This window comes from Protopterus annectens, chromosome 8.part1 (genome assembly GCF_019279795.1).
Source record: "Protopterus annectens isolate FY-2018-M chromosome 8.part1, PAN1.0, whole genome shotgun sequence".
In the NCBI taxonomy this organism is placed as follows: domain Eukaryota; kingdom Metazoa; phylum Chordata; order Ceratodontiformes; family Protopteridae; genus Protopterus; species Protopterus annectens.
In genome coordinates, this window is record NC_056742.1 from 482437740 (window position 1) to 482509828 (window position 72089).

Genomic DNA, 72089 nt, shown 5'->3' on the forward strand with positions numbered 1-72089 from the left:
GTCATTGCTCGATGAAGTGAGTGTTTTGACTGTGACAGGGGTTGTTGATGTAGTTTCCTGAGATGAATGGCTGGCAAGCATACTTCCTAGTAATCATATTATGTACCATGCAACATGCAATGAACATCTTGCAGGCAGTTTAAGTGGTGTACTGTTGCTCCCCCAGACATACTTAGGCAGTGGGACCAGGCCTTCAGTAGGCCAATCACATGCTCTACAACACTTCTGATTTGCTAATGGGTGGTGTTGTACTGTAGTTCAGCCATGGTGGGTAGGTTCTATACAGGCATCCTCAACCAGAGCTCCACTGTGCATCTGGCATCACTTGAAATACAGTGGGAACATATGTGGGGATCAGACATTTGTAAACACTGTCTTTAGTTCTGTATGTGACTGATTAGCACAGTGACTGCACTTACCAACTAGTTGTCCCCATAGAACTTCACTATGCAGGAAACTGCAATGTAGAGGATTTGCATACAAGAAATGAGAATCACAGGTACTGTCAGGGTGGTGTGCAGACACATTGGCTATCAACCCCTGTACATTGCACATAACCTCAAGCTTATAGAATGGATGTCCTTACAGTTAACATAATGCATTTTATGGATACTGTGCGGGGCTTTTATTACCCCATGTGTGCAAGCTATATCACCCAGTAACTGAGGAAGACAGTGGATGTCACAGAAGCCACGGACAATGGTGTCTCTCTCCCCTTGCTGCAGTTAGGAAATAGATATCCCCATCCTCATATGGGCACAGCAATGTAGTGAATATTTTGCAGGCCAGTGCCTCTGATGCGCCTAATGAGTCTCCTGTTTGTCTCTGGAAGGTCCTTGTAGGTAGCATCCATCAGCATAAAAACTCTGTGCATTCCTCCCCATTCTGTATGTGGATGATACATGACAGTCAACACTCATATAATATGTCTGTCCACTCAAAAATGTCTATCAGCTGCTGGTTGGTCAGCTGGCAATAGGTTTTATGCTTCTAGTAATGTTTTAATTTGTGCTGTCTATCATCATAGGTTCATATGTGTTTACTAGGCTAATGACTACAAGGGCCTTTTTAAGCCTAGCCATGCATCCCAAATATCTGACAAGTTCTGATACCCTTGATAAGTGTAAGCAGGGGCCTGGGAGGTTAACCATTTACAGTTACCTGTGACCATTAGAGACATAGGTGACAAACCAGGGATGAATTTCTGGTTTCCCATCCAATTGTCCAAGTTGCACTTGAATTGGGTTAGGGTGGAACTCTACTTCACATGGATGGGGAGCCTGTTCCATAGATGGGGTAGTCTCTGGGATACATACCTATCTCTCCAGTAGGTCCTATTTATACAACAGGCAAGTTTTAAGTCTTTATAATAGGTAATTCTGGTGCTGTTAGTTTTGTGGACATGCAGGAGGTCCATCAGATGGGAGGTCTGACAATGCCCTATATGCCAGGCGTAGATCTTCCCTCAAAAGCCTGTAGGAGACAGAATTCAGGGATAGGGCCTTGAGGCGGTCTGCAAAGGACATTTTACTCATGCCCTATATTCTTTTAGTGAGGAACCTCTGTGAACATTCCAATTGCTGTATATGCCTGGTTAGATACATACCAAAGGGGGCATTGTATTCAATGATAGGTCTGCTGAATGCTGAATACAGTAGAACAATAACTTTCTTGGACCTGGATGCCATACCCTTGTTTATAAGTTGTGCAACTTAGAATGATTTCCTCACCACTGTAGATACGTGATGGTCAAAGGCTAAATTACTATCTATGTGTGTCACTAGGCCCCTGACTACTGGGTCAGCTCTAAGGGATGTGTTGTCAATATGATAGTTACCAGGGATGGATGACTTCCCAAAGGATACTATTCTGCATTTCTTGGCATTTAGTTTTATTCCACAGCTCTGACACCAGTTGTTTGTCTGTGTCAGCCCCTCCTGGAGAACATTTGTGTTAGTGTGAGATTCAATGACAGCTCCTAATTTGCAATCATCTGCAAATTTGGTCAGTCAGAGACCACTGACATTAGCCTTGACGTCTGAGAAGTAAATGCCAAAAAGGAGCGGTCCAAGCACTGATCCCTGAGGGACTCCACTTGTGACTGACCTCTTTGTAGAGATGAACTCCCCAATTTTAACTTCCTGGGTCCTGTCTGGGTGACATATGTGTTTGTACCAAACCACTTGAGTTTGTCAACAATGCCCAAGTGGGGTATTGTGTCAAATGCCTTGGCCAGGTCAAGGTAGGCAGTGTGAATGATTTTGCCTCATCCATTGTTTGGTGACCTTCTCAAAGAAGTCCACCAGGTTGAGTAGGCATGATCTGCCCTTGATAAAACCAAACTGGGTTGGTTCCAATGTCTGGAGGTTTACTATATCTCTGTTGATCACCTCCATGATAATTCTTTTCATGGCTTTACATAAACAACTAGTGAGACTTATGGGTCTGTAGTCTCCAGGGTCTGTAGATGGCCCACGTTTGTGCAGAAGGATGACTGTTGCCTTTCTCCATTCATGAGGAATGAAGCCTGTTTGGAGGCTAAAGTTAAATAGTAATTCCAGAGACCCTAAAAGGTCATACTTCATGCTATTTAGAAGGCATCCTGGGTTACTGCCTGGGCCCATTGATGCGGTGTTCTTGGTCTTAGAGAGAGCATTGAGGACCTGTTCCCTAGTGATAGTAGGGGGGGTTATATTTGATGATGTTTCATGAGGGAAGGTTGAGGGGAGAGAGGGGTAAGGTTTGAGCTGAATTTATCATCCAGGAGGTCTGCTATACCTTCTGGCTCAGTATAGATGGCTCCATTTACATTGAGCTCTGCATACAACTGTGTACTGCCTTTGAGGTTGTGGACATAACTAGAGAATGCTTTGTGGTTGTCCTTGACCTGGGAAACCAAACGTACCTAAAATTTGGCTTTAACAAACTTTATTTGTCTTCTGAGTTGTTTGTTTAGTTTGATGAGAGTGCTTTTATCCTGCTGGGTGCTGCACCTAATTTTTGCCATGATTTTCTTCCTTCTGTTATACAGCCAACTGATTTTGTGATGCCACCAGGGTGGCTTGTTTTTTGAGTTAGTTCTGTACTTTTTCCTGGTGGGTACATCTGCCTCTATACAGCTATTAACATGCTTGTACAGGGTTTCTGTGAACAGTTATGCATTGGCAGGAGGCACCATGTTTTCTGTTGGATGGTATTTATAGACAGTGAATGCTGTCACATGATCACTGCTGCTGCTACTAGCATATTGTTGTTGTTGTTGTTGCAGCTTCACAAATTCCCACACGTTTTTTCTCTTAAAGTGACACATAACTTGCTGAGTGCATGCTGCTCCCTACATCAAGGAATCATGACCCGTTTTCAGTTGTATCTCATTAGGCACTTGCTAGACTGTGCACCTTCATTTGCACGCCATTGTATGGCCATTTGCATATACTTATTCCCCCTCTGCTTTCCTGACTGCTTAGTACTATGACTCACAACATACATGTGGCTGCTTCCCAGTCAACAGTGTCCTACATAGTGTGCAAGCATTGAATACTGGTCGCAGTATCATGTATGTGGCGATGTTTGATGCACTGTGTGACTTGACCATGCACAGGACAACCTAGCCTGTGATCCACAAACAATAACACAAGGAAGTACAAATGCAGATACTATATATTATTTACATGGTTTTGAGTGAAAACAACTGAAAATTAATGTGTTACAACTTACTGAACACATTAATTGAGAAACCCAGGATGTCAGGAAGGGTTGCAGAATTATCACAAGCAGCGATAATAGCTAGGGGAAGAAAGAAAAATTAAAGCAGCATGTGGAGTTTAAGCATTAAAAGAAAAGCAGAAACAAACACACACACACAACCAGTTCTCATAAAGTTATTTGGTAATGGGGGGTTCCCACCTGACTGGAAATTTCTCCTGCGCCTCCTTCCTCATAGGAATAATTAATTTTCATTACATCTTTAAGTTTGTCTGCCTAATAACAAATTTAAGATCTGTAGTATCACTGTGGCAGAAAAAGCTATTATATAACATTTTTGGAAACAGCTTTAGCGCTTCTAAAGAAAAGCCATCCAGATTTTTCAACCTGTTGTGAAAATGAAAGTTATCATTTCCATTGTGAACCAAATATGTGTTATTTCCAAAGGTACTGCAAGTGAAATTTTAGACATCTGTGTATATGAGAGATGAATAAGGTTGGAACTACATTTGGTTGACATCTGTTTACTGGACAGGATTTGCTCAGCTAAACAGAATGTCAATAAGTGTGTGACATTTCACAATTCTCAGGGTTGAGGAATATGCCCTTGCCCTGATATTGTGTTATCTTGGAGTTAGTATGGGGGGTGCGGGGAGGGGCTTTTGCCATGCAAAAATTATTTTATTTCTTTTTTTATGTTTAATATTGCATGCATGCTCTGTGGTCAGGGCTCAGTGCATGCACAATAGACTGTTAATATTTACATTTTGTATGTTAAGGACATTGTCGGCTATCAAAGTTTTTCAGTAGACCTATATATATATGTGTGTGTATATATATATATATATATTCATACTAAGCTAACTGCCCTTGCAAGCTATTTTAAGCCTAGCCAATTATCCCTTAGTGAGAATCAAACCATACACCTTGTGTTTGTAAGGCAAACACCTTAACCATTAGGCCACCCATACACACACACATACATGCATATTGACAAAGAGTCAAAGGGTAAATTTCTTATAAGATGAGAAACCTACAGGCTACAGGTGTCCTAGAATTCATAATTCTTTGAGCCTTCTAGATTAATCTACCATTTTTTACTTTAAAATATTAATCCAAGAGTCAATTAGAAAAAAAATCTTCATCATCATCACCAAACCCCCTTTTTCACATTTCCACTTAGAGTTACAGTGTTGTGTCAACTGTCCCCACTTCTTGTCCCCACATCTCTTGATTCAGAGCCACTCTTCTACCTTTTTCGATAGTCATGAGTGATTGTCAAACGTCATCCCTTACACAATCTATTCATCTCTTGGATGGATGTTTTTGTCTTCTCTTGTCTTTTTCCATGTTTCTCCCACATTTTCTTTACCAGTTCATATACGTCTTTCCTGTAGATGTGACCAAACCACTATAATCGGTTCTCCTTGACCATCTCTCCAAATGGGGCTACATTGGTTTCTACTCTGTCTTTATTTCTGCATCTGACCCACAGAGTGCATCCTACTGCCCATCTCAGGTTGTGCCAGTTGACTCCAGCACCTTTGATTCTAGTTTTGACTTCCTCATTTAGACTTCCCTTCTCCTCAACCACCCCTCTGATAACTTGTTCCACTATTTCCCTTTTATTTCAGTTTTCGGCTTGTTCTAATTTCTCCAGTTTTCTTATATGACCACTGTCTTTTCTGTACTGTTTCATCCCATATGTCTTCAATTTTGCATTCAAGCCCCCCATCACTTGCTAAAGCTTCTGTTCAGAGTCTGCTTATAGTGTCACATAGCCTACATACAGCAGCTTTGTTGATCTGTCCTCTCCCACCTGTTTGCTAATGTAGTCCATCACCAGTATAATAGCAGTCCATCACCAGTATAAACAGGAGTGGGCTCAGAGTTCAACCCTGATGCACACTCACTCCAATTGGGAGTCACTCTGTGAGCCCAAACACTGTTCATATTTATGTCATTGGATCCTTGTACATAGTCTACATTAATTCTATCAATGTTTTGTGAATTTGAACCATCACAGGACTGCTTAAATCAGCTTTCTTTGGACTGTGTGATATGTTTTCTCCAAGTCTAGAAATGTCTAGTTGAGCTCTTTCCTCGTTTCCAACTTCTCTGCTATCTATCTTACTGCAAATATGAGGTCAGTTGTGTTGCTTCCTAATCTAAATCCAAACTACTCACCTCCCATCTTATTTCTACTACTCTGCGTATCCATTTATCAATCACTATCTAGAGCATTTTCAGAGTTTGAGACCCCTTTGATCTTGTACACCGCACTAGAATGCTTACTCTCCACCTATTTGGAATACACAATGATACTACAATGAGTACCCTCTGGAGCAACATCTTGTTCATATCTGCCACGACTTCATCTTAGCCTGCTGCTTTTCCTGACTTCACATTCCTTACTGTTCTTCTTACTTTTTCTTTGGTGGGTTCTTCTTTCTCCTTCATTGTAGGCTCTGCATAGGGCAGTACAGCTTCTGTGGAGTTTTCTTCTTTCAAAAGCCACTTGAAGTACTCCTTCCATCTGCCTTTAATGGCCTCGGGACTGCTGAGCTGATTGTTGCTGGTATTCCTTAAGAATGGTGTCCAATGACAATATTCTTTATCTTTCTGTTATAACCTTGCAATCTGATAGAACTTCCTTGTGCCATTTGCTAAGTTACTTTCCAGAACTTGACAAAGTTTCTCTTGCACTATGTTCTTTGCCATTGCAACTACTCGCTTAGTCTCTTTATTAGCCGACCAGTATTCCTTCTTGGCTTAGTCAGTCTTTTCTATCCCCCACTTCTTCCTACACTCCTTTCTTTTGATAACTTCCTGTCCTGCATTGCCCCACTAGCTTTCCTTATGTATCTTATTGTCATATCTGACTTGACATTATCTTCAAACTTGCTTTAGGAATCCACTATTCTTTTTCAACTCCATCTTTGTTCTCTTCTCCTCAAGGTGCTAGAGCTTTGAGTATTTCCTTGAACTCTTTTGCTTTGTTTCCAGTCATCTTCTAGGTCTTTAGTCTAGTTTATGTTGACCTTAAAGTCTTCTCTGACCACTGCTTGCAGCTGATTGTGGCAACCAGTGCTTCATGCTGTGGGCTGACTGTTGCACTGGAGATGACTTTGCAGTCTGGTTTTATCCAAATAACCATTCCTTACCAGGAGGAAATCTGCTTGAATTGCATGTTGAACTCTTTTGTATGTGATTTTGTGGGGTCTGTATTAAATTAGCGAAAGCTTAGAAAAGCGAACGCTATTCATCAACCCCTTTTAAGCGAAAGCTTAAAATCTCAAACACCCGGAACAGCAATTTTTTTCACAGGGAAAAAAATCACTGGGCCGGTTCCAGGAGTTTGCCATTTCCTCCACTGTGGTGCGATCTCGGAGTTGATATATTTAAGTAGGGGAGTGTGGGGGGGGGGTGAAGCCTCCCACATTATAAAATGGTTTAAGGTTTTTTTGTTTTTTGTTTTTTTTTATTTTTGTGGACCAGTAGGGGAGTGTGGGGGGGGGGGTGAAGCCTCCCACATTATAAAATGGTTTAAGGTTTTTTTGTTTTTTGTTTTTTTTTATTTTTGTGGACCAGCGATTTTTTTTCCTGTGAAAAAAATCGCTGTTCCGAGTGTTCGAGATTTTAAGCTTTCACTTAAAAGGGGTCGATGAATTAGCATTCGCATTTCTAAGCATTCACTAATTTAATATAGACCCAATTTTGTGAATGTCTGTTTTGGTAAATCATGTGATGGCCATCATTAAGCCATTTGCCAGACAGAAGTCTAGAATAGCTCTCCTTAATTGTTCCTGTTACCTCACTCGTGGATCCAGGCAGTCCTCATATCATGTTCTGTCTGTCCCACTGTGAGCATTCAGATCCCCCATTGCCAACTAGTTTTGCCCTGCTACTATCTTGGAGGTCCTGCAACTGCTGACTGAATGCCTTCTTTTCCCTGACGTCACAGCCCTGCTGTGGGACATAGGCTAAGATTATGAAGGCTGCCCTATCTTTACACTGGAGTCTGACATCCCTTACTGTCTTTAGAAGATTCGCTCTCACTGCATTTCCCACCCCTTTTCTAGTCTTTCATCTGCCCGAGTAGTAGATTCTGAATCCCAAGCCAAGTGACTTTTTTACACTGTCCTTTCCCCATGTCTACTGGCTGCACAGGACATCCAATGTCCACCTCCCTACCATCATGTCATCCACTTTGTGGAAGTGAATGTATATTCAGTGTACATTCATTGGTATTACAGCCAGCATTGACTCAACAGAGCTATCCCAGGTAACCCAGACTGGGCAGCTGAACATTTGACACTGGGAATCTGTGGTAAATCATTTGACCCATGGATGCTTTATGCCAGGCACACACTGGCAATCATAGTTCACATCACCATTAGCATGAGTCTTGGTATACGGCAGAGCAGGTCATATCTGCAACCTACTTAGCACTGGCAAATGCCCATCCCTGATATTTATCAACATGATCAAATCATTTAGAGCCCATTTTTACACCAATGAGTGGCCGCCTGGCCCTGACAGTGCTCGTAATCAGTGGTGCATGTTCTCCTATCTAGGAAATATTGCACACCAGAGTTTCTGCCTAAAGAGGTTGATCTACATGACTCCTCACCCCTGCTGCCCATGTCTCCATTCATTGTTGTTGGGGGCACTCTGTTGGCATACCTCTCAAGTGGCACTCAGAGGATGATTCTGAACTCAGTACCTTTCATTCTTGGGGTGTAAGTACTTAGTATGTTTTTGGGATGTGGGAGGAACCCCACACAGACACAGGGAGAAGAGCAGACAGTAACTGGAGGTTAGGATTGAACCCTAGACATTGTATTTGTAAGGTGAAGATCTTAGCCATTATGCTAACAATTAAAATCTTGTAAAAGAAATTTATTTATACACTCATTTGGAATGGAAGGAACATTCTGGAGCTTTAATAAATGCTTGGATTTTATAATTTTGGCACAGTAATCTATATCTGGTAAAGTAACACCTTGCATTTCAAGGAGTTTAGTCATATTTTCCAAAGTATTTTTGGAGCTTCACCACATCATAAGAATTTTGCAGTTTGTTATTCAAAATTTCAGAACTTGAATCTGGTCTGATACATATAATCTTAGTAGATGGAGCATAGGGGAAAAATAGTAAATTATATGTCTTTTGTTATATTTGATTATCCTGATAGAGAAAAATAAATATTATTAAAGCCTAATAACCTGCTGTTAGCTTTCTGTCAGATTTTTTCAAAAATTAATCATTATTGTATTCTGACTTGAGACCATAAACCAGAATCATTAAAAATATTAATTCTTTTGAAAATGAGATTTCTTCTCCCATATTCGGTATCATTCTAGTATAATTATCTTAGCTGATTATTCAAAATTAACTCTGATTGACATCATATACTTTGATCCCTTAACTCCTCTTTTAGGAGTCATTGCATTCCTGATAGTTTATTGTCATAAACTAGACATCATTTCCATATGCTAATAATGTAAAGGTCTGTTTACCTTCTCAGACTCCTTTTAATGAATATGAAAATCCGTATAAAAGAGGATTAATTGTCAGAATGAACAAAATAGGTGAAAATGAACAACCTTGTCTTCTACCAGATGTTACTAAAAAAATAGGTAGGGGGTGTCATTTAGCCCAATAAATGTTTTAGTATTCTGACACCGCCTCCACTAAGTTACAGTCACCAGTGGGGTACCTCAGGGGTCCATGTAGGGACCGCTCTTATTTGCCATCTACTTCTCAGAGGTAAAGGCTAGCGTCAAGGGCCTTTGGCTGACCAAGTTCACAGATGGCTGCAAACTGGGAATTATCATAGATACCCTGCCATGACACAAACATCTTACAAGAGGATTTAACACAGACAAATGACTGGTGCCAAAGTCAAGGATTATAATTAAATGCCAAGAAATGCATTAGAGGGCCATTTGGGAAAACTGCCACCCAAGCTAATTAGTCCATCGATAAAACACCCCTAAGAGTTGACAGGAATCTGGAAACATATGTAGACAGTAATCTGGCCTTTAATCAATATATGGCCAAGGAAGTAAGAAAATCATTCTATGTTGCTCTATAAGAAAGGGCATGACATTCAGGTCCAACAAAGTCATTGTGCCACTTTATTCATCCCTTATCAGACCTATCATTGAAAATAATGCCCTCTTCAGCATGTACCTGACCAGACCTATGCAACAACTGAAATGCCCACAAAGATTCCTTACCAGGAGAATCCAGGGTATAAACACATCGTCTTATATGGATTGCCGTAAAGCCCTATCTCTATACTCGGTTTCCTACAGGTTACTGAGAGGCAGTCTAGGCATGGCATACAAAGAATCCTCAGATCCAGCTCTGATGGACCTTTTGCATGACTGCAAAACTAACAGCATCAGCAGCACTAGATCCAAGGATTTCAGTTTTGCTTTTGACATAAATAAGATATTTTGTTGAGACAGAAATGTGTCTCAAAGGATCCTCATGCTATGGAACAGGTTCCCCATCCATGTGAAGCAGAGTCCATCTCTAACCCTATTTAAATGTAACCTTGACTGATGGATAGGAAATTGTAAGTTCACCCCCAGGTTTGGCTCCAATGTCTCTGAAAGACAGAAGCAGACAGTAATGCCCAAACTTACACACCCTCCCCCCACATCACTTCTTGAAATTTCCTAACATACCCTCTCCTAATAAATGCCCACAATACACTGGGACACAAATTGGTCGGATTGCGCTGCTAGGTTTATAAATGCTTATGCTAGGTGGTTGTTAGCCTTGTATACACTTATGAACTTATAATGCATGTTTCTGATCTGAGTAATATATTGCTGAAATAACATATAATAACTCAGTATGAAGCCTATATTTAGGGCATTGAAAGCGTTTGCCATATTGTAACTTACTGGTGATACTGGGTCGTTAATTGGTCTACATTTGCATGTTCATATTATTTGTTGCAGGAGAATAGTGGCCTGTGGCATTTTCCTACTTGGGATGAAGACATATTGATGTGAGAAGTGTTCTTCAAAACCCCAACTAGTTTATGATTTATAGCTTCGGCAATTCAGGATGGATATCACCTACAATGTTCAACTGATAACCCTGTTTTTTCTTCTTCTTTAATGTGGGTTAGCCTTGTTTCTATATTGGAAGGGAGCTTTGATAGCCTCAGATGTCAAACAATTACATAACTTAGTAATTGGTGGAATTAAATCATCTTAAAAGATATTTTTTTCAAAAGAAAACCAATCTACTCTAGCAGATTTCCATTTTAAAGTATTTCAAAAGGAAATAACTGAAGTTCCCATATTTTGCTGGAGCAGCATGAATCCATTTCATTTGTGATTCATTATCTGTTTTCCTTTTCTTAGAATAAAGACATTAAAAGTAATTCTGCATGTAACTATTTAGTTGCTCCTTTGATTTGATAAAATAATAATTTCCTTTATTTGCCAACTAGAGTTTGTTTTCTGCATTCCAAAGAAGTGCGTCTGGAGCATTTCTCCCTGGGCCTTCGCTGACAATGGGCTCTGTCCCAGTTGGACTTTCCTGGTAAACAAATGTTAAACAAATAAATAAATAAATAAATCTGAATTTTGAATAAACAGTGGCAGTCCACTCAGATTAGCTTGCGTCAAAGAGAGATGACTCTTTTATTTTAGTATTTATGAATAATGACTCTAATGAATTCTTTTAACAGGTTAAGTTTTTTCATAACTTAGTATATTTACTGGTAAAACACTTAAACATCTCTTCAGTTTGTGTCTAATATCATAATTTGTTTGAATCTCTTTTATATAGTTTATTTAGTTTTAATACATTGTTATTAAAAATGCTTAATACCAGATGAAAATAAATAGGTTGACTTAAATGTCCATTGATAAGCCAAAAGAGCTCCTATTTTTTCGAATTTACATATGTCTTTTAACACAAAGACAGGTATAGGTCTTTTCCCATAACTAAACAAAGTGGCCTTAGTGACCCTTCAATGACAAAGCAATTCATATGAGAAATGATAAAAATCACATTTTAAGCAAATAAACAGTGGTTACATCTTAAATTAAATCTATTCAACAACTATAGTGACCACTTTTGCCTCATACAATCACTAAAGATATTTCATTAGACTGTTCTTTGATTTTTCCTTAGTAGGTATTCATTTAGTATTTTGTTTTACTACTGTTTTTGACCACTTTTTGGATTTTTTATTGTTAAAAAGGCTATCTTAAAAAGTGATAAGTACTTACTCAGATGAGGTCAAACATATGTCAGTTCCGGTAAGAGTAACCTGTTGTCTGGAAGAATATACAGTTGTCCATACTGAAGTGATGAGTGCTGCAAAAGGGAGACAAAAGTGCCCGCTCCTCTTACTTCTCATTCGATCACATATTCTCTCAGTCTCTTTCGTTGTGAAGCTCTCCAATCAGTGCATTATAACTCAGCTCAGTTTCTGCCCCTGCTAATGCGTGAACAGTTGGAATCAAGCTTATACTGACCACCTTGAGAGTTGAGGGGAAATAAAATAAGATTTGGCTTGTATTTCCTAGTCAGGACATTTTTCATTAACACTGGAATATCTCTCAGTAAATCAAAAAAAAAAATGAAATCTCAGCATTCAGTTTTGATCCAGTCTTTCTTTCCCACAGATGGTAGAGAACTTCTTTTTCCAAATCTATTTTGTGATTACCAGCCTGATTAAGGTTGGTGAAGAAAATCTCAAAATATTTCTGGGAGTTCGGACTAGAGAAATGATGTCATTTCTGCACAGCTATATTATATTATATTATATTATATTATATTATATTATATTATATTATATTATATTATATTATATTATTATATTATATTATATTAATATTATATTATATTATATTATATTATATTATATTATATTATATTATATTATATTATATTATTATTATTATATTATTTATATTATTACTACTTATATTATATTATTATATTATATTATATTATATTATATTATATTATATTATATTATTTTATTATATTATTTAATTATATTATTATTATATTATATTATATTATATTATATTATATTATATTATATTATATTATTATATTATATTATATTATATTATATTATATTAATATTATATTATATTATATTATATTATATTATATTATATTATTATATTATATTATATTATATTAATATTATATTATATTATATTATATTATATTATATTATATTATATTATATTATATTAATAATTTTTAAATACAGTCCTCCAAGCCTAGATTCTATTCACAACTATCCAGAGTTCTCAGCCATGGAGACTTTTCCTTTCTGCCCCCAGTCCACCCCCCCAGTCCACCAGTCTTTCAGTTGTCTTCTTTTGTAATTTCAACTTTCAATTGATTAGAATGAAATTGCAAGTCATCAAACCTGTCAGCTATAAGCTGCAACTCAGCCTCTACTTTCTGTAAATGGCCTGTAATTGGTCACATCTGCCAGTTACTTCTGGTGTATTCTGTATGGCTGGTTCCAGTTCCTTAAATTTTGTAGTTATATATACCAGTTGTTGAATGATCTTGCTCTACAGATGTATTGTGATAATAGAAGAGTGATCTTATGATACTGGTTGCAACTCACTGTTTGGGGGAGGGGTGGATGAGTTAAAACAAGGTCTTCAATTAGATATTTTAGAAGTGCTTATGTTTTGGCTCAGTTCATATTGGGAGGACACCTTCTGAGTCTTCTTTGAATTAATTATCGTTTTTGGATATGATGCCTTTTATCCATTTTGCCTTCTTTTTTGTTCCCTGAAGACTTTACCAGTGACCTTTTAGACTTTTACAGTTTTATTATAGGATCCAGATCTTTTTTTTCAGTGATGTCATGTACTTAGGGGTGATCAACTGTCTGGATTGGTCCTTAGGCAGTTCTTTAGTAAGGCACTAATAAATGAAGCTTTGTCCCAGCAAACCCTTTAGCCCTTTTAAGACAAGAGCTATGTTGTTATAAGAAATCATTACCAGTGTCTGGATGTTGGCATACACTCAGTGATCTTTGAATTCACATACAGTTATGAGTGTCAGATCTTAATTACCACAGCCCATTTTAAGCACAAAGCACTACACCTGCCTTCTCCTGATTAAACTTATTTACCTACCACTCAAAATCTACTTAAAAATCCCCCCCTTAATAAATGAGATGGAGACTGTATTTCTTATTTGCAGTGCACAACCCGTCCTCTCAGCCTAACCAACCAGGGTTAAAAACCTCTTACCAGTCAGTAGATCAATCAGAAAAAAAGAAACAAAACAGTATCTCAGATTAATACTGTGATCAATGTTCCTCTGTTTTTTTTTTCTTTTTTTTTTCTGAAGCAACAGACCAACTGACTTTTGATTTGGAATTTAATAAGCCAGCAAAAGGGAAGATGCTAAGTTAAGCCAATTGAAGCTGAACAAACATCCAAAGCACATTAGCAAATTGGTTCCATTCATATTAAACCAGGTGTCGATGTTCCCAAATATGAGCGATGTAATCCAGTAGAAGGAGCCACCCTATAGTTGTGCACTTATTAAATAACTATCATCCCAATAACAAAACTAACCATATGGCTTGGAAGAAGAACTTTACCAAATTAGCTCCAATGTTCTGTACCTTGGTCTGCTCATTGTAGTCTATGGTGAGAGGGGAAAACATTTCTGCATCTACCACCAACACATTACCTTTGCTAATGCACTCACTTATGCTGTAGTTACACCCTGTGTTCTGTTGTCATGGTGATACTGGCTTTATGGGTATTGTCACCTTATCACCAATGTAAATGTTTCAGGAAGATTCTGCTCCTTTTGTCTTGGTGACTCCACTATGAGGTCTGAGAGTTTGTGCATGGCAAAGAGGGGATTATTTCTTCAAAGGGCTGGCTGGAGTGGTAGAAGAAAAAGAGGTAAGAAGGACTGCAGTGTAAGCAGTTTGACATTTGGAATCTTTAGATACTTGTTCAGTCTGGAAAGCTCTAGAACAGGTTTCCAGTATCTATCTCCCTTTTTGGCACCAGGAAAAGCCTGGAGTAAAATCATTTGGCCTTCTCTGTTATGAGAATAATCTCCCTATCAAAGCCTGTTGTAACATTTCCTCTAACAGAGGTTGCACAAGGTGTGCCTGATCTTTGGGAGCTGGGGCATTCTTTGGAAATTTAGGTCAGGTGGGAATTGCAGTTTGTACCATTGGATTACAATCTGCAGCACTCACATGTTCTCTGTTATAGTTTCCCAAAGTTTTGCAAAGAAGGGTTATGTGATCTCTAATCTTGAAGAGGTTCTGAGTTTGGTCTAAAGGCTGGGGGGAGTCTTGGAAGGGGGAAGGGAGAGTAGGGAACATAGTCACAGCTATTCCTTGTAGAGTCATGAACCAAAGAGCCCCCAGGCTTTCCTTTCTGATTTCCTTGCCACTTTTCTGAAATGACCTTTTACTTTTTACCTACTTTTCCTTAGTCTGGTGATGGTAGAAGGGTCAATGTTTGGAAGGGTAATTGTTTTCTATATTTGGATATTGGAGGGCAGAATAGTTGTTTCACAGAGTGCACCTACTAACCTTCTTCCTCGAGTCTCTTCAGACTGTCATGAGAAAGGGGTCCAAACAGTAGCTGCTTATCTAATGGGACATTAAAAAGCTGCACTTTTATATCCTTTGGCAGGTTTGTAATATGAGTCTGCCAATTACTAACTCCAATGTTGTATCATCATACCTGCATTTAATAGTATGTCTGCCCACTGCAAAGGGGTTTGGGCACATTTAACTATTTTTGCCACCTGCCCTGCAGCAGACACATTCCTACTTATCTCTATTAACTACCTGAGGACTTCAGCCTAATATTGTATCATATGTCTGACTATCAAGAACCCTGAAGGCTGGGGTTGCAGACATGTTCAACTTCTTCCCAAGATGGTCTAAGTTTGTACTTTTCCTGGCACTAAAAAGACCATTCTGGTCTGGATCCACTTTAGAACCTCTTGCAACATCCAAGAATATCATGGTTGGATCAGCTACAGGATGCTTGCACAAATACTTGTGAGGACCCTGACCCTTGTATAACTGGTCAGGCTTCCTTCATGCTGTAGGTTCATAGGTTCATAGAAGGTTACTATGCTAATGCCCCTAGAGCCCTTACAAGCCTAGCCATTTTTATCCTGAGTTACCCCAATTGTCAGTGGTTAGGTGAGTGAAGTTTGCAGAGGTAAGAATCCATAGCAGTTAACAATGACTTACTCTGTCCAGGAGGGACATGGGTGCCACCCCAGGAGTGAATTTGCAGTCACCCATCCATTGATCTAGGTTGCATTTGAAGAGAGTCAGAGAGGGTCTCTGTTTCATATGGAAGCTTGTTCCAGAGAAGCGGCAGTCTCTCGGATATATATCTATCACTCCATCATGACCTTTTCATATCAGAGACCAGTATAAGATCCCTGGAATGAGTGATCCTCAAGCAGTTTGATTTACAAATGTGTAGCATTTTCATCAAGGCCAGATCAGAAACTGCCCTGTAAGCCAGGCACAGGTCACCCCTTAGCAACCTGTAGGAGACAGGATACAGTAACAGAGCATTCAGTCTTTCTGCTTAAGACCTGTTTTGTGTAACCTGTAATTTCTTGGTGAGAAACCTCTGTGGTCTCTCCAGTTGTTGCAGGTGTCTGGTAAGGTACACGCAAAAGAGAGTATTGTACTCAATTATTGGTCTAATGAGGGCTGAGTATAATGGAATTACAACATCCTTAGATCTAGATGCGATGCCTTTACTTATAAGATGTGATACATTTCTTACTCCTGTGGGTATGTGGTGGTCAAAGTTCAGGTTGCTATCAATCTGAGTACCCTGATCACGTACCACTTGGTCTACACTTAGGGAGGGTGCTGTCTATAATGTAATTAGCAGGGATGTCAGCTTTCCCAAAGGGAATAATAATGAATTTTTTTATATTTAGCTTTCATCCATGGCTTTAGCAGCAGTCATTTGTCTGCGTTAAGTTTGCCTGCAGTATATTAACATCATTGGGGGACTCAATGATTGTTCCCAATTTGAATCATCAGCAAACTTGGTCAGCCACAGGCCGTCCAAATTTGCCTGGACTCCTGAGAAATAAATTCCAAACAGTAAGGGACCCAACACAGAACCCTGTGGTCCGGCATTGGTGTCTGGCTTTTTGCTAGAGGTGAAGCCACCAACTTTTACAGTATGTTTCCTGTTGGTAAGCAAGTTGGCTACCTATCTGGTAATGGTAGGGGTTAATTCCCAACTGGAAAAGTTTCTCTATAATACCTGAGTGGGGGATAGTGTCAAATGTCTTGGCTAGGTCAAGATAGGTGGTATGCATTGTCTTTCCCTCATTCAGGGCCCTGATAACTTTCTCAAAGAAGTTAACCATGTAACAGGCATGCTCTACCTTTAACAAATCCAAACTGGGTTGGATTCAGAGTTTGGAGATTACCTATGTCCTTGTTAATAAGGTCCATAATGATTCTTTCCATGACCTTGCAGATGAGGCTAGTCAAGCTTATGGGCCTATAATTCCTAGGGTCAGTTGATGGTCCCCCTTTGTGCAGAGGGATTACTATTGCTGTCCTCCATGCCGCCAGAACATAGCCAGTTTGCAGGCTGTGGTTAAACATGAATCCAAGGGGGTCTGCTAGGTCATGTTTTAAGTTGTTTAAAAGGCAACCTGGCATGTTGTCTGGTCACACTGATGCCATGATTTTGGCCTTGGAGAGCACTGAAATGACCTGCTCTCTTGGGATAATAAGCTGAGGAATGGTGGCAGGTATACTTTGAGGAATGGCTGGAGAGGACAGGGGGTGACGTTTGCTACAAATCTGTCAGCTAGCAGGTTGGCTCGTACCTCCAGTTGAGTATGGGTGGAACCATCCACAACCAGTTCAGCACATAGCTGGGTATTCCCTTTTAGATTTCAGATATAATTAAAGAATGCCTTGTGATTATCCTTAGCTAGGGAGGCTATTTTTGCTTTGTAATTAGCTTTGAAAAACTTGACAAGATGTCTAAATTGTTTTTTTTTTAAGCTAGAGAGGGATTTCTTTTTCTTCTGAACCAATTCCCTCTTGTTCTTAGAGTTAGACATTAGTTTCTTTCTCTTGTTGTATAGCCTGTTTCTACTAGGAATCCACCAGGGTGGCTTTTTTTTTTTTTTTTTTTTTTTTTTTGGCAAGACCTGATTTTACAGGTACAGCCGATTCTATACAACTGCTTAAATGGTTATACAGGGCATTGGTGTACATCTCTGCATAGGAGTCCATGTTATCTGCATTTGATGGGGCTTTGAAACTTCTTATACCATCATTTAGTAGCAGGTAATTTGTCTTAGAAAAATTCTTAAGCATTTTTGAGCTTGATGGGGTATCTGGTCTTATAATTACATCAAAGGAGACTGATTTATAGTCCGATCGTACCACAGGGAACATCATACAGGTTGGGAGTATGGTTCCAGAGATATGAAGTTAAAGCACTTTTAAATGCCTTAAGGACCAGCTTTGGGAATCCAGGCTTAAAAAGATACACACACACACACACACACACACACACACACACACACACATATATGGGTCCCCTACAGAATTTCGAAGCTTAAAATTTCAAAAATTCATATGATCGAAGATCATATGATCAAAGTTTTAAAACTTCAAATCCTGAATGGAGATTGGCATACAGTGCGGAAAGGGAGATTTCCCTTTTCCTCACTGGTGTGCGATCTCGGAGTTGGTATATTTAAGTAGCGGGGGGTGTGGGAGGCACAGAGGGCTTGCCTCTCCCATGCAAAAACATGTTTTGTGATGTGTCGACTGCTTTTTTTGGGACGGGTTCTTAATTCTGAGATTCCAAGATCTCGAGGTTTTGAATTCGATATTCTGAACCTTGGGATTTTGGTATTTCGAAATTAAGAAGTGAATATATATATATATGTGTGTGTGTGTGTGTGTGTGTGTGTGTGTGTGTGTATGTGTGTGTATATATATATATATATATATATATATATATGTGTGTGTGTGTGTGTGTGTGTGTGTGTGTGTGTGTGTGTGTGTGTGTGTGTGTGCGTGTGTGTGTGTATGTGTGTGTACTTTGAAACATCAAAGTACACAAATGTTGAATGGCTAAAGATCAATCCCAAAAGATCAAAAGCTAAAACAATGAAACAACAAAACGCTTATTTTTTTTGCAGGGAGCAAACCCCTCTGCACCTTACATGTGATGGGGTTATATTCCCATGCCCCCTGCTAATTATACATACCTAGTCCGAAATTGTTCTACAGTGTGGAAAGAGCAAATTCCTCAGTCTCCAATGTGCATAAACTTGCACAGACTTAAGAACAGCAGAAGTAAACAAATGACTTTCAATCACTTCTGTCGGTGTTAAACATGTTCAACATTATGAACTTGATTATATGGAGTGCTCTTGTATATATACTGCATGCATGTGTATGTATGTGTATGTGTATATATATATATATATATATATATATATATATATATATATATATATATATATATATATATAGTGGCAAACTGACCACCCCAGCTGATGTTCTCCTTCATCAGTAAGATAGTCTTACCAAATAGGATATCCTCCGGTTTTGACCTAGAGAACAAAGTGTTTTCATCATCTGTTTCAAATCATAAGGAGGATGAAGACATCTGGGGACTCTAGTTAAACATCTTCCTCTCCAGCGGTGTTTGTGGAGTTTGTCTTCTATCTCAATGGAGAAAGTTTCTTCATCTTTTTAATAAGAGGTGCTACCCACGACATACAAGGTTGATCAGAAGTACTTCCTGAATGAAGGAAAAACAATCCCATGCTGTCTTCTTCCAGGCTTGAAAAGGAGCCTGGGAAGGAGTACTCCCTGAAGACTTGCCTTGATTTCAGGAGGTGGCAAGGCTGCTATAAGGTAAACATCCAATGTCCAAAGAAAGCCCCACCCCCATGGTAGGCAGTACATTCTCAGGGGTTGGAACTGGCAGTTGAGGGTCCCACACATTTACATGATAACCGCTGAAGTCATCTGTTACTAAATCCATAGAAATATTGTGGGAAGGCCCTAGGTAAAAGACGCAATGGGAATGGAAATAAATAGACTTTGGTGCCTGCATTCACACCTATTAATTTTTTGTGGAGTGGACATAACCATGATTTTAATACAATTGCAAATAAATATGCAACAATCAAAACACCCAGGGCAATGAATAAAGGTTTACCAACAGGGTACTTATCTGCCCAGATCGAGATAGCTGATAACAAAAGCACCTGACTGATGAAAGCTTTCATACAACATGAAATGAACTACACTACAGCTACAGAGAACTAAAAATGGCATGGGCTGACGTCCACCTACATACCCAAGATGTATCAATGCCCCTCAGGGGGAGACATCAACCAAGCTATGTGGAAGGGTTCAAAGCTCTGGAAGTCAGGCAAGATTTCAGGCCATGCTGTAACAGAAATCCCAAAGTGATCAAAGGAAGAGCTCATATCATTTAAGCAAACTTTCCTGCACTTTACTTCTGTGTTAATTTGTATTCCCTGTTTTAGCCCATGCAACATAACACCCACAAATTGAATTAGGGTACAGAAGTTAGTATGTCCTCTCTGTTAGCATATCATAAAACATCATTGTACTTTTCTTGACCGCTGAGATGCCCCATCTAATGGGAACTCATACTTTCTCAATTATCTTATTTTGATGATTTTTTCTTCAGGTGCTCTGGCAGTAAAGATATAATCCCATTGCATCAGAGAAGGTGGGGAAAAGGATGAAGAAATAACCACGACATACACAAGAAATAGCAATGAAACAGACAAGAAAATCATTTTCACAAATGAAACAGATAATTGCTAACATACATCAGAAAAAAATGTGAACCTGAGAAAGGGCAACAAAATAAAATGTAACATATTAAAATAAGGGAGAAAAGAAGCCATAGTGTTATGTAAATGAAAAAGTGAAAAAAAAATGAATGGCTAAACATAAACATGAAAAAAGCTACCCATTATCTATCGTCAAGTGAGGTTTGTAGTAATTACAGAGCTAGAATATTGACATGCAGGTGATTATCCAGGGAAGAATGAAAGAATGAATTAAACAGGCTCACTTGAGCAACAGTAATTCTTTTACAGAGAAGACTGGAAAGTTTCAAGTTTCTTCATCTGTACTACGTATTTTGTAAGAGTGCTACTCATTTACAAAGCCATTAAATACAGATTTACTCGCACACAAGTAATGATGATTAAATGCACACATTACAGCACATTGCAGCTTGCCAAAGTAACAAAAAACATTCATTTTGATGTCATTAAAAATAATTATGCATTAGTAACTAAAAGTAATAGATTCACTCTGTAAAGCCGGTTATTTGGTGGTATTCATTGTCTCGAAGAGTTGTGCAGTGGCTATCTGCAAAGATTGTAAATATACTGATTGCAGGTCATTTGCAATTGGCTTTGGCAGTATGAAAGCTTCTGTGAGGAAATGCCCACTTTCATAAAATGCTTAACATGGGAAAAGAATTGTTTAGGCATGTGGAAAGTACTATGTTAAAATTTAAAGACTTAATTGAAATCAGACTTTTTTGTCAGTTGTGGACAAGATCAGCCATCCACAACCCATCTTGAGCTAATAACATACAGTTAAAGCAAGTGGTCCTGATCACAGCTATTCAGAATGATTTTTATAAATATAAAGATGTTTTATATATTGCCTGTAGGGGTGCCTTTATGTGGACACCCTGTTTATTTCATTAAAAAGTGTGAAAAGGCAAAAATGAAAAGCTGGAAAATGGGGAGACAGTGACACACAGAAGGAAGACATCATGAGGGTTGTGCTTAAGGAGCTGGGCGGGGAGGGGTTCTATATTTCTGGCTGGGATAGAACCACTAAATAATTTTTTATATACGAGGGAAGTTTGGGAAGGAAGTAAATTTGAGGATGTAGGAGAGAGTATTAGGGGAGGAGGGCAGGAGGTAAGGAGGAGTTGTAGCCAGGCACACCCCACTCTTCAGGACCTCAAATGTTTCCACTTCTTCATGGTTGAGTATTGGAGACTCTGATGTTGAAGGGGATGGCTTGATGGTCACAGCTGACTGGAGCAGTAAGTCTTGCACCCCTTAGAGAAGATCTTGCATGGGTAAAGTTGCATCTCCATTGTCCACTCCACCACATCCTGTATTACATCCCAAAACTCACATTTTGTGACTTACCAAACTATGCCAGATCAGGATGACCAGAGGACCAGAGCCCCTGCACCAACCCTGTGAGGACGTCCCTGGGTAGGCAGAGGGTGAGGTGTTTCCTGACCTGGGAGGAACATGGTTGAGCTGCTTCTGGGATCTCTGGACTTGTAGAAAAATGAACATAAATGGGACAGAAAGAGAAAAAAAGGAATGCAATGTAGTGAATCATTAAAATCAGAAAATGAGAGAGGGGGATGCTAGAAAGGCACACAAAATAGAGACAGTAAATTCACTCATAATTTGGTGGTACTTTAGTATATACTTTATTAACAGTGGCTGCTTTGCATCTAATAATCAGGTTTATGATTTATTTTATTTAACATTTGTTTACCAGGAAAGTACAACTTGAAACAATGCCAATTTTCAGCGGAGGCCCGGGGAGAAATGTTCCAGATGCATGTCTTTGAAATGTGGAAGAAACCAGAGCACCAGGAGAAAACCACACGAATTCAGGGAGGACGTGCAGACTCCACAGAGAAGGCACTGTAGCCAAGAATCAAACAGGAGAATCTCTTACTGTGAGGTGACAATGCTAGCGCTGCACCACTGCGCCATCCAAGATATGAAATGGTAACACATTTTACATTAAAAAAATGTTGCTGACTTCTGTTATGGCACTTGAATAAGAAGCCATGAGGTGTTGGCTCCCAAACAGCCACACAAATAAAAGTATAATACTAGGATTTTAGCTCACGTCCTCTCATTCAATCAATAGATATTTAAAAGAGAAAGGAAATTGCGGTGTACATGCATAAAGAAAGAAGAAACAACTGAATAGGAGAACAGAGAAAGGGAGATAGCAACACGCAATAAGAACCAGCAAGCTTCAGACAGGATGGCTGAACAAAATCATCCCCAAATGTGTAATGCAGACAGAGAAAGCTTGGGTGGCAAAATGGACAAACTATATGCTGAAATGATCAGAACAGGGTATTCCTTAACTGATTAAATTAATTAAGAGAAGTGACAAGAAAACTGGAGAAATGGAGGATGTACTGAATAAACGCTCAGACGAGTTAGTGATACTACAAAAGGAATAGAAGTTTTTGTAAGGGACAACAGAAGATTTGGTAGCAATAAAAGAAGAGCACAAGTTGAAGTTAGAAGAACTCGAAGACAGAAGTAGAAGAGAACTTCTGGTATGCAAATATACCAGAGGGATCTGTGGGAAAAGACTTGTTGGCCCAGTGAACAGGGTTACTGAAAAAACTATTCAATTGGAAAGAGAGTACAGAGTCTTCTCTCCCTCGAGACCAGCTGAAAGGTTCCTCAGATCGATCATAATAAAAGTGCAAACCTACCAGCAAAAAAAAAGATAATGCTTACTGACTTGTGTAAAAAGGGGAAAATGCTGTTGATGGACAAACAAAGGGTCTTTGTTTATTGCAATTTTTCCTCTGGCACCAAAATTAAAATAAATAACTTTATACCTCACTTTAGACTATGTAGGCACCTTAGCTTAATATTTAAAATGCTATATCCTGTCACTCTAAAGATATTCTCCCGAGGCTGAAAAACATTCATCAACCTGAGCAGGGCAGATAAAGAACTGGAAAGATACAAGTAGATCCAAGGATTGACTGTGGAAGCACAGGACAAACAACAGCAAAAATCAGTACCCAAAGGGGAAAAGAGAGATCATCTTTGCTGAAATGGCCCCTGAAGCTTTTCCTGTATTCAGAAAAAGAAGAGTGAAAGAGAGGCAAAGAGCAGCAGAAAGACAGACTAAAAGAAATAGGGAGAAATTGCAGTCCGTGGCAGAGAAATGGCTGCCAGGAAAAGACAAGGAGCATCGGGCCGAATGTGGATAGTTTGCACCTGTAGATGAAGTATAAAGAGACTAATCCTGTTGAAAAATGAAAAGGAATGAGAACAGCAACAAATACATTTTCTGTTGGGATTTTAAGAATGCTTGATACGGTTTTAATTTAGGGATTTGACTTAATCAAGAGAAGGAGCTGATAAAAGGCTGAGTCATTGAGTGATGAGTTAGTCTTGTAGTTCACCATAGCTTGGTGATGCTCAACTGCAAGATTTTCTGAAGGATGTAAACAGTAAAATGGCTCCTACTGACAGTCTTATTGTGAAACACTAGTAGATATATAAGTGCTAGTAAAATGAATACATATAGTAAAATAAACATTTGGATTAATGAGAATTTTATCACCACTGATTCACGAAGATACAAGAGGGTCTGGTAAGAAAGCTACATGTAGTCTAAAGGAGAGAATAGAGATTGCCTGCAGTATGAGCGTCATTACTATATGAATAAAGGAAAATAGATTATCTCATTTGATCTAATAAAACTGTAAGAGGGTATTGAAAGCACAACATGTTTAATCACTATAACAGTAACCCATAATATTATAAATCATAATATATTAATTGCTTATCTTTAGGGAAAAGATTAAGATATGAAAGAAGCCTTAACAGCTGTATACAGAGTGGAGTCACATGGCAAAACTTAAGACTTTGTTGTTGTTGCTGTGTCCTTCGGCTTTTTCCCGGTTAGGGGTCACCACAGCGGAGCTCCAGTCCGCTAATAATTGGTAGAAGATTTTTACATGCGGAGTTACCAGCTCTAACGCACAACCTTCAACGAAGGTACGCCCCTTCATACATGTCTCCACACAGAAGACGATTTAGCTGAGAATCGAACGGACAACGTCTTGCTGTGAGTTGACAACGCTACCGCAGCACCACCACCGCAGTTGCAAAACTTAAGACTTTAACGGCATTAATAAGTGGATTTCATAAGATACTAGGAAATGCTGAGAGGCAAAGCTATATCACAAGACAATACCTTGAAGTTAACTCATTCCTTCCAGTACAGCTCTTTTCAGTGTGTACCTTTAACTCCCAGTGGGTGTGGCTTGAGCCTTTCAAAAATAAATTTATCGCCTTACAGGTCTAACAAATACTTATTGACAGAGGTCATATATCAGTACAATTGTGTTTGCCGTTATGTATGTTTCAAGATAAAATATTCATATGCCTTGTTTGTAACATGGTTTTGGAATTATTAATGCAAACATGAACAAGCAATATTTGAACACCTACAGGCACACTAGGAGGTAACTGCAGAAATGCCAGGAGGTGCATTTGGCTGTAATGAGTTAATATGGTCTAAGGATAACAATAGAAAAAGAGGTACATCAGACCTGCCTTTAATACCTAGAGAGATGGAAATTACTAGGAAATATCTTCAGTTGGTATATTGACATACGTGACCGTAAAATACCAGATTTATGATGTTTCTGAGATCCGGGTAGGAATTAAAGTAAAATAAGACATGCAACTCAGGAAATAAATATTTCGCAGTGGGCAAAAAGTCAGTTTAGAAACAGATGGCATAAGGTTTAAAATCCAGCAAAAGATTTATTATTGTGAGGATGGGGGAAATATAAAAGGGGAATGGACAAATCAAGGAAAATAGATAAGTTAATGAGTGAGAGGAAGAATTAAGCAAGGAACCAGGCCAAGGTTGGGATGTACATGCACAAGGATGTATTTTAAATTAATGCGCAAGCGTCGATGAGATGCAATTTTATAAATTTAAGGTAGAAATAAGGGGAGGAGGAATTGTACATAGCTCTAATATTAACCGCTCCATACAGGAAGCCTACATCCCCCAACTGTGGAAAGTTTCATATATTATACCACTTCATAAAGGTGGCAATTCTTATGAATTCTCAAACTACCGTCCTATTGCCATTCTATCCCCCTTATCTAAACTGCTTGAGAAATGTATTCACTCTCAAGTCATGAAATTCCTAAACACACACACAATCTTCTCTCCTCCACACAACATGGCTTCCGGTAAAAGCACAACAACTGCTCTGCTCTCTATCACCAGCCAGGACAACCATCACAGAAATAACAATAATTTTGTTTCTGCAATATTTTTAGATCTCTTAAAAGAATTTGATATGGTCTCACACTCCAAACTTCTAGACTCCCTGTCCTTTGCCCCTTCCACTATTGCCTGGTTTAAAAGCTATCTGTCATACAGGCAGCAATCAGTTCAATGGTAAGGCATACAATCTCCTTTACTCCCAACTACAATAGGCATACCACAAGGCTCAGTTTTAGGCCCACTACTCTTCTCCATATTTACCAACAATCTACACACCTCCACCCATCATGCCTCCCTTATATAGTATGCTGATGATTCAACTCTTATCTGCTCTGTTCCATCACTTTCCACTCTACAACTCACACAAGAATCCTTCAGTTCTGTAGAAAGTTGGATTACTGATACCCAACTAATCCTAAACCCCAATAAGACAAAATTGCTATTTTCCATCCCCAACAAATCTGTACCTACCTCCCTATCCTTTTCAATCTCTTCCAAAAATGGTACCATCATATCTGCCTCTGACCATACCAAACTCCTTGGTGTAGTAATTGACAATAACCTACTCTTCGATGTCCATATCTCACAAACCATAAAAACGGTCCACAAAAAAATGAGAATCCTATATAGGCATAAACAATTCCCCTCAGAACAGGCACAGATCATTCTAGCCCAAACCCATCTACTCTCCACTCTAATGTATGCTGCGCCAATTCTTACCCAAGTCAGAAAACTTGATCTCACCAGATTTGAATCATGTTACAATAAAATTTCCAAGTTTGCTAACAACTCCACCTTCAGCACCCATCACTGTCAGTCTCTAAGGGAACTACGATGGTTAGAACTTCCCCATTTACTCAGTTACCACCAGCTAGTGATTGCCTTTAATATTGTTAGACATCCTGAAAAAAAACATGCACTAAGCCAGTTACTTTCTCCATACAGAATTAATCGTCCTGTCCGATCTACTGAGAAATCCCTCCTCTGCATCTCTAAAGCTAACAACTCAGGGAAAGCTCTTTTTCTCATGCCATAGCTAGATCCTGGAATAACCTCCCCCCTTCTCTGACCTCTGCCCCCACTAACACACATTTCAAAAATGCTCTCAAATCACATCTTATGAATACATGGCTATGTCCATGCATCACATGAATCTCACAATCTCAGCACACTTTACACCTTCCTTCCTGCTATCTCTACTGTATATATGCTACAGTTAGGTATCTTACTGTCAACTTGAAATTGCATAATATGTCAGGTCTAATCATATGATTGTTTATTCTTTTATCCTATCTCATTAATCAATGTTAAAGCGTTGATGTATGAGACTCTCTATCTTTGTAAATTTACTCACTTACTGCTGATGTATTGTTTATTGTTTATACTGGATTTTATGAGACTTTTTATGTCTGTACTTACCTCAATTATCACTGTTATATGATTGTTTTTGTATTACCATGTTGATGCTAATCTAATTGTGGCTATACAAGATAGATGAACAGCATGGGCTCAGTGCTCGGATTTGCACAAAACTGAAAGAAAATGAGGAAGGGATGATGACAAACGAGGCGTAAATTTATCAGCAGAATGGAGTTAAAGATCTCCTGTTGGGATATAATGGTCTGCTAGATGAAGAAAAGAGGAATAAGACACTATACTACATTAGGGATATGAATACAAACATAATAATGCTTCAAGAAACCCTTCTTATCCAAATAAAAAGTGATAGTTTAATAAACAGATGTCATTATCAAGCTTTTTTAGTGCCACAATGGATGGGAGGAAATGAGGTGTCATAACATTAATTAAAAGTGGCTCATGCTTGGATATAGGGAAAATAAGACAGATTTAAGGGGAAAATATGTGTTGTTAAGGGCCTACTGGAGAAGAAAGAGGATTACATTAGGAATTATATATCTCCCTCCAGGAATACCTAAGAGGGAGGTGAGAAGCATTTTTAATGAAATACACACTTCCACCAAGGTGTGCTCATTATGGGAGGAGATTGGAACACTGTAACAAATGTTGCAGATGTAAGTGGGGGACCTAGAGCATAATGGGTTATATCAGAAGGCAAATACCTGCGGTTACGCTGTCAAGTGTACAGCCTGTGAGATATAGGTCAGCAAAGGCTAGACAGGAAGACATGTACCTATTACTTGGATAAGCATGGTTACTGGTCAAAATTAGCTAGACTATACATCTCACATGAACAAGATTATTTTATCAAACAGATACACAAACGGACTTCCAAGATGGCTACACACTAACAGCTTGACTCTAGCGCTCCCAGTGTGAAAACAGAAAATCAGCAGAAAAGGACAGTAGACTTTTGTGCTTATGGGTAAAGTTCAGTAACTGTCTAATAAGTGTACTGCCTGAATGCCAGGAAAACAGAAATACAGAGCACCTGGAAAAAAATCAGCTACAGCAAGTGAGGAAGAAACACTGACTGGGGAAAGTTCTATAGCTGTTCAGCAAAAAGCAATGCAACCTCCAGACATGACATCCAGTAACCTACAGAAAGATATAAGACAACTGCACATATACCTGGTTAAAATAAATGAAACACTTATGGAGTATATCAACACAAACAATAAAAGGCTGGAAAAAAATGGAAGAAGCTTTAAACAGATATTCAGATGAGGTAATAAAGCTGTAAAAATCAGAAGCTGAAATGAAGAAAAGGCTGGCTGAATATGAGACTTCTCAGGAAGAGATGTTTCAAAAAATAATAGAATTAGAGGACAGAGCATGTAGGGGAAAACCTGAGATTTTCAGCAATACCAGAGAAGCTAGAAGGAACAGACTGCATTAATTTTATGAAAGCACAAATAAGCAACTGGACTGGCATTCCAGAGCAGGAGTTGTTAGTTGAAAGGGCATATCGTGTGTATGCTCCAACCCTGGCTATGATAATGCAACTTAGACCTTTAATAGTAAAGAGGCAATCCTACCAGCAAAAGTAGTTGATTGTGACAAAACCGTGGAAGAAGGACAAAACACTAAAAGTGGGAGAGAGCAGAGTGTTTGTGGAGAATGATTACTCATTGTACATCAGGCAGAAGAGAAGTAAATTCATTCCACTATTCAGGGAATGCTGAGATGCAGGTGTGAGATTCAAACTGCTGTACCCAGCTGTCTTAAGGTATTCTTCCCTGGAGGGACAAAATCATTTTTGATGAAGTACATGCTAAGGAGGAAATAAAAAAGAGAAAGAAGGGAGAACAAGAGTGATTAGAAGAATCGAGGGTACATTGGAAATGAAGCAGAGACAGGATTTGAGAGATGGAGATGAACAGGAATAAAACCAGTAACTTAATGTGGGATTACAGTGCAATAATTATATTTGTGAAATATGAGAAATCAAGAATATCTGGAAATATTGGACTTTTTCAGAATATGTTGGTCTTGTGGAGGATCTAAAGTATATGCCCTACTTCATGTCATTAATGTTCAGAAAAATGCTTTCTGGAGGGGAAGAAAAGTGAGAAAGTCAACCGTAGGTAAATGAAACATTTTTTGTCTTAATAGTACTATTTTTGTGATGTGTGTTTTTTCCATGCTACTAAGTAAAGTTTTCTCTGTTATTTTTAAGTATAATGGGGATTGTAACTAGGTGTTTTTGTTCTTTTTTCTTTCTTTCTCCCTACTCTCTTTCCTTTTGATCAGTTTTAAAAACTGTAGGCACTGCAATGTAAAAAAATAATGATTAAAAGTGCATGACAACAGAAAAAAGAATGCACTTTTTATCATATTTACATAGGGGGATGACTGGATTAAGGACTTTAGTAACAAGTTTTAAAAGAAAGCAAGTAAATGAAAAAGAATATTAAATATTATGAGGCTTTTTTCTAGCAAATGAATGCATGCTTACTAGCAATTCTGTAACTGGCCCTTATGTCTCCATGGAAACAATCTAATAAAGAGAAATTGATTGTGTGGTTCTTATGTCTCCATGGAGACGATCTGATAAACAGAAATTGGTTACAGTCTGGTGAAGACTGATTGGCTGGAGAATAAATAGAGAAACTGCCTAGAAGATAATGTTCTCTCAAAGCATTCAGTAGTTTTCCCAGCTGGGACAGCTATAAAGATAAGACAAAACCAGTTAGCACTTAGTAGAAGCACAGGCTGCACCATGCATCTTAGCAAGATACCTTTATTTTAGCTTAACTCAAGTTTTTGAGTGTGGCTGTCAGTTTCTGACATTTATTCCTATCAGGAGGGTAAAACTTCAATATTTGAAGATGTACATAGTTTTGTGTGTTTGTATTAAATTAATAGGTTTTAGAGGGTACTGTTTTTTTTGTTGTTGTTTTTTGAGGAATAAAACAAACAAGTTTTGTAAGATGTGACATAGGCTCAAATGGATATGACAAGAAACAACTATATAAAAATTCAACCTGCCAAATAGTATATGCATGTAACACAAAAGTTGGAAATTGACACTTTTTGTTAAATGTCTTACATAAAAGGTGGGAATAATAACTTTTTAATACAATGATGCTTTCTGTAATGTCTTTACATGCCAATGGCCTCACAGATAAATACAAAGAATAAAGAATAGGGAACCATATTAAAAATGTAGAGTGCAAATAGTTATGTTATAGGAGACACACTTGGAAAGAACTGAACATGTGAATTTCATAAAGAAATGTTTTTGGGATGGCTATTCATTGGAATATCTGGGACAATGGAAAAGAGAAGTACTTATATTATCTGCAAGAGGAACTCCAAATAGTGTGAGAAGAGGATAAAAAAGACAATAATGGCAGATTTGTAGTGCTAAGGGGCTACTAGCAAGGAAGGAGGATTAAACTGGAATGCATTTATATTCCACCTAAAACTGCTATAATGGAGCTTAAGAAAAATTCTGGTAAAAATAATCAGTTTTCAGTAAAGAATATTACTTACAGGTGGGGACTGGAATTTTATTTGTAGTAGTGGACATGTGTCTGTGGGGACCAGAAGGCAAAGTATAACAAAGGAGAGTAGATGTTTGAAGAAATTTATAAAAACTATTTGGCATGGATGATGTGAATTCAGTGATAGGAGTTCAGAGTGAATTTACACATTATTCCCCAAGATATTAAATTGGGCAAGGCTAGATAGAATTTACATTTCGCAGGAAGATGTACATTTAATTGAAGGTCTTGATATGCACCCAATAGCTATTTCAGATCATGCGCCAATAATAACTAAAATACAAACACAGGGTAATGAAATAAAAATGAGACATTGGTACCTTCCCACCTATCTGTTGAAAAGAGAGGAATTTAAGGAATGGGTAGTGGAGATTATTCAGGAACTATTCAAGAGGATAGAAATTACTTCTGAAAATATAGCAGGGAGTGGGATAAAATTATGGTGGAGTTTAAAAATAGGGTAGAAATAAAAGAAAGGGAGCTATGATTAAGAAGTAACAATAATTATTTAGAGGGACTGTCAGATCTTAAAGTATAGCAGAATAGGGGGAATCTCTCAGAACAAGAAAAGGATCAGCTGCAGAATGCTAAGCAGAAAATAAGGGATTACCTCGATAACATACACGAGTTTAGAAAGATCGCTGTTAAGCAATTTTTGATAATAACACTAGAGCACAAAAAATTTTAGCACAATGACACAGGCAACAGAAAGTAGAAAGGACTGTCACCAAGCTTAGAGAGCCTATAACAAGGAAGATAAGAGATCCTGTAGCGGTATTAGAAATGTTTAGGAAATTCTATGAAAGTCTGTATAAAGCAGAGAAATGTGGAAATTAATAAAATATACAAATAGAATTTTTATGGAAGAATAAAATATGCCAAGATTAGAGGTAGATGATGCTCAATTACTAGCAGTTAGGATGGGAGATGAGATAAAAATTGTGATGTATAACAAATTTACAGGAAAGTCCCCAGGAATATATGGTATTCCTGTGGAAGTGTGGAAGCTAGGAGAAAAAAACTGATAAAGATCTGGAAGGTTTTGTTTAACAGTATTTAACAGGAGGAGAAGTACCACTGTCCTGGAAGAAAGCAGTGGTAGCTGTAATACCTAAAGTGGGTAAAGATTCATCAGCTCCAGTATCATACAGTCTCATTTCAATACTAAACCATGATTATAAAGTGTTTATGTCTATAATGACTAAAAGAATGGCAAAAATTATGCCAAAATTGATAGATATGGATCAATGTGGTTTTGTGGAGGGGAGGCAAACATTTGACAAACATTAAAGAGTATAAGAAGATACCATTGTTGTTTGTGGGTCTTGATGCAGAGAAAGCATTTGACAGAGTAAGCTGGGACTTTATGAGCAAGCCAATGGAAGCATTTGCATTTCCTGAAAAAAAAAATATAAGGTTGATTAAGAGGATATATGAGGGCACGGAGGTAAAATTTAAAGTGGGAGGGGTCCTCTCTGAAAATTTCTGCTTGAACAGAGGAACCGGGCAGAGGTTTCCTCTTTCCCCTTTGTTATTTGCATTATATTTAGGACCACTGGCAAAGAAAATAAGAGATTCAGAAATTCAAGGATATAATCGGTATGGTAATCTAGAAAAGCTGGCTCTGTTTGCAAATGATATAATTTTATACCAGACAATACTAGAAAGAGACATTACAAATATTTTAAGACAGTTTCAAATCTTTTTGGGATAAAAAAATAATGAAGCTAAAACAAAGGCAATAGCAGTAAATTATGTACCCACATATGAATTTGTTGAGCAATATCCATATTTATGGGTATATGATAAAATGAAGCATTTAGGAGTATGGATTAAAAATTATTCTGGTGTGGCAGCAAAGAATATGTGGGAAGAGACTAAACAAAAGATAATACATAAACTGAGAAAATGCAATATTTTTATATGGATATGGATAGCAAGATACAAGCAGTTAAAATGTTTTCAGTCCCATTAGTCTTATACACAAGTCAGGCATATTTTATCAAACAGAGGAGAAGTTGTGGATAGCAGATAATAAAGAGCTGAAGGACTTTATCTGGAAGAGGAAGACAGCAAGAGTCAAGTGCAATAAGCTGTCTCTTCCAGTAGTACGAGGAGAATTGGGGTTACCTGATTTGAAGGGATATTTCAAAGCTAAACAGTTAAGGCTCCTATACATAGCACAAGCAGAAAATTCAAAGTGGAAAGGGGTGATGATGAAACAGGGGGGAAGCTCGAGAAAAAAGGAGAGACTGGGATTTTGTTGCAGGCCTTTAAGGAGAATAACAATAGTCATACAGAATATTATATCTATAATGTAGCAGAAAGTATCCTAGGAACTAAGCCAACACATTAATGGAGAAAGGGGATTCTGCCAATAGGGATAACTGCAATTAGGGATATAGACAATAGGAAAGAGGGGACTGAAATTTATTAGAGAGAACTGGCAAGAAAACAAGGTATTGGGAGCAAATAACTAGAGAGGGAAAAATGATAGAATGGGAAGATGCTAAGAATTTATTTGGACTGCAGGTTAGAGATTGCCTTCCCTATCAAGGATTGATATCAGACTATAGGCAAAGAGAATGAAATAGAGGGGTCCTAAATGAAAGACCAGCACTGGTAGAGGTTTTAGTTGAATCTAGAACAGAACCTGCCATTAAAAAAGGAATAATTAGTACAGCGTCTAAAATATTGCATGATAACTATAAGAATCAATCAGAGGAGATTAGAAATGATTGGGAAGAGAGACTGGATAAGCAATTCACAAAGAAACAATGGCTGGATATATGTATGTCTCCCAAATATGAAACAACATCTAGAAGATTTAAGATTTTTACTTGGAAATGTTTACATAGATACTTTTTTACCCCAATGAGGCTCCAGAGAATTTTTCCTCTCATAGACAGCAAATGTTGAAGGTGTGATGGAGAAGAAAGAGGTAATTGGGAACATATATTCTGGGAGTGCAGTCAGTTGGTGGACTTTAAGGATTCCCTATGGGATGCACTGTCGGAGATTCTGGGTGGGCAGATTGGTGTGATGAGGGAGATGATTTTTCTGAGCTATGATACAGAAACAGAATTGCCTAGACATGGTAAGGCCTTGCTGTCTCTAATTATGGTAGCTGCCAAAAAAGCAATTAATAGAAAATAGAAATCAAAATCTAAACCAACTATACTAGAAGTAGTGAATATAGTAGCAAGAGATAAAACAACTGGAATTGAGAGCTTTAGAAAAGGGTAGGAGCAAACTATATAGGAGAAAGTGGGAATTGTGGGAACAATACATACAGGGGAGGAATGAGGTTTAAAAGAAGGCAGGATTTAAATGAGCTATGTAATGTTTGACAGAAAATGATTGGATAGATTATAAGTGATGTATAATGTTTGCAACTGTGAATGTGCCAGTATGGTTTATGATATAAAATTCTTGCAACTAGGGTTGTGTCAGTGTGGTTTGTTTTCATTTATATAAATGTATGATTGCCTATGTCATAAGTGATGGTTTAATAAAGATGCTTCTTGTTTAAGAAAGGGGGGTCAGTAATTGAATCATTTATGTAATGTTGCTTAGGTTATATGATATATAGCAATATATGTGAAGTATAATTTTTATAAAAGTGAACTTGTTACTACAGTTTGGTTACTTTTATGTAAATGGAAATGTGCCTATGTCACTAGTGATAATTCAATAAAGGTGTTTAAAAAAGAGCTGTTTAAAAAATAATAGAATTAGAGGATGGAGCACATAGGGAAAAACCTGAGATTTTCTGCAGTACCACAAAAGCTGGAAGGAACAGACTGTATTAATTTTATGAAAGCAAAAATAACCAACGGGATTGGTATTCCACAACAGGAGTTGTTAATTGAAAGGGCACATAGTGTACATGCTCTAAACCTGGCCATGAGAAAGAAACCTAGACTTTTAATAGTAAAGATGCAATCCTACCAGCAGAAGGAGTTTATTCTGACAAAACTGTGGCAGAAGGACAAGGTACTGAAAGTCGTAGACAGCAGTGTTTGTAGAGAACCATTACTCACTGGACAATAGGCAGAAGAGGAGTGAATTTATTCCACTATTTAGGGAATTTTGAGAATCAGGTGTGAGATTCTAACTGCTGTACCCAGATATCTTCAAAATATTCTTTCCTGGAGGTGCAAAATCATTTTTGATGCAGTTCATGCCTAGAAGGAAATATAAAAGTTTGTCCAACAAAAAGTGAGCTGTAAAACAGAAGGAGATTCTGCTTCTTATTTTTCTGGTAATATAGACTACAGAAAGATTGTGCCAGTGAAACCTTTTTTAGAGATGGAGATGAAGAGGAATAAAACCAGTAACATGGAAATTGACAAATGTGGGATTACAAAGCAATAATTATATTTGTGAAACTTGAAAGAACAAAAAAATCTGAAAATATTGGACTTTTTTGACTTTGTTAAACTTGTAGGGGCCTCTAAACCATATGCCTTACTTCATGTCATTATTGTTCAGAAAAATACTTAGGAAAAGGGAAGAGGAGGGAGAAAGTTAACTAAGTAAAGCATTTTTTTCTTAATAGTAATATTTTCATAGTGCATGATTTTTCTTTGCATGCTATTAAGTAAAGTTTTCTCAGTTATTTTTAAAGCAAAATGGGGATACTAATGTAAACAGGTGCTCCTGTTTTTTTCTCCCTTCTTCTCTCTTTCTCCTTGTTCAGTTTTAAGAAATGTAGGCACTGCAATGTAAAAAAAAAAAAAAAAAGAAGAAAAGTCTGGTCAAACGAGCTTGACAAAAGAACATTGGATGTATTTTTTCTTATTCTTGCATAGAGGAATGACTGGATTAAGGCCTTTAGCTTGATCTAGTAACATGTTTTAAGAGAAAGCAAGTAAATGAAAAAGAACATTGGACATAAAGCTTTTCTTCTAGCAAATAAATGTATGCTTTTACTAGCAAATTTGTATCTGTTCATCATGTCTCCATGGAGACAATCTAATAAAGAGAAATGGCTAGGAGATAATGTTTTCTGAAAGCATTTAAGGGTTTTACCAGCTGGGAGAGCTATAGAGATAAGACAAAATAAGACAGCGCTTAGAAGCACAGGCTGCACCATGGATAATCTTTCTTTTAGGTTAACCCACGTTTGTGAGTGTCGCTGTCATTTTGGGATATGTCTTCCTATTCAGAGGGTAAACTTCAATATTTAAAGATGTACATAGTTGTGTGTGTTAGTATTAAGTTAATATGTTTTGGGGGGTATTGAGGTATGTTTGTTTTTTTGTTTGAAGGCTTTCAATAAAACAAAAAATTTTGTAAGATGTTTTATAAGCTGACATTGATATGAGAAGAAACAACTGTATAAAAGATCAACCTGCCAAACAGTGTATGCATGCAACATAAGAGCTGGAACTAGACACTTGACAAAAAAGCTGTTACACCTAAAAAGTTGGAATAATAAATTTTTAACTCAGTGATGCTTTTTGTAATGTCTTTAAATGTCAATGGTCTCACAGATAAATATAAAAATATAAGGAGTAGTGAACTATATTAAAAAATGTAGAATGCAAATAGTTATGCTACAGGAAACACACCTGGAAAGAACTGAACATGTGAATTTGATAAAGAAAGGTTTTTAGGTTGGTTATTCAGCAGAGTACCTAGGAAAAGGCAAAAGAGGACTACTTATATTAATTGCAAGAGAAGATCTAATAGTGATATAAGAGGATAAAAGGATGGGGACTGGAATTTGATTTGCAGCAGTGAAGATGTGCCTTGTGGGCCCAGAAAGAAAATATAACAAAGGAGGGTAGATTTATGAAGAACTTTATGAAAACATTTGACATGGAAGATGTAAATTCATACTAGGAATTCAGAGTGAATATACATGTTATTCCCCAAAATACAAAAACTTGGCTAGGATAGTCAGAATCTACATTTCAGAAGAATGTGTGTATTTAATTGGAAGTCTTGATATGCACACAATAACATTTCAGATCATGTGCTAATATTAATTAAAATAAAAACAGAGGGTAATGAAATAAAAATTAGACACTGGTGCATTTCCACCTATCTGTTGAAAAGAGAGGAATTTAAAGAATGGGCAATGGAAATTATTTAGGAGCTATCAGAGAAGATAGAAATTTCTTCTGAAAATACAGCTGGGGAGTGGGATAAAATTAAAGTGGAGTTTAAAAATAAGGTGGAAATAAAAGAAAGAAAGGTATGGTTAAAAAGTAACACAAATTATTTAGAGTGACTGACAAATGATAAAGTATTGCAGAACAGGAGGAATCTGACTGAACATGAAGATGAGCAACTGCAGAATGCTAAACAGAAAATAAGGGATTATCTCGATAATATGCATGAGTTTAAAAAGTCTTCTGTTAAACAACTTTTTGATAAAAACTCAGGAGCACAAAAACTTTTTGCACAACGACTCAGGCAACAGAAAGTAGAAAGGGCTGACATTAAGCTAATGGAGCCTATAACAAGGAAGATAACAAGAGATCCTGTAGAGGTACTAGAAATAGTTTGGAAATTCTATAAAAATCTGCATAAAGCAGAGAAATATGGAAATCAAGAAAATGTGCAAATGGAAATCTTTATGGAAAAATTAAATGTGCCAAGGTGGGAGGGAGATGAGTCTCAATTACTAACGGTTAGGATAGGAGGAGATGAGATAAAAATGGTGAGGTATAACCAGTGTATAGTAAAGTCCCCAAGAATATATGGTAAGTTTGGAAGTTAGAAGGGAAAATTTTGATAAAGATCTGGAAGGTTTTGTTTAACAGTATATTAAGAGGAGGAGAAGTACTAACATCCTGGAAGAAAGCAGTGGTAGCTGTAATTCCTAAAGAGAGTAAAGACTCATCATATATAGCTTCATACAGGCCACTTTCAATACTAAACCATGATTATAAAGTGTTTATATCTATAACAGCTAACATAATGGCAAAAGTTATGCCAAAATTGTATGATATGGATCAATGTGGTTTTGTGGAGGGGTGGCAAACATTTGATAACATTAACAGAACAGTGATGATCCAGAGGGAAGCAGAATGTAAGAAAATACCATTGTTGTTGGTGGGTTTTGATGCAGAGAAACCATTTGACAGTTTAAGCTGGGACTTTATGAGCAGGGCAATGGAAGCATTTGCATCCCTGATAAAATTATAAGGTTAATTAGGAGGATATATGAAGGATCGGTGGCAAAAACTGAAGTTGGTGGGCTCCTCTCTGATAATTTCTGCTTTTACAGAGGAACCAGGCAGAGTGTCCTCTTTCCCCATTGGGGAAACCAATTAGCAAAGTGAACCATTGGCAAAGACAATAAGGGACTCAGAAATTCAATGATATAATTGGTATGGTAGTCAAGAAAAGCTGGCTCTATTTGCAGATGATATTATTTTATACCTGACAAAACCAGAAAAAGACATTTCAGTGTTGTGGAACATTTTGAGACAGTTTCAAATCTTTTCAGGATACAAAATTAGTGAAGCTAAAACAAAGGCAATAGCTATAAATTATGTACCCACATATGAATTGGTTCAGCAACATCCATATTTATGGGGACATGATAAAATAAAGTATTTAGGAGTATGGATTAAAAAGTATTCGGTGTGGCAGCTAAGGATACGTGGTAATTGACTAAACAAAAGATAATACAAAAACTGAGAAATTGGAAGCTTTGTTATATGGATATGAATAGTAAGATGCAATCAGTTAAAATGTTTTTAGACCCTTTAGTTTTATACTCAAGTCAGGCCTATTTTTTATCAACCAGAGGAGAAGTGGTAGACAGCAATTAATAATGAATTGAAGGATTTAATGTGGGAGGGCAAGATAGCAAGAGCCAAGTGGGATAAGCTTCTTTTTCTACTAGAACAAGGCAGATTGGTATTACCTGGTTTGAAGGGGTATTTCAGAGCCACAAAGTTAAGGCTGCTATACACAGCACAAGCAAACATCTATAATTCAAAGTGGAAAGGGATGATGATGTAACAGGGAGGAAGCTTAAGAAATAAGGAGAGACTGGGATTTTGGATGCAGACCTTTAAGGAGAATAACAATAATCATGCAGAATATTATATTCATAAAGTAACAAAAAGTATTCTAAGATCTAAGCCAACACATGAATGGAGAAAGGAGATTCTGCCAATAGGGATGACTGCAATTAGGGATACAGACAATAGGCAAGGGGGGGATTTATTGGAGAAAACTGGCAAAGGAACCAAAGTATTGGGAGCAAGTAACTAAAGAGGAATTGGTAATAGAATGGAAGACACCAAGTGTTTATTTGGACTGCAGGTTAGAGATTGCCTTTGTATCAAGAATTGATATCAGAGTATAGGCAAAGAGAAAGAAATAGGGGGGGTCCTACATGAAAGACTAGCACTGGTAGAGTTTTTAGTAGAATCTAGAGCATAAGCTGCTGATAAAAAAGGAATAATTAGTAAAGCATATAAAATATTGCATGATAACTATAAGAATCAACCAGAGGAGGTAAGAAAGGATTGGGAAGACAAATTGGATAAATAATTCACAAAGAAACAATGGGGGATATATGTATGTCTCCCAAATATGCAACAAAATCTACAAGACTTAGGATATTTGTTTGGAAATGTTTACATAGGTCTGTTTATACCCCAAGTAAACTCCAGAGAATTTTTTCCTCAGGTAGACGGCAGATGTTGGAGGTGTGATGGGGAAGAGGTAATTGAGGACATATTTTCTGGGAGTGTAATGAGTTGGCAGATTTTAAAGATTCCTTGCAGACTACTCTATCAGAGGTACTGGGTGAGAAAATTGGTGCATCTAGGGAAATGACTCTTCTGAGCTATGATACAGAATCAGAATTGCCTAGTAATAGTAAGGCCTTGCTGAGTCTAATTATGGTGGCTGCCAAAAAAGCAATTACTAGAAAATGGAAATCAAAGTCTTAAACCAACTGTACTTAGAAGTAGTGAATATAGTAATAGAGATAAAACAACTGAAATTGAGATGTTTAGAAAAGGGTAGGAGCAAATTACATAGAAAAAATGGGAATTTTGGGAAAATACATACAGAGGAGGAAAGAAGTTTAAAAGAAGGCAGGATTTGAATGAGCTATCTAACGTCTGACTGACAATGAATGGGTAGATTATAAGTGATGTATAATGTTTGCAACTAAAATTATGTCAGTATGGTTTATGCTGTATAATGCTTGCAACCAAGATTATGTCAATATAGTTTGTTTTCATTTATATAAATGTATGATTGTTTATGTCATAAATGATAATTTAATATAGATGTTTCTTGTTTAAAAAAAATCATCACTTAATAAAAGGTAATTTGCCTTGGAATAGTTCCCAGCTGTTACTGGTTTTAATGGGACTACAGAGTTGATTTTGATTTTCAAGGAGACAGTTTATGATCGCTCCTTACCAAGGAGGATGAGACATTGGGGGTGCAGCATTTTTCCATATTTGTAAGAATGAGATCTAATATATTGGAGCCTGTAGTGAGTGTATTCACTGTTTGGTAAAGGATGTTTGTATTTGCAAAGTCCAGGAATCTCTGTGACTGTAGATTTCAGGCTGTGTAGGATTCCCAGTCTGTAAATGGGTAATTAAAGTCTCCCATGAGTAGGGTGTTAGGTTGGATGGTAAGTGTCTCCAGTAGGTCCAAGAATGTAATAAGTCCAAAGAAAGAGTCAGAGGAGCTAAGAAGCTTGAAACACCACACAGTTTACAGGTCCAAGAATGTATTGTGAGCTTCTTGGGACATGTAGGGTGACCTATAGATGGTTATGATATGGTACGGGATTTTGTCTGTGATGGTCTGCATATGGAGGAACTCCTGTCCGTCATCCTGTTTAACCTCCCTAGAGGTATGCTGAGACACCTCCTCCTTTAGCCCTTGTCTGTGCATCTAGTGGTCTAAAAGTGTGGAAGGTACTGAAATCTTGCACTGTCAGGGTACTCTCTGCCACTTTACGCCAACATTGGTAACTGCACAGATGTCTGTGACACCAGAAAGGCAGCCAGGAAAGAGAGGGGTGTAGACCTGGCAAAGCAACATGGCCTGTTACCCTTGTCCTCCCAAGCTGACAAATATTGGGCCTCTTTAGCATGGCACCAGAAAGACAGCCAGCTGTTGAAATCAATAATGTTTCGCTTATATTGTGGCATCATCCTTGCTGATGGTAATATGCCTCCCAATACTAGGCTCATATCCTGAGATACATAGTCTGAAAGCTCCATAACGTCTCTCTTTATATTGTCCAGGGAGGCACATCTCAGGTGATTCACATCTACATGAATTATGATGGAATCATACTGGTTTCTGTGGTATAATGACTTGAGTGTACATGTGATTTGGTGGATCCTGGCTCCAGATAAGTTACTAACAGTTCTCTTCTTCTTGTTCAGACTGGTTAGAGGGGCATCAGTATATCTTGCAATGAAGCCCCTATGATGAGAGTCCTAGGAAGTGTGCTTGTTTGCCTTAATGGCTTAGTGTCTGGGGCTCCACTGAGAGTTGCAGTAACTTACAGTCTGTGTAGTGTGAGGTGATATTTATTTCTGAGTGCCTTTGGTCTTGCTGAGGCATAGCTTTGACAATGGGTGATCTAGGCAATCTTTGTTTTTAGGAAGAGTACATGATACCTTATGATACCAATGGGTGGGAAGAGTACATAATACCTTATGATACCAATGGGTGGGAAGAGTACATGATACCTTATGATATCAATGGGTGGAAAGAGTACATGATACCTTATGATACCTTATATGACAATCAATAGCAATAAAAGTGGGAGGGAGGGACTTGGAAAATCATAAGGGATGGAGGCCAGAGACACAGCCTTATTATAAAACAACAACAGCAATAAAAATGGAAAGGTTGGGGAAAACTAACCAGGGTAGCTACAGAGGCATACATTCAAATAAAGGCAATATTGGAGCTCTTTCAGAAAATTCAGCTTAATGTGTTAGTGGGGGATGGGGCAGACACAGAATGTAACTTTAAGCAGGTAAAATATAAGCAGATTATAAAAGCTATGAAGCACAAACTGGAGCAGAGATTATTCTCACTATACTGACCTTCTACTACAGTTTAAGGCACCAAACTATGCAGAAATTTACCAGTAAAAGTGTTTATGGAAAAATACAATAATAAATGAGTAATGCTCAAACTCCCACAGGAGTACACAGTTCTGCCACAAATGTGAAGGAAACTACAAGACTACAGGTGAGCAGGGTTTAAAATACAAACAGGTACCTTTTACAAGTAATTCTACTTGTGGAAATAGAAGTGCAGAATAACACAGAAAGACAATCTTCCCAAAACTGTTAATAAAAAACAAGACTAAGGTCCCAGACAAATTTAAAAATGGAAACAGATGGAAAAGAGCAGAAAAGTACAAAGTATTATTACCACACAGGTCAGTAAGAGCAGCTCAAATATTTAAGAAGAACTGTTATAAATAAAATAATCTAATTTTTTATCTCTTTCCTTTTTTTTTTGAAAAACGATTAACTCGCAATTGTACACCTCTCCAAATCTTGGATAAGACCACATTTAGTGCCATAGAGTGGGGGGGGGATCATCATGCAGTTGGTCTTGTGAATGTGTAACAGTTCCATCAGGGCTGGACTTGAGAGTGCCTTGTAGGTTAGGCACAGATCACCCCTTAATAGTCAGTAGGAGACAGAATAAAAGCATAGGGCTTTTAGTCAATCTACACAGGAGATGGTGTTTACACCCTGTATTTTTTTTGTAAGGAACCTCTGAGGCCGCTCCAACTATTGCAAGTGCCTGGTCAAGTACATGCCAAAAGGTGCACTGTACTTGATTATTGGTCTGATGAGGGTCGAGTACAGTGGAACTATAACTTCCACCTTTGCTTAAAAGCTGTGTAGCATAGGACTTCCTCACCACTGTGCACACATGGTGGTAAAAGTTCATGCTACTATCTATCTGTGCACCTAGATGTCTCACCTCTGAGTCCACTCTTAGGGATGTGCCATTAATGTTGTAATTTGCAGGGTATTTGACTTCCAAGAGGGTATGATTATGCATTTATTGTATTTAGTCTTAGGCCATGGCTTCGGCCCCAATCATTTTCTGAGCCAGACCCTTCCTAAGGATATCTACATCATTAGGGGATTCAGTGATTGCCCCCACTTTGTTGTTGTCAGAAAACCTGGTCAGCCAAAAGCCTTCTACATTAGCCTTGACTTCAGAGAAGTATATTCCAAACAGGAAAGATCCCAGCACTGAGTCCTGTGGTACACCACTAGTAACTGGCCTCTTTCTGTACCTGGATTCTCCCACTCAAACAACATGTGTCCTGTCAGTGAGCCATTTGGCTATCCATCTAGTAACAGTTTTGTGAATTTATCTATAATACCCGAGTAAGGAATTGTGTCAAATGCTTTAGCCAGGTCAAGGAAGGCAGTATACACTGTTTTACCCTCATCCATAGCCCTAGTGACTTTCTCAAAGTAATCCACCAGAATGAACAGACATGACCTGCCCTTGACAAAGCTAAACTGGGTTGAGTCCAAAGTCTGGAGATTTCTTATGTCATTGTTTATGAGATATATGATTATTCTTTCCATGGCCTTGCATATAAGACAAACTTGTATGTAATTTCCTAGGTCTGTTGATGGTCCCCCTTTATGCAGAGGGATGACTGTTGCTGTCCTCCACTCCACAGGGACAAAGTCAGTCTGGAGGCTGTGGATAAGTAGAGATCCTAACAGGCCTAATAGGTCCTACTTCAAGCTATTTAAGGGGCATCCTTGGATATTGTTGGGACCCATCAAAGCCATGTTTTAGCTTTAGAGAGCACAATGGAGACCTATTATTTTGTGATAACTGGTAGAGGAATGATGGGGGGTATTTCTTCGTCGGTAATCAGAGGTGATGGAGAGGTGAAATTTGAGCAGAATTTATCAGCTGGCAGATTTGCTATATCTTCTGGGTGGGTATAAGTGATGCCATCTACAACTAATTCTGTACATTGTTGAGTGCTGTCCTAAAGATCGGGGGCATAACTGAAAATGCCTTATGGTTATCCTTAGATTGGGAGGCTGTTTTTGCCTCAAAACTTGCTTTCAAAGACTTCACTAGTCCCCTGATTTGTTTGTTTAAACTAATGAGGGAGTTTTTGCTTAAGGATTGGGTTCTGGTGAGGGTTCAGTGTTGAACTGACATCTCATTTATTGCTTCTAATTGCAAATGTGTCAATAAAAGTAAAAATTGTGTTGTGGTTTGGTAGAATTTGGAGCTACATTTCAAAGTATACATTTAATGTTGGTTCCTCCATAATGAAACTGGACAAATGACTGAAAAAAGCTAAGAGGCATTTGAGTACATTGAAACACTAGGACGTGGCTACCATGCACAAGGTTACTAAAGAGGAGGAAGTTTCCTTACAGAAGTACCTGGGGTAAGAAGTGATACTTGTAACCATGATTTGGTGCTGGGGGTGAGAGACAGAGCTAGAATAGTTAGCCTTTAAATAAATAAGAAAAGAGCTGGATAATTTCTTAGCATTGACTAATAAAAGAGAAGAGGAGATAGTTGAACCCATGACCTCACACATGACCACCACTGGCCTCACTGAGACCAATGACTGATGTTAAAACTATGGCCTTAAGCTTAATGCCAAAAAATGCGTCATCATCCCCTTTGGGAAAAACTCAGTTCCCACAAATTACCACATAGATGGCAGCCCACTGAATGCTGAAGGTGTTATAAGAGATCTGGGGACACAGGCTGACAGCAACCTCTCCTTCTACCATCACATTGCCACTGTGGTCAGAAAGTCCTTCTATGTGGCATATCTCATTACCAAGGGTTTTGCATCCGGGAAGAAAGAGGTCATCATCTCTCTCTACTCATCCCTCATTTGGACAATCATCGAGTATAATGCCCCATTTGGCATGTACCTCACTAGACACATGCAACAGCTGGAAAGGCCACAAAAGTACCTCATGAAGAGGATCCTAGGCCTTAAACACATGTCCTACATGGACAGACTCAAAAAACTCCAACTATTGTCTGTCTCATATCGTCTACTGAGAGGAGATCTCTGCTTGACTTACAAAGCCCATGTCTGACCCAGCTCTGTTAGAAATGCTACATCTAATGAAATCCCAATCCCTCCGCACCACACGCTCCAGAGACCTCAACCTCATTACCACAATCAATAGAAAATGCTGGAGGGACAGGTTCATAACCCAGAGACTGCCCATGCTCTGAAATAGATGTCCCATACATTTCAAGCAGAGCACCTCACTGGCCCTTTTCAAGAGAAATTTTGATGAGTGGATGGGAAATAGAACATTCACCCTGGGGATCTCTCCAGTGGCTCTACTTGATAGAGGCACTGAGAACTAACGTTGGGTGATACGATGCCAGGGCACTTCTATGGGCTAGGCTTGTAAAGGCTCCAAGGGCATTTGCCTAGTACACATCTGTGAACCTTAAAACCTATGATTTCAATTATAATACAGGAATTTAAGTGTCCAAAGTATTGTTAGAATTCCTGAGAAAGAGGAAGGGGGTAACCATGTGACGGGTCTATATTAGATAATCAAACCTTCAAAAGTTCGACTGTCATATGGTCGACACCATATGATCGAACTTTTAAAAGTTTGAAAATCTAATAAAAAAAAATAAACTACACAAATAACCTAGCTAAACATTTTAAGCAGGGGAGTAAATAAAAATAAACTACACAAATAACCTACCTGAACATTTTAAGTAGGGGAGCAAGCCCTGCTCCCCCCACGTGGGGGGGCTGTGCCCCCACACCCTCCGTTCTTTAAATATGCCAACTCCGAGATCGCACTTCATTGCAGAAAAGGGAACTCTTCCCATTTCGCTCTGTACATAGATCTCCGTTAAAATGTTCAAACTTTCAAAAATTCTATCATATGGTGTCTACCATATGACAGTCGAACTCTTGAAAGTTCGAGCATCTAATATAGACCCCCATGTGACATATGTTCAAAATAAAAGTTAAGTGAACTGGTCTTCAGGTGAACCGATCAGTCTATGCGGTGTGTTAATTACTTCATAAACAATGTGTCAACAGAATGGGTTACACGGGAACAAAGGAAACAAAATCACCAGCACATTAACACTTCTAATTAGCATATTACTTAGCACTGACATTCAGCTAACCCAGCAATACACATCGTAAGCAAAATTAAACAAATAAAATAATTCTTTATTTATATAATCTTAAAGTTACCAATTATATTGCTAATAATTTAATGACATTCTCTTACAGGAAGTATTTCTTTAAAATTTATAAATACATTTGTAAGTTTAGTTAACGAAATATATTAAATCTTTCACTGTAAATATAGTAAAACAGTAGAACAAAAATATTTTAGCTTAAAATATGAATACATTCCCTGGGATTCAGCAAGCAGCCATGCAGGAATAAGTTATTCCTGCATGGCAAGGACCGTTCCTGTTCAACACGGCAGCATGCCATGCATATATATGAAGGCTTACTGCCATGCTCTAAAATGGACATGGTTCCATGTATAAGCACAGTGGGTGTGTGTACCCATAAGGATAACAAATCTGGGTCAAAGCCATAAGGGACAATCGTCCCTACCAAGACAAATGTCATAATAACAGATGTAGCATAAGCACATAGCGCACACCTCCCAACCCGTCAGAGTAAGGAATGTGGACAAAGCCAAAAGGGACAATCATCCCACAAAGCAGAAAGTTGATAGTATAACAGGTTCAGCATTAGCAGGGATATGCTGAAGGGTACAAATAAAATAACACAGCAAATATTTTTTTTATAAATGTGTTAAAGTTTAAGAGTAGCTGCGCGGGTGTGCCCATTGCTTATCTGCGCTTAGTCCAGCTTAAACAGCACAAGAAGTTAAATAACAAGAGACATCCAGCATAAGCAGTATTTCAATAGTGTAGTGGTTAGAGTGTATGCTTTGCAAACAACCATTCCCGGTGCGATCCCCACTATAACCAATTTGCATTTTACATGTGAAAGCAGTTCATAAACATTTATTTTTATAATTAGCTACTAAATAATATTAATTGTTAACCAGAGTACTGCATTAGGTCCAGATGTGCAATGTCAGTTTAATAAAGTTGTGAAACCCCCATATAAACACAAGTGCCTCATACAGTATAGTCACACATAAATAAATGTAATGAAAGCACATTGGGGGATGTCAGGGACAGTAAACAAATTAACAATATTTAATGAATGATGAATCAATGCCATACCACAGATAGTCTATAAAATGAAAAATAAGGAATGCTAAACATTGCACAGCTCTGCTTACCAGGTGTAAGCATTGTGTAAATATGACTGCTAAGCAATGAGTAGCCTAGCTAAGTGGATTTGCCCATTGGTAAGCAATGCTGAACCTGTCCCTTTATGTACTGCCAACCTTAGCTAAGCAGGTTTGCCCGTATGTAAGTTTAACTCAGCATATTCAAAACCATCCAATCACGGCAAAGGGCAGGAAATTGTCCGTATTTAAACCCCACAGGTGGGAATACAGCTCATAACTGATTGCAGCTTCCCACTGTAGGCAGTATGGCAGGAGTTGGTGAGGGCATGCACTTCCATGCGCAGCGCTGGGGCATACAGGAGTCCATGGTCATGGTAGGACTCCTGTACAAAACCATGATGATAGACTACTGCAGAGCCAGTACCAAGGCTCCCAATATGAAGCGGAAGCCTGGGACCATTTTGCCCTTGATCTCACCAGTGCCACTGGTATCCCTCGGACTGGTGAGCAGGTCCAGCACCACTATGCTGACTTGAAGCGGAGAAAGAGGGTCCAAGAAATAAGGCAGAAGGGTGATGTCCCAGCAATGTGTAAGTACTCATACCAATAACTGTTTACTAATGTCCAGCCTGTGTATATGATGGATAGGTATGCCTAAATATTTCTCTATTTCCCTTACAGCTGCAGCTGAGCAGGCTGTGAATCAGGAAGCCCATGCTAGTAGGCTGCAAAGGCTGTGTCGCAAGGCTGGTGAGTAACAATCCTGCTTGTAGTAGTCATACCAAATAAATATAAAGTGGTAGAAAGTCACTTGGCAGTATAAAAACTGTGTATGGGTTGTACTGAATAAACCTGACAATATGACAATAATAGTCCAATATAGGTCATATTTAAATAAAACTGCAACTGCCTCTCAATAAAGCTCTAAATCCTGGACTAGTTGTGTTTACTCTGGTATTGTATGGCATTTATTGTTGGATTCTCTGAATAGTAATGTTGTGTTATGTAAGACTGTTGTAAGTACAAGATCAGAATGTAAAACCAAGAGAGACGTAGACAGAAAACACTAAAGAGATAGACAGCAATATCCAAATAACACACTCTGGTGAAACTTAAAATTGTATTTTTAGCAGACACAGTCATGGTTCGAATCCTGGGAGTGGTAGTCAGCTGTATGCATAATCGTACCTCTCAACTGTATAGATTTTTTCAGAATGACATAACATTTGATTTTCAGACCTCAAAATCTTCAGAAAATGTATATTAAAACAAATCCTGTCACTCTAGCAACTCTCCAAGTTTATGAGAGCAATATTCAAAATATGTCCCTATTTGTACCCCCATGTTGTCAAGCTGTGTCAAGAGTGTGTGCATTAAGAGATTGAGAGCTATGTGAGTAATATTAACTCGGAATCTGGGAATATGTGTAGAAACAGTCAGGTAGTGTTAACAAACATTCTTTCCACAGGTCTGTCAGATAAGAAAACTGTGCCTGCCAATAAAGATTTAAATCCTGGACTGGTAGTGTTTACTCTGATATAGTATGGCCTGACATGTAGCATTCAGTAACATCTGATATCAGAATAGTACTGTTGTGTGAACCACTGTTTCTCACACTGTGCTACATAAAAATATGTCTAGGAATGTCTGTATAAGAATGTTGTAATTACAAGGTCAGATTGTACAACCAAGAGAGACTTAGACAGAAAACATTGAAAGAATAGACAGCAATATCCAAACAGCGCACTCTGCTGAAACTTAAATTGTTGTTTTTTACCAGGCACAGCCATGGTTCGAATCCCAGGAGTGGTAGTAAGCTGTATGCATAGTCATACCTCTCAACTGTACAGAATTTTTCAGAATGTCCAGATAATTGGCTCATATTTTCTGTCTGTTCTTCTGTCCCCCTGGCAAATCAGTGGGATGATCTCAGAATTGTAGTCACTAAATAATGAAATACATTTGATTTTCAGACTTCAACACCTTCAGAAAATGTATATTAAAACAAATCCTGTCACTCTAGCAACTCTCCAAGTTTATGAGAGCAATATTCAAAATATGTCCCTATTTGTACCCCCATGTTGTCAAGCTTTGTCCAGAGTGTGTGCATTAAGAGATTGAGAGGTATGTCCATAATATTAACTCAGAATCTGGGAATATGTGTAGAAACAGTCAGGTAGTGTTAACAAACATTCCCTCCACAGGACTACCAGGTAAGAGATGTAGAATTTAGCTATAAGACAGCTGAAGTATACATTGTGTACAAACATACCACTGCTCAAACCAAGGCCATAGGGTATTGTAATAATACATATACCTTAATGATTAGAGTAATGATAATTAAAGTTGTGAGTACTACAAGGATATATAAGTTGTTCGAAAAACACCACTAGGTCGAACAAGACCAATAAGAAACAAAAATCCACGAACAGGAACCAAACCAGTGAAAAAGCTTAGAACCCTTTATTGGATAGCCACAGACACCGTAAAACAAGCGCTTTCGCTCAGTTAATACCGAGCTTTTTCAAGATAACATTGCAATGCAGTTAGCTTGAATAAATAGAGAACGTAAAATCACATGATTACATAATTAACATAATTGGTATAAATCAACTCTGTTAAATGAGCAATAATTAGAATTCTTATTCAAGGTTTTGTTAAAACAGCATATTATGCACTTAAATTGCTATAAAGTGGAATAGTAAATGCAGGAATTCCTGCAGACCTAAAGGATAATCTTTGTCACATTAAAAAACTAAATACTAAAATCACCTAAACGAAAAAAATGGAAGGTAGAAATACTAAAATATTAAAATACAATGCCTCTTATGAATGAATATATAAAAGTGTTCATCAAAACCATTGTGACTAATACATTAATATAAGTCATATACTAAAGTTCGTATTAACCAAAAATAAATGCTACATGTATAACTGTTTCATACATCCACTTATATTCTCTAATTCAAATCAGACAAATAATGATACTATAGCCGAGCTGTCCTGAATTTAAGGACGCTGCTAATATTAATGTTATCATTAAGGCCAGGTGGTTTTCCAGCATCCAGCCTGAGCTGCCAGAGGAGTTCTCTATACTCCAAAGTAGTCTCCCAATCACCTCCCCTGGCATCTGGTGCCACTAATTCTAACACCATAAACTTAAGCTCTATTCTGGGACATAGGTGGAAGTGTTTGTAGAAGGCATTAGATTCCCTTTCTTTAGAGATGTCATAAAGGTGTTCATAAATTCTCTTTCTAAGGGGTCTCTCAGTTTTCCCTACATAAAAACTGGAGCAAGATGTACATACACCTAAATAAACTACCCCTTTTGTTCCACAGTTTGAATAACAACTGGAATTAAAAAGAAATTTTCTCGATGGAATGTAAAGAGTCGAATCATTAATGATGGCATTACACTGCTTGCAAGCACCACATTTAAAAGTGCCTAGCCTGAGATTGCCCAGTGTTGGTCTTGGTGTGTGTTTCCTTTCAAACAATTCTTTAAGGTTAACATCTCTCTTTCTTACAAAATTAGGGCATGTTTGCACCAATTTTTTCAGCTCCTCATGGAGAGTGAGAACTGCCCAATGTCTCCGTACCACCCTTTCAATGTCCAAGGAACTGAGAGAATAGGTGTGAATAAAATGACTATGTTGTTCTACGTTATCCTCAGTTTTATCCTCTTTCACTTGGGAAACCCCACTACCTATCGGGGGGGGGGTATCTACTGTCCCTATTGTCAATGACTTCCTGAGCCAAGGTAGTCACTAGTGAAATAGGATAACCTCTTTCAGTAAATAGTGACTTCAAGAATTCAATCTCATCCAAAAAGTCAACGAGGGTGCTGCACATCCTAGAGGCCCGAATGAACTGCCCCTTAATAATGCCTTTCTTTTGGTAAAAAGGATGCCCACTCTCAAAATGGAGATAAGAATTAGAAAAGGATGGTTTCCTGTAGAGCTTAGACTGGAAAGTGCGATTAGGGTTATCCTTAAAAAGGGTGACATCAAGATAATGTAACTCACTTTCACTAACATTGTAAGTGAAAGATAAAAAGTGTGTGGTGGAATTGAGATAGTTAAAAAAAATCTAAAAACTGATTCAGAGTCCCATTCCATAAGATACAGATGTCATCCAGATATCTCTTATAATGTGTTATGTGGTGGACCCAGGTGGTTGAAAAAATAAATTTCTGCTCCCACCTATGCAACACCACATTAGCATAGAGGGAAGCGCAAGAGGCACCCATGGCTACCCCCTTCTTTTACCTGTAGAGTTCTCCGTTGGAATAGATGAAATTGTTCTCTAACACAATTTCCATAAACTCTACTAGCAAACTGGTGACCCTATTTCCTAAATTGGCCTCTGTTACTAACACTTCATTGAACCATTCCAAACCAGTGGAGTGAGGAATGCTAGGGAATAGCTCTACTATGTCAATAGTAATCATTAAAAGTTTGGGCTGAAAAAGAAGGGGTTGGATACCTTTGAGAAAGTCCCATGAATCTTTGCAAACATATTCCAAAGAAGAAACAAATTTCTTTGCTACGTGATCAATAAATTTCCCCAAAGGTTCCGTTATACTACCCGCTCCAGAAACAATGGGCCTAAACTTCAGTGGATCTAACCCTTTGTGTATTTTTGGGATCCCAAAGATTACTGCAGTTTTGGGTTTATTCACATGCAGGTAGTTGAATAATCTTTTGTTAATGGCTCCTTGTAGCAAATGGTCAGTTAGCAAAAACTTAATTTTAGAAATAGCAAGATTTACCTCATTCTTAGAGACTATCTCATATTGTTCCGTGTCCTGTAACATTCCATAAAGGTAAGTGTCATAATCAGAGCTATACATAAGAACCACACCACCCCCCTTATCGGGCTTCATGACCCTAATATTTTCTTTTTTAAGGTGGTTAATTAACCGAACCTCTTCTACATTCAGATTAGTGGGAGATGTGTGTGCTCCCTGTGAGTATAAGGTCCTAAGATCCTTCTCAACCAACTCCTCAAATACTCTAATGGAAGGGTGTGTAGGGGGGTTAAATGTGCAAGCTCTGGAAAGTTCGTTGTTAACAAATGGCTGCCCCTTAAAATGAAATGCAAGATTTAAACTTCTTACAAAAAGTTTCAAATCAACAAGGGCGTTAGCCAAATTAAATGAACGCAAAGGTACAAATTGAAAACCCCAGGTAAATAACCCAAAAATGTCCTGATTCACCTCTATCTCTGTGTAGTTATAAATAGCAAAATTATCCTTTTTAATGATGGAATAATTATCACCACACACATAGCAGAAGTCTTCTGAAGGGTTTCTAACAACCACTTTGTTACCCTCCTTTATTTGTATCTGTTGTTCCATCCCTGTTGGTAATGCCTCAATCCCCTCCCCCCCACTCTGTTGGGGGGCTGCTGAAAATCCTGGAAGGAATTTTTTCTCCCTTTTTCAGCTAGCCTCTCACTCCTACGGAGTGGTTGGGCAGGCAGCTTGGACTGATTGCCAAATGTACTAACCTGATTGTTAATTTCTTGGACCTGTTTGTTATCCCAACGTGTCTTACCAGGGAGCGGATAAGCTGTTCCCTCCCTATATTCAATAAGATCCCTCTCTAGTTTATGTATCTTGCGGTTGAGAATCTTAACACAAAACTGGTCAACTTCTTTGAAAACATTATCATAGTTGATTTTAACACTCAAAAAATTACTATCATTAACCAGAGAATTATTCAAAACATTCAACTCCTTCAATAGAATATCGGCCTTCGCCTCATACTCAGCTATCATGACATTCAAAACCTCTAAACCAGCTCTATCAAAGATTTCACAAAGCTTATTATGATAAGAGGTACCCGGTTGAACATTGTTCGGGAACCTGTAACAGCGCAAGCCTTTCGGTACACGCTTTACAGTCACACACTCTTTAAGATAATTAATCTCCAGCTGGTTGCTCTTATAGGCATAGAGTTTGTCTCTCAAATTATTGAAGTCGTTTTCAATGTTAACATTAACGTTAGAGGTTAAAGTACCTTGACTGAATGAAAATTGTTGCCCAGTCCAGACATTGAAATTAAAAGCCTTAGGTTGTGAGTCGGATTTATCCATTTGTTGCCTTAGCATACTTACAGTCTGCTCGTGGTTAGGAGCCTTGGTAAGTGCTGGATTCCCCGGAAGTTCAAAGGGTGAACCATTAGTTGTTCCTGGTATCATATTTGATGTACACTTCCTTCTTTGCTCCAGCCTGTGCTGTTGGTTGCCAGGAAACGCAGAATGGGAACTGTCTCTGATCGTATTTAGAGTATTAGTGAGCTGTGTAAGCAGTGTTAAAACTTGGTTAAACTCAGAATGGGTTACTGGACTGTCCTCACAGTCATCTCTTAAAAGCTGAGGAGTGTCAGCAAAATTAACTGGTTCAGCTTCCTCGGCCATGGAAACACGTAACTCGAAAAACACCACTAGGTCGAACAAGGCCAATACGAAACAAAAATCCACGAACAGGAACCAAACCAGTGAAAAAGCTTAGAACCCTTTATTGGATAGCCACAGACACCGTAAAACAAGTGCTTTCGCTCGGTTAATACCAAGCTTTTTCAAGATAACATTGCAATGCAGTTAGCTTGAATAAATAGAGAACGTAAAATCACATGATTACATAATTAACATAATTGGTGTAAATCAACTCTGTTAAATGAGCAATGAATTAGAATTCTTATTCAAGGTTTTGTTAAAACAGCATATTATGCACTTAAATTGCTATAAAGTGGAATAGTAAATGCAGGAATTCCTGCAGACCTAAAGGATAATCTTTGTCACATTAAAAAACTAAATACTAAAATCACCTAAACGAAAAAAATGGAAGGTAGAAATACTAAAATATTAAAATACAATGCCTCTTATGAATGAATATATAAAAGTGTTCACCAAAACCATTGTGACTAATACATTAATATAAGTCATATACTAAAGTTCGTATTAACCAAAAATAAATGCTACATGTATAACTGTTTCATACATCCACTTATAGTCTCTAATTCAAATCAGACAAATAATGATACTATAGCCGAGCTGTCCTGAATTTAAGGACGCTGCTAATATTAATGTTATCATTAAGGCCAGGTGGTTTTCCAGCATCCAGCCTGAGCTGCCAGAGGAGTTCTCTATACTCCAAAGTAGTCTCCCAATCACCTCCCCTGGCATCTGGTGCCACTAATTCTAACACCATAAACTTAAGCTCCATTCTGGGACATAGGTGGAAGTGTTTGTAGAAGGCATTAGATTCCCTTTCTTTAGAGATGTCATAAAGGTGTTCATAAATTCTCTTTCTAAGGGGTCTCTCAGTTTTCCCTACATAAAAAGTTGTACATACATATATAAGTTGTTAATTGACATCTCTCTCTCCCCCCACCATATCTGCAACAATAATCTAAATACAAAAATCAATGGGTATGTTTACACCAAACCTACTGTTGGGACATATGTCCTATTGTTCAATAAATATTGAAATGTGTTTCTATTAATGTTCCACGTTGAAATACTATCATTGGTAAGCTGTTGCTATCAATGTAACCTGCATGCCATTGTAATGGCCACTGTGGTTCCATATATGCATATGTTCTGTTTGTTATGCCACTGTTCCAAATTTGGTGTTTTGGGTTAATAGGAATATATATGCATGCTTTTATAACTAATCCTGGATTCTGCTGACTATTATTACTAACCCACATATGTTTTAAAACTGCAACACCATAGCACGTTTGGGAAGGCCGGTCCCAGCGGACCTACCTCTCCCACCTCATCTGGCCATGGCCTCGGGCCCCAGCATGTCTGGGACCCACCCCAGGACCTCCTCGTATGCTGGTCCTGTACCACCTTTGGTGGAACCACCTCGTGGGGATGGGGCTCGTCCCCCCGGGAGTGGGTGTGGGCAGGATCCGGTCACCAAAGTCAGACCTGGGGATTGGTGAAGTGAGCTCCGAAGGGAGTTTGGAGATCTGCTATGCCAGCTTGAGGGGCACGTGATGGATTTAGAGGGTCAACCTGCCCCTCCTGCTCAGCCCCCAGCACAGCCACCTTCAGGGCTGTGAAAGTGCAGTGGTGACTGCCCATGGGTGGGGACCTCAGTCCCCCTGTTTCCATTTGTGGGCTCATGGGCTTCCGATTTCCAAACACCCCTGCCAATCCAAGGTGTTTACCCCCCACGTGTTATATACCACCCCTGTTTGCTGTCTTGTATGTCTTGTCTGTCTTCCTACCCAACCTACCTCCCCAAATATACCTACTATCTTTCCCCAACATCCTACTCTCACCTTAAAAAAAAGGGCAATCTGTTCCCAAAAAAAAAATTTCGACCCATACATAGCTGTCTATTTTGCACACGTGTCTGCTGGACACATGTAATCTGGTCTAATTGGCTTCACAATACATTATCACTGTCCTCACCCCTCTCTCAGGGATTTGAGTGTCCAAATCTACCTCCAAATTCAGTATATATGCACAGCTGTTGCTGTAGAAGAAATGGACAGCTATGGACCTTCCCTACACCCGTTCTGCACATCCCTAGCTACTTTCCCTATTGTTTTTCCCTCTGCGTGTCCCCTTTTTCACTACTTTCCTATCACCCCTTTTTTCTTTTCTTTTAAAGAAATTATCACGGCGGTAAGCGGGAGTAAGCACTTTTATGCAGTAGTAAGCGGGCTTAAGCCTGTTTGCGTGACGGCAAGCAATGGCTACACAGACTAAGCACTGTCAGGCTAACTGTCGGTAAGCTTATTTAACCAGAAGTTAACATTGCTTACCACCACGCAATCCCACTTACAACTGCTTAAAAGTGCCTTAATCACTCTTGTATCCAACAGCCTTTGTTCTGCCAGCACCAAAATAATCACCCCTTGCAAGTCTCGAACCCAGGACCCTGCACATCATAGTGATTTACCAATAAGCCATTTGAGCTGTACATAAGTGTGATGTTTTCTCAAACATATCATGCAGCACAGTCATTCAACAGCAGGGAAAATGTATTAATATATGTAGATGTATGTATTTTATATATACATATATATATATATATATATATATATATATATATATATAGACATACATGTATATATATATATATATATATATATATATATACTATATATATATATATATATAAAACATATGTCTATATATATATATATATAGATCCCTTTTACAACACCGACACGCGACAAAGCCGACACCCAAAACACCGACACCAAAACACCGAAAATGCACAAAACCGACAACTCACAAAATCGAACACCATAACACCGACACCCAAAACACAGACACACAAAACATAAACTACACATTACACACAACTATACATGCACTAACCGTAACCCAAACCCTAACCCTAAGGTCCGACACTACCGCACACTTACCCTACCCGCACCCTAACCCTAACTCACTTAACCCGCCCCTAACCCAAAGACTGTCACTATCGCACACTCACCTAACCTGCGCCCTAACTCTAACTCACTTAACCTGCCCCTAACCCAAAGACTGTCACTATCGCACACTCACCTAACCCGCGCCCAAACCCTAACTCACTTAACCCGCCCCTATCCCAAAGACTGTCACTATCGCACACTTACCTAACCCGCGCCCTAACCCTAACTCTCTTAACCCACCCCTATCCCTAGACTCCGTCAATATCGCACACTTACCTTACTCGCACCCTAACGTCCATCACTACCGCATATTTACACAGCCTTTTCACATGTCGGTGTTCTCAGCGTCGGGGTTTTCATCCGTCGGTCATCTCAGTTTTCGATCTTCTGGTGTCGGTCTTCTCATTGTCAGCATTCTCAGCTTTCGACATTGTCAGGTAGACCCATGTATATATATATATATATATATATATATATATATATATATATATATATGTCTCTCTCTCTCTCTATATATATATATATATATATATATATATATATATATATATGTGTGTGTGTGTGTGTGTGTGTGTGTTTGTGTATTGCATTCACACATTGGATCCACACTCTGAACCTCTCACTGCAAAACATCTGACCAAAGGCACTGTTAATGAGGGTGAAGGGGCCCAAAATAGGGTCTCTTGTAATTATTGCCATTATCCCTTCCTCCACAGCTGAACTGATCTGCCTTGCAACACAATAACCAGCACTTGCAAGTCTTGAACCCAGGACCCTGCACAACATAGCCACAACAAATTAACAGTAAGCCATCTCAGCTGTGAGATGTCTGGATGATTTGTCTAACACTGTGGAAGCACTAAACATTCCAATGATACATATACACACACACATATATACATAAATATACATATATATATATATATATATATATATATATATATATATATATATGTATATATATATATATATATATATATATATATGTATATACACATACATGCACATATAAATATATAAATACTTATAGATATATGTAAAAAGAGTATATATAGAGGGTGCACAGCATATCAAACAGCCATTATTCCTACAGTTTCCACCTTTTCAAATTGCCAGTGTCTGATGTTTCCTACAAATGAGAATTATTGCTTGAAACATATACCCACACACAATGCAAATGACAGGACACCACAAACAAGTGTGCATACATAGCAGTGTTTATTTGTGTACTATTTCAGTTGTTTATGCCATTTCTTATAGCAGTTAGGTGTTTGAAATACATAACTGATTAATGTAACTCTCAAACAAAACATATGATACAGTAATACAGTAATCTGCAAAACATAACATACTTTGCTGTCTAGGCTAAAGCCTTCAGGTTGTACAACAGTAGAAAACACACTTGCCTTGAAGAAAAGAATCAATCAACACTTAATGACAGAAGTAGTTCAGCAGCCTCCAATTACACTCTGTACTCAACCCCTAGGGGAAAAATATTAGTTGCCACAATGTAAATGTATCTGTTACATAACAATGCTTAACTTAAAACATCACTATCACACTGACAAACAGAACTGTGTGTAAGACAGTAAGCTCTAGCCCACCACTGTTCCCATGGTGAAACGTATGAAAATGTACAGCCATATACCTTAATGTTTCTTATTACTGATATCCCTCACATGTTGTAACTACCTAGGTTAAAAACATTTAATACCCCTCCCCCATAAAATGTCTTACAAGGGCATATAACAGTGTTCTCCATACACTGACCACCGGACTGTACAGGGTCACACATGTTTTGTCCAGCTGTAGCCCTCATATATATGGACCCTACTCCACAATTTGTGTGGGAGTCCATAACATCACTGGAATGATAGCAGGAATGCCAGCACTAAATAATGATAGGCTTTTACCTAACAACCGCTTACTACATGACATCTGGACAAAGCCTGGTTTATAGGTGGAAGACAGAGGCTGAAACACAGGGCCATATTTGAAATATTGCTGTTATACACTGTGAAAGTTGCTGGTGTTACAGCATTGGTTGCACCATACCCTTACTCAGGAATATGAAGTCAGAAACACAAATGGATGTTGCCGTGTATTGATAGCAATCAACGGAGAGAATGGCATTGATATGTTAGGGACAAGACCTGTGTGGTGAACAGACAAAACATAACAGCCAATCCTCTGGCCATCATGTGGATAGGCCCACAGTTGAGAGCTATGCAGACAGACTACATTCCATGCAAAACTAGCATGTATACACAAACCCTGTAAATCTAGCAGTATTCAATGCATATAACATCAATACTCACACAGTGTCCCTAGGTCTGGAACCTTATACAAACATGTAGTTAGCCTGTGTCTGCAAGTATTGTTGTAAAAGGTATTGCTACATGCTGTCTGTAACACCACTGCCCACAAACACAGGAAGGATGTCTTCCATACATACAGGAAAGGAAAAGGGACAACTCCCACATGATGTAGTCATTTATAGTAGTGGGTTGCTATGACATTGGCTATTGGAAGTACTACACAGCTGGCTGCATGCAATTAGCAAGTGGGAAACATCAATTGGTGCAGAGGCCATCACCTGATCATGAGCATCACCTACAAAAGCCATGCTGCAATGATTCTTGTAGTGGAGAGAGAGAGAGAGAGAGCAATAAAAAAGCAAAAACAAAAATAATACTAAAAAACAAAAATACTACAAAAAAAAAACAAACAAGGAAGACATCCAACTGGTACACAGAAGAGAGCACAATAATAAAACAGGTATGTGAAACATAGCATGTAATTGAATGTAGTACTTGGTCTGTAATAATGGGATAGATGATGTCGAAAGATTTATATGTGCCATCAAGACTTGCTGTAATGATGTCCTGCTGAACAACTGCTATGAACATAGCATCTGGCCTTGTGGGCAGTGGGCCAAATCTGTAAACTGTGCAGATCTGCACAGAATGTCAAGATATAAGCCATCATAGGGTTTGTTCTGTTCCTCCAAACATCTCTATTAGTCTGGCAATAGCTGAAGGTGGAAGTAATGAAGTCATGATAGACACATGAGTTTCAGACCCCACCACCTTCAGAACAGTCATGGTAATGTGAAATATATCATGCACAAGCTTCATAGGTTTGTAATAGGCATAACTACGATCTGTCCCTATATATCCCCCCTAATGTTAGGCTGTGTTGTTGTAACAAGGCAGAACAGTTCAACTGTGGGGAAAGGAGGTTTAGAATGTGGATCCAATGTCTGAATGCACTCTCTCTCTCTCTCTCTATATATATATATCTATATATATATATATATATATATATATATATATATATATATATATATACATAAATATATTTTCCCTTCTGTTGAATGACTGTGCTGCATGATATGTTTGAGAAAACATCACACATATCTGCAGCTCAGATAGCTTAGTGGTAAATTGCTGTGGCTATGGTGTGCAGGGTCCTTGTGGGCTAGACACTTGCAAGGGCTGATATTTTTTTTTGCTGGCCAGAACAAGGGCTGTTGGATACAGAGTGATTAAGGCACTTTTAAGCAGTTGTAAGCGGGTGCAAAATGGACAGTTATGTATGGTATGAAATTCTTTTTGGGAACAGAGTGCCCATTTTTTGTTAAGGTAAGAGTGGGATGTTGGGAAAGGATAGTAGGTATATTTGGGGAGGTAGGTTGGGTCAGAAGATAGACAAGACAGACATGGCCAGATGAGGTGAGAGAGATGAGTCTGCTGGGAACGGCCTTCCCAAATATGATATTGTGTTGCAGTTTTAGAACATACGTGGGTTAGTAATAGTCAACACAATCCAGGATTAGTTATAACAGCAGGCATAGATATTCCCATTAACCCAAAACACCAGATTTGGAACAGTTGCATAGCAAAAAGAACACATGCATATATGGAACCACAGTGGCCATTACAATGGCATGCAGGTTACATTGATAGCACCAATGATAGTGTTGCAACATTGAACATGAATAGAAACACATTTCAATATTTGTTGAACAATAGGATATATGTCCCAACAGTAGGTTTGGTGTAAACATACCCATTGATATTGGGCGCAAAATGGACAGTTATGTATGGTATGAAATTCTTTTTGAGAACAGAGTGCCCATTTTTTGTTAAGGTGAGAGTGGGATGTTGGGAAAGGATAGTAGGTATATTTGGGGAGGTAGGTTGGGTCAGAAGACAGACAAGACAGCATACAGGGGTGGTATATGACACAACTAGGGGGGTAAACACCTTGGATGGGGAAGGGTGTTTGGAAATTGGAAGCCCATGAGCCCCCGAATGGAAACAGTGAGACTGAGGTCCCCACCCATGGGCAGTCACCACTGCATTTTCATGGCCCTGAAGGTGGCTGTGCAGGAGCTGAGCAGTAGGGGCAGGCTGACCCTCTAATTGTGCCACAAGGTCCTCAAGCTGTTGTAGCAGATCTCCCAATTCTCTGTGGAACTCTCTATGCACCAGACCCTGGACCTGACTTCAGGTGACAGGATCCTGTCTGTGCCTGCTCCCACGGGGGACGAGCCCCATCCCCTGAGGTGGTTCCACTTGAAGGTAGTGCAGGACCAGCAGATGAGGAGGTCCTGGGGTGGGTCCCAGATGTGCTGGGGTTCGGTGCCATGGCCAGATGAGGTGAGAGAGATGAGTCTGCTGGGAACGGCCTTCCCAAACATGATATTGTGTTGCAGTTTTAGAACATATGTGGGTTAGTAATAGTCAACACAATCCAGGATTAGTTATAACAGCATGCATAGATATTCCCATTAACCCAAAACACCAGATTTGGAACAGTTGCATAGCAAAAAGAACACATGCATATATGGAACCACAGTGGCCATTACAATGGCATGCAGGTTACATTGATAGCACCAATGATAGTGTTGCAACATTGAACATGAATAGAAACACTTTTCAATATTTGTTGAACAATAGGATATATGTCCCAGCAGTAGGTTTGGTGTAAACATACCCATTGATTTGTGTGTTCAGATTATTGTTGCAGATATGGTGGGGGGGGAGATGTCAATTAACAACTATTAAATCCTTGCACTATGAGGTCCTCTGACCTTTTTTTCCTGTTTATGTCTTCCAGGTACCATATCCCATGAATGTCTCCCTGTGTATACTCCCCAGGAGAATAATATTATCATAAACTTCATTGTCCTACATCACAGAACCCTCTTTGTATGCACGGCCCATCATCTGCAGGAGAGGACCACCCTGTGGAATGAGTTCATCCACAGGGTAAACGATGTCAGCCTGCATAACTGCAGTTATGGCTTGGGTTACTGGTCTAAATAACCGCAAATTAAGATTCTGCTTGACCTGCATTTGTAAACGGAGTTGGAGACATATCCAGCCTCCTCTTATTGTACTGAGACATTTAAATGTACTCTCATATACCATAGCTCCACTTGGCTTACTGTTTCATGGATATTTCTACATGTTTGGGACCTTGCAGTTTCTAAACTGGTCTTGCTGTTTGATGACTGCACTGTTTAAGTAAGATAAGTGAACACCACCTGAACTTTTTTTTGCTGTTTATAAGGTAAAGCTGCTTAAATATAACACCTGAATGACCAACTTGCTGTGCTAGACCCTTGTATACCTATGGTAGTAGTGCAAAAACAAAAAGAAAAAGAAAGCAAATTTTGAACAAAAAGCCTGTCCTAGCCTGTATGCAAACACCCTGAGTACTAACATTCTCTTTCCCTCCTCCAGACCATTCGTAGCCATTATTTAAGGGCTCCCCCTCCCATCAAATACCTACATCCGTTAAGAAGAATCACCCAGAAAATACTGTGGACCCAGCAAAGAAGTTTGAGAGAACCATAGCCTGAAAGTAGTGAATGTATGTTAACTTTCTTGGTTTAGTGTACTTTACATAGTGTACTCCCTTAACGACAGCTGGCTGACTTTAGTGTGGTCAAATGCTGCATCACAGATTAGTGGCAGGCATCACCCCCCCCCCCATATATCTGTTGCCTTCTTAGTTATACTGCACTCCTTTTCCTCTATAATCTAGAGTGCACCTTTGCCTCTTCCTACCCATCCTACCCACATTCCAGCTCCCTGAATTATACAACACATCTCTGATATACTGACTATTTTGTTTGAATTTAGTCTAAGGTTACTTAACTGCCACATACCTACCTTCCACCCATATAGGATACATATTGCAGTAATAGGCTTTCTTTCACATAACACTGATAGTCTCCCAAACTCTCCAGTGTCTTGGACTACTGGCTCTGCCCCACCCCATTCGCTATGCTCACTCCGCTCCTCTACCCTACCCCCATTCTCACCCACCCCATATCAATTACATTTATACTTATACGCCACACCCTCTATCAGTTCCCTCCCACCCAATTAGAGTTTCACACCACACATATCACTTACAAACCAACACCCTTCACCACACCCTTACTGTCACTCATTATTAGTATATCAAACCCATTTACTTTAAGTTACTACCCTTAAACACTTCTTCACCAGACATGATAAACTATAAACAACAGTCCCACTTAATAAAAGCACTACTCTACCTATGTACTATCATCACCTTTCTCCTGCTCTCCTACCTCCCCTCTTACCACACTCAACTACATATCAGTACCCCCCACAATGGCAAACTGAACCTCTATCCACTCCTCTGAAACTTTGTAACTTCCCTATCACACCACTAGACCTCACCTACTCTAGATCAGTCTCTTACTCCCACTATAAACTGTCAGTCAGAACTAACCCTCCCTCCTCACCATGACATACTAAATTACTACACAAACTAAACTGTATCTTCACCTACTCCACAAACTCATTCGCTGTGGTGACATTCACCCTAATCCAGGGCCCACCACAACACCCTACACAGACTCTAATCAGCCAAACCCTCTATACTATAGACCTACCCCTCTCTCCTCTTCATTAACATAAATGCAAGAAGTATACTTAACAAAATCCAGGACCTTCATGTCCTTCTAGCTGCATATAAACCAGAAATAGCAGTGCTAACTGAAACATGGCTTAAACCAGAACACCATAATAATGAGATTATAGCCCCTGGCTATAACATAATATGCAGATATAGAGTAGAGAAAAAGGGAGGTGGCGTAGCGATATTGTTCCAAAATCATCTCCTCATTGAACAAATTGATTATAACACCCAAGAAATCAAAGATGTTGAACTAATCCTTGCCAAATTAAAACTAAACTCAAACAAACATATCATTATTGCAGGTGGCTACATTCCACCAGGTGATAACACTACTATAATGGAAAACCTGCTAAGCTGGATCTCAAACTCCATGCCACAAGAAATTGTACTATTAGGTGACTTTAATATTGACTGGCTGAACTGCTCTAGCCACACTCCAACTACCTACATTAACCTCCATAGGTTTACCCAAATTATATCCACGCAACCAGAACAGACAAAACCTCAAAATGCGAATCCATCTTAGACTGGATTCTGTTATCTGACCCCACTCTAGCATGGCACTCTGGCTGTCTACCTGACAGTCTAAGTGATCATCAACCAACCTATCTAATTCGGAACAGACCCCCATTATATAAGCCAACCCAACCTCAGAGTAATACATAACAAAAAGACCTTTAAAACAACTGACTTCATCAATTCACTACAAAGCTGTAATTGGACACTCCTAAAACTACTATCTCTAGATGATGCCGTACAGTACTTTAACTCCACTTTCCAGCAAATCCTAAACTGTCATGCCCCCTCCAGAACTATAAGACTAAAAGCTAACTAAGCTCCATGGCTAACTAAAGATACTAAGACTACAATGAAATAGAGGGATCTGGCCTGGAGTCAATATCAAAAGAACAAAACCAGTAATCTGAGGCAAACCTACCAAGAACTGTGAAACAAAGCCAAAAAACAAATCAAACTAGACAAAAGTCACTACTACAAAAACATGCAGGAAAAATATGCCAACAACCCTAAGAAATTTTGGGCTACAATAAATGGCATAATCTACCCAGGTAAAGCCACCACCCCAACCCCAGTACTACTAAACAACCATGACAACATTCCCACACAATTTAACAAGTTCTTTACCGAAACAGTCCAAACCCTTACCAATGCCCTCAATACCACTAGCAGCCCTATACCAGGTGATAGCAAAACCCACCCTACTACTCAGAACAATACCACCAACCTTTCCCTACACCCTGTACCCACTAAAATTATTTCAAAGTTCCTTAAGAAACTCAAACTAACCACACTAGCTGCTGACACCCTACCAGCTGAATTCCTTCAGATAGCAGCAGATGCCATAGCCTATCCTGCGTCCATTCTCATAAACAGGTCACTTGCAGAATTCAAAGTCCCCACCCTGTGGAAAACATCACACATTATTCCACTGCACAAAGGGGGCAACTCCTTAGAACTCACCAACTACTGCCCAATCGCAATACTCTCACCTATATCCAAGATATTAGAGAGAGTTTCACATTCCCAATTACTTCGGTACCTCTTACAAAACAACTTAATCTCCATAACTCAGCATGGCTTTAGACCATCCCACAGCACCACCACAGCATTACTATCATTTACAGATATAGTTAACCACAATAGAAACAAGGGACTATTTGTATCTTCCATTTTCTTAGATTTATCTAAAGCCTTTGACATGGTAGACCATAACATTCTTCTCCAAACTTTATCTACCCTAAGCCTCAGCCCCTCCACTATATCATGGTTTACTAGCTACTTATCTAGTTGACAGCAAGCAGTCCTATGGCATGACCAGCTGCCCACCCCCTGCTACCAGTATCCATAGGTGCCCCTCAAGGATCCATCCTTGGCCCACTATTGTTCTCACTATTCACCAACCAAATCAATTCCTCCTCACTCACAGCATCAGTAGTATAATATGCAGATGACACCACCCTTATAAGTGTCGCCCCCACCTTAAAGGGACTGCAAATCCTCACCCAAAACATTTTTAGTCTAGCTGAAACATGGTTCACAAATATCAAACTTATTCTTAACCCCAAAAAAACTAAATTAATTATTTTCAGCCCAGGTCATGCTTCCCCCCTCAACAACACTTTCATCATTCACTCCAAAGATAACATTCAAATCACTCCAACTGCACACACACTAAACTCTTAGGTGTAGAAATAGATAATAACCTCAAATTTGACATCCATATAGCACAAACCATTAAGAAAGTTAATAAAAAACTTGGACTTCTCTATACGAACAAACACTTTATAACTAAACAAACCAAAGCTACTATTGCAAGAACTCCTCTCTTATCCATCCTTCTCTATGCCTCTCCCATCCTTACTAATCTCCGCCAGAGTGATCTAAATAAAATGGAATCTTGTTATAACAAAATAGCCAAGTTTGCTAGTGAAACCTCATACAAATCCCACCACTGTCTCACCCTTAACCAACTCAATTGGCTCAAGCTACCTCAACTTCTTCTGTTTAATCAACTCACAATAGCGCATAATCTCTTCTACCTTCCAGAAAAAAAACGCTGCACTTCAAAATATAATTAACCCCCACATCCCTACTAAAGCCTTACGATCTAGTTCTCAGAACCTAATAAGCATTATCAGACACAAAAATGATACTGGCAAATCTCTCTTTGCCTGCACTATTGCCAAAATCTGGAACTCACTACCTAGCCAAATAACCTCTACTATCTCCACTATTCAATTTAAGAAACTCCTGAGAACCCACTTCTCAAACAATTGGCTTTGTTCATGCTACTCCCCAGGTTAATTTGCACCAATACCATGTTCAAGAATTCTACTAAAGGTCCCCTCATTCCTTTCACTGTAAAGCTTAATAATCACTGGTTATTTCTGTAACAAAATATTGAAAGTAATTATAATTTAGAAAGACAAAAAATTTTTTTTCTTGTTTATATTTTATATTCTATATAAACCCTACTACTAGAATGATGTATGCTGACTTTACTAAAGGAATTGTTAATCTATACATAACTTATATTTCTATGGAACCTATATCTCTGTATGATATTCTTGTGTAATTTCTTTATGACATGCTATTGGAGATTTTCTCCCCAGGCCTCCGCTGAAAATGGATATGTGTCCAGTCAGACTTTCCCAGTTAACAAATGTAAAATAAAATAAAATTAAAAAAAAAATGAGCAGGTGCGATATCATTGCACTGATCTCATCCATCGTGCCCGTCAACATGCTGCTGGAGTTAGGAGGACCAGCTAGACGCAGGTGGGGTCATGCCATCCAGCCACCACTGACACATGCTGAGGAGCTCCTCTCCAGCCTTGGGGCACCCGCCCACCAGCCAAGCTAGGAATCTGAAGATAGCATTGTGGAGGTGGGTGCTACCCACACAATGGACGAGGAGCATGCAGGTAAGGCCCCAGGGCACATTAGTAGACCACAGTTGCTTATCCATCTTCATCTGTAAAGTATCTTCATGCATATGTCAGATAACATGGTCTGTAACTGCAGTGTAGTAATGAACAGATGTGCATAATCTCGAGTATTGTGGGTTTGTACTGTTGATGCACTGAAATGCTTCTCCCACCCTGTACCAATGCCACAGGTGTGGCTACTGACATTACATCTCTCACACAACTATGTAGGTCCCTCTGGTATACAACTGGGGCAATAGCCTGTAGCTTGTGAGTATGGAGTTGTTTTGTTCAGCTTTGCCAATACACTGGCCATGTTATGGCCATGGTATTTGCCATGCACACATTTAACACACCTACCCATAATACATGCTGTACATGTTCACTTATTGTTGCTGTTAACTGCACTGCATCACAGTGGTCACCATGGTGGCATGTCTGAAGGGTATGTAAGAGTCCTGCAGTATACCTAACAACCTGTTAGTGCAAGATGTGTGGACAGAGATGAACATAATGGTGGGACAAATGGTCTACAGTAGGGACATGTCTGAAACATTACCCTTATACAGTGGCTACAACAGTGTATACACCACTATTACAATGGGAATTGTTACAGATCTACAAAACAGCATATCACAATACCACATTCCACACCTTTTACAACCTGTAATGTGATCCTAACATGAGCAATGAATGTGTAATATGGAATCCTGTGTTAGGACAGCAAATATGGGGAATACATAGCTTAACAAACACTGGAAGCATATGTGTGCACACACTCCAAATAACATATTGTGGAAGCAGCTTCTGAGGTACTGACAGCATTCACTCTTCTTGAGTACACACCTTCAACCAAGTACAGGGCCTCAATGTCACACCAAGTAATGGTCTGCTGTCCAAGAAGTATGTCCATGACATTTGCCCACTCATCTGCAACAGAAACAGCCGTGGCTTGCACACATTTTACAAACCATGGAATGGATCCCATATCCGAAAGGTAGCACTCAGGAGTGGGAGAAGTAGCCTTACCTCACCATTGCATATACCATGGCAAACAGTGCAGACAGTCATGTATGTGACTATGAAGTATGGGGCGACATTAATGTAGAAAATAAACAGATGCCCATCCAAGACAGATGAAACACATGTTGCAAACTGGTCACTGAGGCTGCCCAGAAACATGCAGCAACACTGAGAGACTTGCAGGAATGTCTAGCAAGTACTGCCTGTGCAGTACCTGTGTCAACAATTGCCTGGAATCTGAATAAGTGTGGCCTATGGGTTAGGGTAATCAGATAGAAGAGTTGTTCCGCAGGAAACATCATCCAGGGCTCTCTACAGGTAGCATATGCATAACATCAAGTTGCCCAAAGGCATGTGTTTCAATGTGTAATGTACTGAGACCAAGGCTGAAATCTACAGACAGTTTTAATAAAGATACATGTGCTGCACAAGCAACACCTCACTCCACCTCAGGCCCACCATCCCCATCTGTACCTTCCTGGTGCCAGTGTACACCTTTAGATTTGCTGTTCATTAGCAGGAACTAGGCTGGTAGACAAGGTGTTCTGAATTTGGAACACTGCAAAATGACACTCATGAGTGGCTCATAGTTGTCAAGCATCTGCAATAAGGTTGAGGATGGGGAAGGGTGTCATCCTGAAACACAACTGTGAACTGAAGCATACATCCAAAGCTCACTAAGAATGGCTGTATCTGAACACAGTCAAGGTCATGAATTGTGCCAGACATAACCCTGACTCCACAGCAATAGTGAAGGCACTGTGTGACCTCCAAGGGCTGTGCACATGAGATGACCTTGCAATCTGGCAGAGATGGGGGACATTTGTAGGGCTGAGTGACCAAATAATGGCAAGTGAACATGGGCCATGCTAGTATACCCCTTCCAGGAATAGTGACTGCTGTAGTTCACTTAACAGGTGCTGCAACAAACCATCGCATTAAGGGTGTGCACACTTATGCAACCCACATATTGTATGCATCTCAATCAGCATATGCACAACTAACACATTTGTTTGATACTGCATTTGATTGCACAGGTCATATGTCACATATCAGGTGTGTGTAATGTTAACATATGCAGTATTGTGGCCCAATTGCATATCATGGAAGAGGCTGGCATGTCAACAAGGGTGTGTACCCTCCTCATAGCCACAGTAAGCTTTGAAGGTTGTCAGCGAAGTTGGATTTCATGGCTCATACGTGTACTGCTGATGATGAGATCTGCAAATCAGAGGTCAGGCATTCACTATTGACATCTGTCCTCATATCATCCCAGGTATGTGTCACACAAACACATAGGGGCTGTGAGCAACAGAGCAAACATAACTGCCACAAATATACACATTCAGCAATGGTGTGTACACTCATGAGGTATGGTGCACAGTACATGCCAGAGTGCTGAACAGGTGCACAGCAATACTGTGTACATGGATGCAGCGTGTTCCGGGGGAAGGGGCATCACCTACTAACACAACTCATGCATCACAGAGCTGTATAATGTTGATACCAAGGATTGAGTATAGCTGCAGTGCATGCTGTTGAGTGCCATATGTCATGCATGTTGACTGATGGGTAATGAGCGGTCTGTGTAATATCTTTGTGCCACCTCACCTGTAAGTGTGTGTGTGTGTGTGTGTGTGTGTGTGTGTGTGTGTGTGTGTGTGTGTGTGTGTGTGTGTGTGTGTGTGTGTGTGTGTGTGTTTGTAGAGGTAAGCAATGACATACAGGTCTTAAATTACATTTTTTTGTTTTCCCCTCACAGGTGGCGAGGTGAGTCAGGGTCCCTCCTGCAGGCAAACTGATGTTAGTGCCCATACAGTCTCTGACAATGATGATAGATATGGTGAGGCACAGGCAGGGTTGTCTGGGGCTGAAGCTTTGTCATTGGTTGACATCCCACTTTTATCCACCCCATCCCCACACAGAATCACAATGCCTATACATACCCCATCATCACTGGCTATAGATGACGGACAGTTGGTGGGTGGTGGCATGGGAGAGGACAGTGTGGTGACTATGGCAAGTGTGTCTGTATACAGCAGTCATAGCAGGATGACTGGCGAGGTACCACACAGGCAGATGTACAGGGGTGCTTGTAGGAGGGCTGCTGGCCATCATGCCCCTGGCAGAAGTGCCACAGCAGGTGTCACCAGATGCATATTTTGGTCCATCATGGAGGCACAGACACGTATGGAACGTTACACCAGACAGAGTCTGAGGCTCCAGAGGGCTACTCATTCTGCTGCACTTGACAACATCCATGATCTTGCAGGTGCCCACCGTTATTTTGCAGAGGTCCTGCACAGACGATTGGGTGAGAAGGTGGGAATCCTCGACCGTGCAGTGTCTGTGTTAGAGCATATGGTGGGAGTAGGGTGACAGCTACATGGACGTAGGTCAGCAACACCAACAGGTGAAGGTCTACGTGGATGTGCAACAAGTCACAGCCACTCCCGTAGTGGCAGTATCAGTACTACAGCGGGGTGCTGTCCACACCACAACACAGCAGGCCACGTGCACATGGTCCTGGCTGGTCCTCAAAGGGATGCGGATCCAGCCAACATTTGGGTAGAGTACCATATCTGGGCTTCTACCTGGTAGTGCCCATGAAATCCCTGGCAGGCAAAGTTCTCATGTCCATGGCTGGACACAGTGAACTCTACACCCTGCCATGTACGGTCTGCAGCTGTTGAGCAAACCCTTGTATAGGGCAGCCACACAGCCGAACTGTGTGCACACACATACACACACACACACACACACACACACACACACACACACACACACATCAACAACACAGCTAGGGCACCTCCATACCTACACCCACCACATCTGCAGAGCCAATTAAAAAAAAAACCCCTTAACACACACACGTGATGCCAATCAAATGGCTCAGCCTAGGTCTCTGGCAAACACACAACACACCCTGTGCATATGATGATACCTGTGCCACATCGCTATCATCCATACCATCAATGCAGGGACAGGCTAATATGGTTCTGATGCACAGGGTGAATGTACTAAGGTGTAACAATGTAATGCTGTGTAACATGTTTTCAGCTGGTATGTTTAATGCTTACATGTCAGGATGTGTAGCTATCCTGCCATGATGCATTATAGCTGTTATTAACACTGACTGATTGTGGTCTCCTTAATGTATTCAGTTTGTGTTGTAGGTGTCTATGTGTCAGCAGGATGTTGGTCTGCTGTTGTTTCCTACAAGGGGTATGGCACTGTGGTGACACATTGACTGTGTCATATCCTGGGTACAGCTGAACACAAGTAACAGGTCTGTATAACAGTTACTGCATGTGCCACATGGCTGATTGATCTGAAGGGTGTATACAGGTGAGTCCATGGTGGCTGATGTCAGCAGCTCTTCTACAGCGGACAATGGTAAGTGTACTGGGTGGCACACACCAAATGTTTGTCAATAACACACACACACAAACACAGAGGCTTTGGTGTTGATGCACACAGAGAATAGTGTACACATGGATGTACTTAATTTTGCAGTAAACTCATTTTGGCCTATGTAATTCCACCAAGACAAAATAGGCAAAACATCATATCAGTAAAGAATCAGTCTGCCAGTTTAATGTCATTGACGATGGTACTGGCAGGGTATATGTCCTCTTCCCCAATGCAGTGCAATCCTGGAGTTGGTAAACATAGGTGTGCTGGTGTGGGTGGCAAATCCCTCCACTTTGGAGGGTGTGGGATGGTGTAGAACCACACATAGTGTGATTAACAACTACTTAACCTGTTAACATAAAGTGTACTGTATTACAACACACTAAGTGGGGGGATACACACAACAATAACCCCAATGAGGGTGGCTGTGCCCACAACATCCACACCCAACTATATATACCAACTCCAGTATCCCTGTACAGCTGTACAGTGGGGAAGAGGGCATTTACACATCTACTACTAGTTTTGATGGAATGAATTTCCACAAGATGATTCCTTTGAAATGTTAGCGTTTGCCAGTCAGTTCTCAGACAAATGACCTCCTGGGACATGTATTTTCTGCAAACTGAAGTAGATCACTTCACATACACACACACTTACTTGGTAAATCAGAGAGTAGAACCCCTACCTAGGAACTTATTGCTACTAATGTGTTTGGTCTTTATTGCACACACCACACAGCTTTTAGGATGAGGTGTGTCCTGAGTTTCTTGTTAAGTGAAGAATATCATCAGG